At 37.6% G+C, this 72089-nt stretch overlaps 1 pseudogene; it reads left to right on the top strand.

The window, feature by feature from the left end:
* The first annotated feature begins 44435 nt into the window (after positions 1-44435).
* Positions 44436-63516, top strand: LOC107851602 (annotated as a pseudogene).
* Positions 63517-72089: the final 8573 nt, after the last annotated feature.

Raw genomic sequence — 72089 nt, 5'->3', positions numbered from 1 at the left:
TGTTTCATCGGATTTCAGAAAATTGATGCAGAAATTGGTCGCTGAAATCTGTTGTCACCATCTTTACCCTACTGCTGATATCACTCCCTTGTAATTTTTTGTTGAAAAGCGTACTATTACCAGAAAATGTATGGATCGTTGGAATTTTAATCTCGCCACCTGAATTTGGACTAGTAGTACCTGCAAATGGTTAGGAAGAAGAGAAAACAAGGCAAGAAAGAAATAATCAGTCTCTCTAAAAACTGACGCTTCTTTGCCAAAAAATGTTGGAATCACCGGAAAAACACTTGGGGTACGCTGAAAATAAAGGTTTGATGCTAAAAAATCTACAACTGATTCCACCGGTGTATGTCACTACACGCGCCAGCGTGTGATGTACAAGTGAGCAGTTCTGGTGGTGCGTCAAGGACACTCACTTCACACCCAGTCGCCGTTGATAGCTGGTCCAGCCAAAAAATGATGCTCCCCTCCTACTATGATGGAGGTGACTCAAAATGTCCATAAATATTCACTCTTGAAATCGATCAGTCAAGAGAGAATCTATGGTACCGTCGATTTCCTTGAGAGCAGAAGATTATCGAGAGAACGACACTATATTAGCTTTTACAAAAGTGAATAACAATCAAAAGGAAAAAGATCAGAGAGACATATAGCATAAGCTTTTTTACACTGTTCCAAAAGGAAAATCATGTTAGTAATAAAACAATTAATTTAACTATAATAAGCTTTTAATTATAAGTTCAATTGCAATCTCAATGAATTACATAATAATTAATGACCAACTAAGTGTATTCGCCCTAAATAGAGAAATCAATTTACTAATTTGATGTGATATATTTCATATTAAGTCATGATTAGTAATAAATAAATTGATTTAACTATAATTAGTTTTCAATTTATAAGTTCAATTACAATCTCAATGAATTACATAATAATTAATGATCAACTAAGTGTATTCACCCTAAATAGAGTGATCGATTGACTAATTTAATGTGAAATAGTTAATGTCACCCAAGATTACACCTTCAAGAAAGTATAATGCAGTCGTTGTCAAATATATAACCCAACAAAGATTGAGGTCGAACCCACAGGGAATAGGCCGAATCTTTATCACGAACTTGATAAAGTAGCCGAAAAACTACAGAAAAGTAAATGGGAGGATTTTGTGAGCACAGTGATAGTAGTAACATGTCTTGATCAATTTAAGTTGAAATTAATATGAGATGAATACTAGGATTGTGTTCCTTCCTGAATTCCTAACTTCATAGACTTATCGTGCTTCTTCGATCTATCTCAATGCTTTGCATCCAAAATCTGACAAGATATGTATCACCAACCATCTTGTGAACTCCTTTGGTAGATTTTATGCATCACCTTTTGAATTTTAGAGTGTCTCCTTACTGACCCTTGTCCTAGATAATAGATTAACTATCTCCTTTTGAGTGTCAAGTTAATTAGATGAAGGTTGATAACTTCAAATTACTGTTGTGATTTTTTTTTCTCATCTCTACCTCTTTTTTAGAGTAAGTATCAAATTTATCCATGTTATCAATGTCTATAGTAGTTAATAAAATAATCAAACCGAAGAAGATCGCAATACATGCAAATCAAGAATGACTTTGCACTTTCTCTGCTTCGTTATTCCATTAGGGTTCCCACAACCTTAGTTAGGTGGTTTAGCCGCTCATATTTGCAATAACATCTATTAAATTCATAAAATAAAGCATATGAATAATATTACTAAGTTGAAGAATGAAAACCAAAATCTCAAGTTAATATCCAACCGTAAAAACCTAGAATAATGGATTCCAAGAACAAAAGTCGAATCATAGAATCAATATACAGTTGTGAATATAAATAAAATCAATATAGTTCTTTATGTAAAGAGAGTGTAAACCAATATGAAAACATCAAAGGATATTTATTGTATACATCAAAATCCTAAAAATCCTAAAAATCCTAACTAAAATCGAAAAGTAAAACGGGGTCAGCAACTACTTACGGGTCGTAGGTACTACCTACAGACCCTAGGTGGGTCATAAGTCTCAGAAGAAATCTCTAGGCTGCAGCTCTTCCACTTATAAGGGGACTTACGAGGGGCTTAAGTGCCATTTACACCCTGTAAATAACTTTCGTAACTTGCAGACAAAATTTGGCATCTTAAGAACTTTGTTCTCTAATATTTATGATGGCACATACAGAGGACGTAAGTCCCACTTAAGCCCTATAAGTGGGTCCGTAAATGGATGTCTCTGCAACACTTCACTCTTTTTCTCCTCTCTTTCTCCAGAACCTAGTTTCCTACAACACAAACACAAAAATACGTTATATCTGACAAAAAAGACCTAAGTACAAAAACACATCATATTTGACAAAAAGGACCTAAGTACTTGCATATTTTAAACATCTAAAGTGCCATAAAACCATGGCACATCAACACCCTGAACATAGAATGTTTGCACGTCCTCAGGAAATAGACACATAACAAAACTACACGATGCTTAACTAAGAGAAACCTAAGACACCTATGGCAGTCAACTCAATAACTTTTAGCCCCTCCTATTTCCAACTTTTCAAAACCAACTGTGTGGATCTATATAGCACAATAATTTAGCACTAAGGAATCAAGCTATGGAATTACATTAGAAATAAATAACCAAGAAAATATGCAGTATACACTACACAAACATATAAGTAGTTAATAATACAACCTTGTACCCTCACAATAAAGAAGTCCTATTCTCACAGTATGATCATGCATGTCAATATATGGATGATATCAAGACACTCACACTCATAAAAGAAGTTTCAATCACTGTGAATAGAATACCATAGGTTTTCCCTTATTTTATTTACCTTAGTTTTTTAGACAGCTGGACTAGGATCACTCTAGGACTTTACTAGGCTTGTAACATAGGCTTGGGGGATGGTATGGTACATTTGGGAATCTTGTGATTGGCCCTCCTTGACACTACAATTATATTTATTTTCCACTTATCAACTAGTTTTTCTTTTATTTCTCGCTTTTTCTCTTTTATTGCTTATTTAGGTTGGTTGAGGTTTCTTTATTCTCTCTATTTTTTTTTTCTTTCTTTTTTCTTTTACCACACCCAACCCTACTTTTTTTTATCTTATTTATACCCTGTTATAACAGAGCACCCCTATGATATCCACCCTCAACTTAGTCGATTTGCCTGAGTTAAGGTGCATAATGTCTAGGAGGGACAAGGGCTAAAATAGGTTTATTTTAATCAAGTTAGGAAGGCAACAAGGTAAAAATAAGACAAATAGGTCAATTTAGCATCAAATAAAGGATCAAGGGATACTTATTAATATTTGGATAATTATTTAGGATTAGAGTGGACTAAATAAAAAATGATCAATGTTCATGTCCTAACTAACTAGCCTACAACCTATGCAAGACTAAACGAGCAAGTTCTGGATTAAATGCACAAAGGTAATTGGGTAAGTATCTCTCACACACAAGGTACAGGGTTATATTACCAGCTACTACCTATCCAGTTTATGTAAATACTAACCTATGATTATTTTATCCCTAATCCTAATGCTATAACAAGATTCATAATGGTCACACATATATTTACATCATATAGTTCATACAATTTTAAGAGGGGATCATACACAAAACATGTCAACTGCCCTTAGGTTCCTAATTTTTCTCCTTATTAAATGCAAAACAACACAAATACATAAAACAAAATGCAATATGACCTAAACATGCTAGTTCTACTAGGATATCACAAATCGACAGGAAAAGAAACATGGAAAGAAAAACCCTAGGTTGTGGTATACCCCCACCCTCAACTAAAGTTTATGCACTGTCCCCTATGTATAATTATAATATAAATACAAGAGGTGAACATCTACCTAGAATGCTTAAGGCATTTAAATCAAACTCGCCCCCATCTAGGGCATCTCATGGCTCAATTAGAGGAGGGGATGGTGGGGTGTGACTTAAAGGCATGCCCACTGATATCTCAGCTTGCCTCTACTCATCAATAGAGTAGGACACCCTAGAATCATAGGTGGCCCTTTATAGGACCTGCAGATAGTCTATGATGGGGTTATTTATCTCTTTATCATGACCTCTCTTGGTCCTAATAACCAGGACCACATCATCATCTGCAAATAAGTCAAATAACATAGGCGGGGGTGCAGATGGAGGTAATGGTTGTATGAAGGCTAGAATAACTAAAACATGGCTCTCTATTAGTAATCGTATCTTAGTAGAAAATGTAGCCATCTCCTTGTAGAGGATCGATGAATCAGGAGTCTGGATCTAAAAAAACCTTGCAATTATTCATCCTTCAAAGCTATCAATTCGGGTATGTTAATCCCTAGTATACTCTACCATATCCGCCCTTAGCCTTACCTCAAACCAAACATCTGCAGTCTCTAGTGTAGTCAGACCTATGACCAAATCTATGTAAATAATACATTTAATTGAGTCTCCATATTAGTGAGGCAGTCAATCACCCCATACTGCTACTTAATTATGTATTACAGAAACTCGTGTGGCACACTAATCAATTTAGTAACTGTGGGGTGATGGGGTACAGTAGATGTCCCAACTTGCTCTGAAGAAGCAGTTAGGGCTAGTGTATATGTACTAGTGGCCCCCTTACCAGCATTAGTCATGGGCTCAGCTCTTTGTTCCCCCATCTCTATATCTATACTAATATTTGACCTTTCTACCAGCTCGACTAGAATAGAAGGCATCTTAAAATAGGCTGGAATAGTAATGAGAGATGGCTGCACTCTTTGCACAAGAGTTGGGTTTTTTGTATCCTTAATCAATATAATGTCTTCTATGCAGGTCATCTTGATCCGCTGATCTACCCTAAGGATAGGTGGTACTACGGCCATATTGCATAATTACTGAATCAAACAAGCAAAGGGTATGGTGGTGGTCTCATTAAATACCCTAATGTGGATATCCAGCCAAATTAATCTCGCAAAGTCTATGTCATAACCAGAAATTATGTTGGCAATCAAATTGTCTCTGTCCCATATAATTACGTTATTTGTAGAAGTATAACTCACTCTATGAAGTACCATAGTCCGCTAAAACGTTGTTGTAAAAAGTAGTAATGCCTTTGCAATGGCCCTTCATGTCATTTCCTTGATTTGCATGCATTTCCAGTATTTTGAGCCTTTCCAAACTGATTACAGGTCATTTATGACTTATCAAAATTATTGTTTGATTATTGGAATATTCATTGGATTTTAGGCTCATTTCTTTATTTTAAAACTTTTGCTGGTTAGTATTTGGTCTCAAACCAAAACTCCTAATAGATGATCTCAAACACAAATTCTGACTGCGCCAGCTTTGAAATATCAATGTTAGGCTAGGTAGACTCTTGGTTTGTATCCTAAGGCACCTGGTCTATTTAGAGATGGTCAAAAAGTTAAGAAATTGAAATATGAATATGGGACCCATATTTGGTTGAAACGACCTCAGATAGAAAATTTGGGTGCACCATTGAGTCCAGAATGTCAAATTTAGTTGGTTACATAGTTCGTTTGCGCATATAGGATTTTAGATGAATATAGAGGCTTGGCGAAGACTTGGAAGATTTTCTAAGTTTCAACTATCAACTGGTGTTACTGCTATCGCAAGTTAAGGGTCGTGATCGCGGTACCCTTTGCAGGAAAATTATTGCGAACATGGGAAGAGGTGTTGTGATCGGAATACCTTATACAGTCATCAAGTAGTGCAATCACAGGGCATAAGTTACAATTGCAACTCACCTATGCAACCATTAAATGTTGCAATCTCAAATCTCAGGCCGCGATAGCTGGATATGAGTACTTGGTATGGGTATAAATACCTTATTTTTAACTTAGTTATGCCTGTTTCTCACCCATTTATTGAGAGAAAAAACCCTAAAGAGTGAGATTAAGTGCTAGTGAAGCTTGTGGATGACTTGGGGAGCTTGGGCAATAATTATTCCATGATTTTCCTTTGAATTCATGGTAAGATTCCTTTGATTTCTTGATAAATTCTTAGAAATTAGTACGGTCGATTTGATACTCGATTTGTACTCCATTTGTTCTCAACTTTTGAACACAACATCCTTATCATTTGAGGGACCTCGTGATGGGTTCAATTTTGAATTCCATTAGCAGGCCCATTCTTGACCCAAAATTTGACCTAATTTATTATTTGGAAATATGGGTCCTGATATACTCCTAATAATGCATAGATTATAATGTTGACAGTGTACTAGTATTTCAAGATTGTGGAGTAAAGACGGACATTTTATGGATAATTTAAGGATTTGTAATTCGGCTTCGAGGTAGGCTTTTTTATACTCTTTTTCAAAAGACAATGTGTGTTATATATAGCATGTGAATATGAATGTTAATGTTGATTATGGGTAGAACACTGAGACTTATTCTTGATTAATGAAAGCTTGGGTATTAGATGAGGGTTTTGACCCGTAAGGTGAAATGCTTATTATACCTTTAGGATCCTATTGTCTTCTTCATAGAATGAACTAATTTATACAATGGATATGATATGATGCTAGTTTTGGGATGTGGTTTAAGTATTGGAAGTGTGGTTAGTATGATTAACCTCATTTGGGTTATTTTAGTGATCTTGAAACCTCAATTTAGGTGGATTTGACTAAATTGCTCATGTTCTTGGTGGAATTCCTATCTTAGGGATCCTTATAGCTTATGTACCATTTAGAAATCAATTTAGACACCTTAGGGTAGAAATTTCTTTAACATGGAACTCAAGGATTAGAAGTGGGTTCCTTCGGTCCACCTTAGGCCAGGACTTGTGTTAGCCTATGTGGACTTATTTGTGCATGTTATACACAATTGAGACTATTAAGCCTTTAGTATAAGGTTACTTCATGACTTGGTAAATGGTGATAATTTTCCTGAATTATGATTTATGGCCTATAGCTATGAGATGCCTTATAAATGTGATATGCTCATAGTTATGATTTATGAACTAGTGATATATTACTCCTCCTAGATGTGAGATATCTTATGGATATATTATGCCTCATAGATGTCAGATGCCTGATAGAGATAATTTATGTCCTATAGATATGATGTGGCTTATAGATATGATATGTCTTGTGGATATGATTATTGATATGGGTTCCAGGTATGTATATGGTCCTAAGGCCATGATTATGACAATGATTGCCTATCTTAATGAATAACCTATCTGTAAAGAGATTGAAAATGTTGTTTTAAAGATTTGATCGAAATAGATTTTGAACTATGATTTGATACTACAAATTACTCTGGTCGTGAGAGATTTCGACCTTTTCTACACTTTTATAATAATTTAAAGTTTATCCCAGGAAATGGATTTATGGATTTATACTCTTTTTAGCCACGACTTAAGTTGATGCACCTATTATATATCTATATACACATCTTTTCAGTATAGGACAGAGGAGGAGGATGTGTTGATGATATGAATTTTGGGTAAAACGCAATGATAGATTATAGTATTGATTTCATACATTTGTATTGATGATATGATTATATACCTAGAAAGGTCGAAGCACGATTATGATGTTATAATTATATACCCGGCAAAGACGGAGGATGATTATAATGATATGCTTATATACCTGGATTGATTCCGAAAGATGATTATGATGATATTCTTATATACCCGATTAGATTCTAGAGGATGATTATGCTAATGATGGTTGTGATGATGATGATTATGATAGTGATTATACTTATCGGTTCGAGTCTGAATATACACTATAATACTTGAATCGGCTATGGTATTGTGGATTCTGGTGCGTTCATCCTTGCATGCGCATTGCCTATCACCAGTATGCGCCTATATCTATCAGCCTTATGGGGTTGCATAGGTATGGGCGAAGAGTATGACTTGTTGTACTTTCTATGTTGATTGAACCTTTTGAGCCTGGGTGGTGGAGGTTCATTAAAGGCTTGGTTAGGTATTGTTTGTCTATACTAGTTGATTATTCGCATTATTGTTTCTATTGATATTATTATTATTATGATCATTGTTTTGGATAGTTTATGAAAAATTGGTTAATGATTCGGTATCGAGATTTGAGGGATGAGTCTAGCTCTTCTATCTTATGATTATATTACTATACATGATTAGATGTATGGATTAGAAACCCTGATGTATACTAGCTCTAGTTTTTGCTATGAGGCCTTAAAAATGCTAGCTAATAATTTAGTTCGTACCTCGAGTTGACCTTGTTCATATATATATATATATATCCTTTTCCTTTCATTTATTCAGATTGTATATTCATTCCTTGGCCTTGTATACTCATATATATATATATATATATATATATATATATCTTCTTTTCGCCCTTATTTTGTATACTGTCCAGTGATATATGGTATAGTGTTGAGATTCCTGAGTATAGCTAGAATAGGATAGTTCATCCTTAATACTTCCTTAGACGTATGATGCTAGTTTCTTGGTTATGAATAGGATTGTTATCCTTATTATCTCATTGGCTTTCTTATGTAGTTTCTGGACTTTTGGGTGTAGTTTCCATTCTATTTATATATTTGCATTATCTTTGGAGCTCAGTCGGTAGTTGCCTACTGAGTACCATGTGTTTAGTACTCATACTATACTTCTGCAGCCTATAAATCATAGTACGAGTTATCATCGATGTGGTGTGCATCATGTAGAGAAGCCATGGTTCGAAGACATAGAGTGAGCTTCTGACGTTAGAGTATTACTTCCCTCCCTCTTATGTATTAGACTAGTCTCTATGTTGTATTCAGAGATGGTTGTATCTGTATATTTATTTAGTACCTCATTTGTATCCTTCTTATGTTAAAAGCTCTTATCCTGATTCCAGTAGGTTTTGGGATTATTTATGTATGTTAGTCTATTATTTCATCTATTCTGCATTCTTCTTTCCTATCACGACTCGAACCAAGCCTAGCTGTGATAGGTATCTCAAGTCCGTCGAGGACTGGAAACCACCCCTAATTGTCCAAACCACCAACTACCTTATATGCCGTGTCGGATGAATTCGGAACATATAACAAAATAGCGTATAATAAAGCTTATGATAATTCATGATATGTCTATAACAACCACCAGTAATCGAAAAATCGTCCATCACCAACCAATTGACCAAATGTAACAACCCAAAATCGTCTCCCGGGACATCACACGCTGCTTAAGGGATACAAGTAGCCCCAAGCTAACCCTTAGAGTTGGTTTCTACCAATAACACTCAATTCAAGATGAAATAGACTCAACACTCGCATAGTTATATCACATGAAAGGAAATACGAGAAAGATACTCGGTTCATATGACCACAATACAGAGAAACCTCAACAAAACCACAATACCAAACCCTCGACATATCACAAGTATGATACTAGTCTGACAAAACCTCTACGAATCAAAACCCAGAGAGCCATTGGGACAGGTCCCCAACTGACTCGAAATGAACTGAAGATAAAACATAGTCTCTCAAATACAAAAAATATCTGAAGATCGGTTCTCGAACCATGAGGACTCACCACTGTAGAAAATGTAGGCAAGGTACTTGAAGAATCACAGATGAGGCTAGGACTGAGCACCTGAACCTACATTATAAGACAATGTAGCACATAGACATATAGGTGAATTAGTACTTTGGAATGTACTGAGTATGCGGGGTGAATGCATATGTATAAAAATATTTCCGATCTTCTTCAATCAAATCATGTATGCAAAATGAGATGACTAACATGGCTTGAACAATTGCAAAATATAAAGCTCATAAATCATGTAGAATGAGGCATGCAACACAAATTTCGTAAGTCATCGCTTTTTAACCTTAAAAATCAGAAATCTTCTCTTATTCTCAAAACCCAAAGGCTGAGGGACTTTAAAAAATACTTTCAACTCATGCATGTCTCATGGAGAGTAAAACCTCTTCAATGCTCAACATTTCATAATTATTTAGAACTCATATACTTGGAATTCGGAATCATATGACTTGAAAACATATTTGAAGGCATTTCATTCACCTTAGGAAAATATCTCATTTCAAGCTTTAGGAAAATCATTCTATCTCAAATGGAAAAGTATTCTAGCTCAAGGAAATAACTTATCTCAAAGCTTTATGAAAAGTACTATATCAAGGGAAGATACTTTCATTAAGGGAAATAACCCACCTCAAGGAAGCACTTTAATTAGGGAACAACTTTCCAATTCCACCATTTAGAAAAATAACTCATAGGAAGGGAAAATAAGTATCAAATTTCGAAGTTTAAAAGGGCAAGGGAGATTCTTGTAACCGACAAAAACCATGCGAGCTACATGGAGTCCAACATTCTATCCTCCTAAGGAGGAGACCCCACATTGGAGAGGAGAGTCATACTCTTGCCAGGGAGGATAACCTAGGTCTAGTGATCACTAAACGAAACTCGGCCTCGAGCCCAATCATAATCATCATAAACTCGACCTCAGGCCCAACCTATAGTGGAACATATTTTTGGGGTAAGAAACCGTAGTGACTTACCCGCTCGGTGCTAAGTACTAATCCCTTTAGATTATCTGTGCTCATCTCATAAAAATTCACTTTTAGAATAATCTCATGGTTCACCATGAACCCAATAATCAAATCGATAATCTCATATGATGAAGTGGATTTCAAAGCTTTTGGACCATTAGGTCAATTCATTTCTCAATCATCTCAAAATACTCAAATCATGGGTGCTTATAGCACAAGAGTTCATAATTTCATAAGTCTCAAATAGGGTTTACTAACCCATAGTTCAATCTCAAGTTAAAGCTCATCAAAAGCATAATATATAGCATAAAGATTCATAAATCATGTGGAAATCTGGGAATTTCAGCAATTTATCTCAAAATCTCAATATAGTCATATGCTTCAATATCTCAACATTGCAAATATTAGTTTCTCAAGGAGTAAAATCATGGGTTTTATACCCAGTTGTAAATTCTAAATAAAATATGCAAAAATCATGCCATTTGACTCTTAATTCATAGGAAATATCAAGGTAATGCATTCAATAATGATGGGTGAAAACCCCCAATTCAAATTCATGTAAAACCTCATAAATTTCAGGAAATTCATGATGTAAATAAGCCTTTTGGGCACAAGGGTGAAAGGGTTACCTTTGATTAAAACCTCACATAACTTGAACTAGAAGATTTAGATGAACTCTCACTTTTGGAAATATATTGGTACTCTTGAATGAGGGTTCTTGAGGCCCTTGACTTGGTAAGCTTGAATCTTGACTCAATTTGGAGAATACATGGTTGATTCTTGAGATTCTTGGAAGAGGTTTTTGATACTTAGGGTTTTTGTTGAGAGAAAACTTGAGAAAAACTTCATAAGATGCTTGCAAATGACTTTGATTTAGTGTTTGCATAGTTTAAGAGGCTTGGAAAAAGTCCAAAATGCCCCTTTTAACATCTGTACTAAGCTGGAAAAATTGAACTGGGAACGCGTTTTAGGGGTCACCACGACGCACCACTTATCGTGGTGGCTCACTGGAAATTGACAATTGGAAATATGAGAGTCATCGCGACGCAGAGCCATCACATTTTCCCACTGGTTAGGACCTGGAAACTCAGCACAACGCGCCAATATCATAGAGTTCCACTAAAATTTGAGAATTGTCAAATCGACCCTCTCCGCGACGCGCCAAGCACTAAAATGACACAGTTTTACGACTAGGTCTTAAATTAGCCATAACTTCTATATGGTTAACATGATACTCACTTAGGAGTCACTCCTACATCTTTTAGGGCCGTAATTACGCTTCATTCGACACGCTCTAAGGCTTAAACTATGAGGAAACTTTGCGGGGTGTTACAATATCTCCCCCTTTGAAACATTCATCCTCAACTATCGCTAGTAAGATGAAGGACATAGGAAAAATAGAGCACACATAGCTGAAACAATTTCTAAACGGCTTAAGACCTTTCTAAACTCATGAATACTCCAAACAATGCAAGAACTCATACAAGGATAGATGCATAGCTGAACTTTAGACTAGAAGGGCGGAATTAAGAAAGAATAGTACCGTCGGCTTGGTCTGAACCCGCGGAAAAGAGGTGCGGATACTTGGCTCGCATGTCTACTTCTGCCTCCCAAGTAGCACCCTCAACAGATTGGTTCTGCCATAAAACCTTGACCAAGGGAACCTCTTTGCCCCTCAGCCTACGGACTTGAAAGTCTAGGATCTTAACAGGAATTTTATCGAAGGAAAGACTATCCTGAATCTCAGCACTCTCTGAAGGATCAACCAAAATAGAATCACCAATATGCTTCTTGAGCATGGAGACATGAAAGATAGGATGAACGACGGGTAATTCTGAGGGCAACTCAACCTCATAAGCCACTTTACCAACACAGCTCAAGGCTCTATACGGGCCAACATAACGAGGACTCAGCTTCCCCTTCTTACCAAACCTTTTTACCCCTTTCATGGGTGAAATCTTCAAGTATACCAAATCACCCACCTTAAATTAAAGATCTCTCCCTCTCACATCGGTATAAGACTTTTGATGACTTTGAGCCGTCTTCAACCTCTCTCTAATCAACTTAACTTTCTCCATAGCATCAAATACTGCATCGAGCCCAATTGCGGTAACTTCACCCACTTCAAACCAACCTATGGGTGATCTACACCTCGTACCATGCAAGGCCTCGAATGGTGCCATCTCAATACTAGCATGGAAACTATTATTATTGGAAAACTAAATCAATGGCAAATGCTCATCCAACTACCTTTGAAATCGAGGGCACACGCTCTTAACATATCCTCCAGGGTCTGAATGGTCCTCTTAGCCTGACCATCTATTTTCAGGTGAAACACAAAACTCAAAAGAACTTGGGTACCAAGACCCTGCTCAAACGCCCTCCAAAACTGGGAAGTAAATTGAGTACCCCTATACAAAATGCAAGACAAGGGAACTCCATGCAGCCTGACCAACTCCCGGATATATAAGCTGGCATAATCCTCAGTCTTATAAGATGTATGCATGGTCAAGAAGTGTACGGACTTAGTCAGTCTATCCACAACAACCCAAATAGAATCATAATGATGGCGCGAAAGAGGAAACCCGGTCACAAAGTCCATATTCACAATCTCCCACTTCCAAGTGGGTATACCAAACTCTTGAATCACACCACCCAGCCTTTGGTTCTCTACCATAACCTGTTGACACGTTATACACCTCGCTACAAACTTGGCTATATCCTTCTTCATACCATTCCACCAATAGAATTCCCACAAATTGCGGTACATCTTGGTAGTGCCGGGATGAATGGAATAACGTGGGCAATGCGCTTTATCCATAATCCTCTGCCTCAATTCATCAACATATGGGACATACAACCTACCATGCAGTCTCAACACACTATCTCCCCCTTAGGAGAAAACCTCTACCTTTTGGTTCTTAACTGACTCCTTTAATTTGACCAAACTAGGGTCTCTATCTTGCTTCTCCTTTACTTCCAAAACTAAAGAGGATTCAAAACTACTCTGCACCAACGTACTCCCCTCTGCTGAATCAAGCAATCTAACACCCAACCTAGCTAGAAAGTGCACATCATGAACTAACTCTCTTTTACCCTCATCTATATACGCAACACTACCCATAGATAATCTGCTAAGGGCGTCAGCCACTAAATTGGCCTGGCCCGGGTGATACAACACATTTATATCATAATCTTTCAACAACTCCAACTACCTCCTCTGCCTAAGATTCAACTCCTTCTGGGTGAACATATACAGCAGGCTCTTATGACCAGTGAACACATCAACATGGACACCATAAAGATAGTGTCTCCAAATTTTCAAAGCAAAGACCACAGCAGCTAACTTAAGATCATGGATTGGGTAGTTCTTTTCTTGCGGCTTCAACTGTCTAGAGGCATAGGCTATAACCTTACCTCTCTGCATTGACACACAACAAAAACCAACTCTAAAGGCATCACAATACACCACAAAACCATCAGTACCATCAGACAAAGTCAATACAGGGGCTGAAGTGAGTTGAGTCTTCAACTCCTAAAAACATTTCTCACAGGAATCAGACCACTAGAATTTAAATTTATTTTTGGTGAACCGGGTCATAGGAGACGCAATAGAAAAGAAACGCTCAACAAAATGATGGTAATAGCTCAATAGACCCAAGAAACTCCTAATGTCGGACGGAGAGATAAGTCTAGGCCAATTTCTCACAGCTTCTGTCTTTAGGGGATTGACTCTAATACCTTAGGCCGAAACAACATAACCCAGAAAGGCTACAGAACTTAGCAAGAATTCATACTTACTAAATTTGGTGAACAACTGGTGATCTTTAAGAGTTTGAAAGACAATTCTAAGATGATTTGCATGGTCATTCTCATCACGGGAGTACACAAGGATATCATCTATGAATATAATGACAAACATATCAAGGTATTTCTTGAACACTCAATTCATAAGGTCCATGAAACTTGTTGGGGCATTGGTTAGCCTGAAAGACATGACTAGAAAATCAAAGTGACCATAGCGAGTTTGAAAGGCCGTTTTTGGAATATCACATTTAAGTTGATGATAGCCGGATCTAAGGTCTATCTTAGAGAAATAACTTGCACCTTGAAACTGATCGAACAGGTCATCAATTCTTGGAAGAGGGTACTTATTTTTGACTGCGACCTTGTTCAGTTGAAGGTAATCAATGTACATACACAAAGATCTGTCCTTCTTCCACACAAACAACATAGGTGCTCTCCAAGGAGAATTACTGGGCCTAATAAAACCTTTATCTAAGAGATCTTTGAGTTGCTCCTTCAACTCCTTAAGCTCTGCGGGTGCCATATGGAATGGAAAAATAGAAATAGGTCAAGTGTCGGGAAAAAGGTCAATTCTAAACTCTATCTCTCTATTGGGAGGTACCCTTGGGAGATCTTTCGGAAAAACATCTAGAAACTCATTAACAATATCGACTGACTAAATAGTTGGAGCCTCGAACTGAGTGTCTTTGACTCTAACTAGGTGGTAAATGCAACCTTTGGATATTATTTTGTTGGCTTTGATATAGGAGATAAAATGACTCTTGGGAGATACCAAACTCTCGGACCACTCAATCACTAGTTCATTAGGAAAATGGAACTTGACCAAATGGGTATGACAATCTATAGATGCGTAGCAAGAATGAAGCCAATCCATACCCAAAATAAGGTCAAAATCTACCATGTCTAACTCTATTAAATCAGCAGGTACGACTCTATGAAGCACAGTAATAGGGAAACCTCTATACACTTATTTAGCAACAACTAACTCTCTGATTGGAGTAGAAACTACAAAAGGCTCGAGAATTTTTTTGGGACTCATTTTGAAATTCACAGCTACAAGTGGGGTCACATAAGTGAGATTTGACCCAGGGTCCAATAACACATAAACATCAAGACAAAAGACACGGAGCATACCATTAACAACATTAGGAGAGTCCTCATGCTCCTGACAGGGTGGAAATGCATAGAACCTATTTTGGTGCTGACCGTCAGCGGTGCTAGAAGAAGTGCCCTGAGCAGGGGCGGGATGGAGTACCGAAGTTGGTGCACTAGCAGCCTATGCCTGAGGTCGGGCATCCCTGTTCCTCTGTCTAGCATGGGGACAATCTCTAAGTCTGTGGCCCTACTTGCCACAACCAAAACAACCCTTCACTTCCCCGACACACTCCCCAAGATGATTCCTAGCACATTTAGCATAAGGAGGATAACAGAGCCGGTTACCAACACTGTTCTGCGACACAGACATGAAAGACCTGCTCCCTTGCTCCGACCTACCTCTAGGCTTGGGAGCACTAGCTGATGAAGGCACTAGAATAAATGGTCATCTCTGAAACTAGGGGCGGTTCTCTCCATGGAACCTAGGCTAGGTAAACTCATGTTGCTCAGATCTAGCCCTCTTGCTACCCTTCGTTTTATCTCTTTCGATAAGCTTATCTATCTCTATTTGTTGGGTATGCATCATCAACCTAGACAGATCCATATCCTTATGCAATATCGTAGCCCTACACTCCTACAGTACCATCCCAGAAACACCGGTCATAAATTTACTCATACTATCCCGAGTGTCGAAAATCAAATTAGGAGCGTACTTGGCCAACTAATTGAACTTCAAACAGCACTCCTTAATAGTCATAGAGCCCTGCCTCAAGTTCATGAACTCCTTAATATTTTCCTCCCTCATCTCAAGCGGAAAGAATTGGTCCAAGAATGCATCTTGAAACATTTGCTAAGTCATAGGAGCGACATTCACACCTCTACCCTTCCGCCATAAAATGACCCAATCATAAGGAATGTCCTTCAGTCTATAGGATGCCAACTCAACACTTTCTTCTTCTGAAACATACATCACATCAATGATATTTCTCACCTCCTCTAAGTATAACTGGGGGTCCTCATAAATCTTTGAACAATAGAACTTAGGCGAGTTTATCCGTATAAAGTCATGAATTCTAGCCGCGGCTGCATCACCTCCCTGTTGATTTGCAACTGAGGCTTGGTTATTGGCCCAAACATTTACGGTGACCACTTGGGATAATGCCCGAAAGGCCAACCTAAACTCAGCATGGGACACCATCTCATTTAAAGGATCAACAGGTGGGAGTTGCTCATCATTGTTCCCGCAGACATTCGCTCTTCCAAGAGGCATTTTTTGAAAATAGAAGAGCACGGACCATTAGATAAGAGGGACAACTATAGGCACCATAAAATCTGAAAGAAGAAACAACTTTTTCCTAAAACATCTCAGAGCCTCTTGCTCATAGATATGGCGTGCTATACACTGATGATTAAGACTCTACTCAACGCGGTTTGTCAGACTCCGTAGGACTCCTTAGAAACATAGGCTCTGATACCAAGTTTGTAACGACCAAAAATCATCTCCCGGGATGTCACATTATGCTTAAGGCAACAAGTAGCCCCAAGCTAACCCTTAGAGCTAGTTTCTACCAATAACACTCAATTCAAGATGAAATAGACTCAATACTCGCATAGTCTTATACTTGAAAGGAAATATGGGAAAGATACTCAGTCTATATGACCAAAGTACAGAGAAACCTCAACAAAACCACAATACCGAACCCTCGACACATCACAAGTATGATACTAGTCTGAGAAAACCTCTATGAATCGAGAACTAGAGAGCCGTTGGGATAGGTCCCTAACAGACTCAAAATGAACTGAAGATAAAACATAGACTGTCAAATACAAAAAATATCTGAAGATCGATCCTCGAACTATGAGGACTCACCACTGTAGAAAACATAGGCAAGGTACTCGAAGAATTACGGATGAGGCTAGGACTGAGCACCTGAACCTACATTATAAGATAATGTAGCACATAGATATATATGTGAATCAGTACTTTGGAATGTACTGAGTATGCGAGGGTGAATGCGTATGTATAAAAATCGTACCGATCTTCTTTAATCAAATAATGTATGAAAAATGAGACAACTCACATAGCTTGAACAAGTATAAAATATAAAGCTCATAAATCATGTAGAATGAGGCATGCAACACAAATCTCGTGACTCATCGCTCTTTAACCTTAAAAATCAGAAATCTTCTCTTATTCTCAATACCCAAAGGCTAAGGGACTTTGAACAATACTTTCAACTCATGCATATGTCTCATAGAGAGTAAAACCTCTTATATGCTCAACATTTCATAATTATTTAGAACTTCTATACTTGGAATTTAGAATCATATGACTTGGAAACATATTTGAAGGCATTTCATTCACCTTAGGAAAATATCTCATTTCAAGCTTTAGGAAAATCATTCTATCTCAAATGGAAAAGTATTCTAGCTCAAGGAAATAACTTATCTCAAAGCTTTATGAAAAGTACTATATCAAGGGAAGATACTTTCATTTAGGGAAATAACCCACCTCAAGGAAGCACTTTAATTAGGGAACAACTTTCCAATTCCACCATTTAGAAAAATAACTCATAGGAAGGGAAAATAAGTATCAAATTTCGAAGTTTAAAAGGGCAAGGGAGATTCTCGTAACCGACATAAACCATGCGAGCTACATGGAGTCCAACATTCTATCCTCCTAAGGAGGAGACCCCATGTTGGGGAGAAGCATCATACTCTTGCCAGAGAGTATAACCAGGTCTAGTATCACTAAACGAAACTTAGCCTCGGGCCCAATCATAATTATCATAAACTCTGTCTCAGGCCCAACCTATGGGGCACATAGTTTTGGGGTAAGAAACCATAGTGACTTACTTGCTCGGTGCTAAGTACTACTCATTTTAGATTATCTGTGCTCATATCATAAAAACCCACTTTTAGAATAATCTCATTGTTCACCACGAACCCAATAATCAAATCGATAATCTCATATGATGAAGTGGATTTCAAAGCCTTTGGACCATTAGGTCAATTCATTTCTCAATCATCTCAAAATACTCAAATCATGGGTGCTTATAGCACAAGAGTTCATAATATCATGTCTCAAATAGAGCTTAGTAACCGATAGTTCAATCTCAAGTTAAAGCTCATCAAAAGCTAAATATATAGCATATAGATTCATAAATCATGTGGAAATCTGGGAATTTCAGCAATTTATCTCAAAATCTCAATATAGTCATATGCTTCAATATCTCAACGTTGCTAATATTAGCTTCTCAAGGAGTAAAATCATGGGGTTTATACCCAGCTGTAAATTCTCAATAAAACATGCAAAAATCATGCCAGTTGACTCTTAATTCATGAGAAATATCAAGGTAATGCATTCATTAATAATGGGTGAAAACCCCCAATTCAAATTCATGTAAAAACCTCATAGATTTCAGGAAATTCATGATGTAAATAAGCCTTTTGGGCACAAGGGTGAAAGGGTTACACTTGTTCAAAACCCCACATACCTTTAATTGGAAGCTTTGGATGAACTCTTGTTTTTGGAAATCTATTCGTACTCTTGAATGAGGGTTTTTGAGGTCCTTGTCTTGGGAACCTTGAATCTTGACTCAATTTAGAAAATCCATGGTAGATTGTTGAGATTCTTGGAAGAGGTTTTTGATAATTAGGGTTTTTGTTGAGAGAAAACTTGAGAAAAACTTCATAGGATGCTTGAAAATGACTTTGATTTAGTATTTCCACGGTTTAAGAGGCTTGAATAAAGTCCAAAATGCCCCTTTTAACTTCTGTACTAAGCTGGAAAAATTAAATTGGGAACCCGATTTAAGGGGTCACCGCGACGTGCCACTTATCGCGGTGGCTCACTGGAAATTGACAATTGGCAATATGGAAGTCACCGCGACACGGAGCCATCACATTTTCCCACTGGTTGGGACCTGGAACCTCAGCACTACGTGCCAATATCATGGAGTTCCATTGGAATTTAACAATTGTCAAATCGACCCTCTCCGCGATGCGCCAAGCACTAAAATGACACATTTTTATGATAGGTCTTAAATTAGCCATAACTTCTTACCCAGGTATCGGATTTGCGCGAATCTTATATCAACGAAAAGCTTATCAAATTTTTCACGTAATAAAAAATCAAAATTAGGGAAACTCTATATGGTTAACACGATACTCACTTAGGAGTCACTCCTACATCTTTTAGGGTCAGAATTATGCTTCATTCGACACGCTCTAAGGCTCAAACTATGAGGGAACTTTACGGGGTCTTACACTAAACCACCCAAGTCCATAGTAATTCGAAAAAGGCTTTACAAACCAAAAGTCAATAAAATGTTAGGACTGTCCCCGACAATAGCAAAAACCAATATCTAAAGAAATCGTCAACTCATAAAAAGGAAATGACAACATGAAATGGGGCCTTCTGAGTGATGAAAGCTCACCACTTCAATTTGACTCACTAGCTGATCTAGAATCCAAGTTACTGAGCAGGAAATATGGAAGTATGGTTGGTTCTAGCATCACATGGGGATACAGCATCCAACGATGGTTAGCAATAAGAGCGCTAGTATGTAACTCAATGATGGAGGAACAAAATAATACAAGATAATAGTTTAAAATCAATACAACAGTCAATACACAATATCATAAAAAGTACAAATACATATATACATATAATATCAAATGCTGATGTAGGGACCAAGGCTTAGCATGAACTTCAAAGACCTTAACCTGTGTTATGTAGCATAACCTTCTTATAGCAAGGCATCCACAAACTATATGGGCCCAGCTCTTTCCTTGCTGGAAGGGACCCAGTGCGTGTAGCCGCATGAACCAGAGAATATCCATATCTGTATATGCCTTTATGAGGGACTCGAAACACCTAGCATAATCAAGGTAACTTAGGCACCAAGGTATAAAAGATGAGGGACTCAAATCTCCCATTCATATATTTAATATGGGAGACTCGAACCTCTCGATCATTTAGACACCCTCACTGGCTAGTGCTATTTTTAGTATTAGTCCTTCGGGACCTCCACTTTCACGGCCCAGCTACTCATTCCGCTTTTAAGTCCAATGTAAAACATTTGATATGCATCACCACTTATTAACCCATTATACATATAGGAACCCCATTGGTATCGTCATACCAACCCCATTGCAAACGTATAATATGCCATAACAATAATTTCATCAATTGGGAATCGAACCCATTGTCCAAACATAGACATAAAATTAATGCAACATTTAGGACTCGAAACCATTTAGCCAATCAAACCCCAAGGTTACAATTCAAATCAATTTGTGGCCATCATGGCCTTTATAAATCCATTCATCATTCATTAACCGTTTTATGCCCATGCATTAGTTCAACACAAAATTCAAACTTGTGACAAGGTCATTCTCATTAACAATTTCACAAACAGGTTTAGGGCATACCATTATTAAAGCCAAAGCCTAGGCAAAATCATCAAATTGGGAATTAACCACCCCTCTATTAAATCATCATTCCCCACGCACCTACATTTGCAAAACCACAATTAAAACAAAGATAATCATAATTAAATCATGGGATAACCTTGTTTAATAATAAGCATTAAAAACGCTCAACCCGTGTTTCAAAACCCATGTCAATGACTCATGAAAAATACTTTAAATCACATGTTTTTACAAAATTAACAGTGAGAGAAGAGTCACATGCCTGAATTATGAAAATCTTTGGAAAGAAATCAATCCTTGAGTCTTTAGATGATCAAATTGGTGAATCCCTAGCTTGACTTGCTTGAGAGGATTTAAAAAGAGTAAGGAGAGTGTTTAATCCATTAAAGTGTTGAATGAATACCCCTAAAGTATTTTATGGACGTGGGTTTTAAAGGGTTTTAAGTGGGAAATGATTAAAGTGACCCCAACTTAAAAGCTGGTAAAGTATCGTCCTTGGTTATGAATTATTCATCTACTTGTAACATCAGCTTACGACTCTTCACCATGAGTCATAACTAGGACAGTCTCTAGGACCATAACACTGTTATCCTTATGTATCAACCAACCAACTCGTAACCTGACCCTAAGGCTCGTAGGGTCCTATTTATAACTAGAGAATAACCAAATAGGGTAAGCACTAGGCATCCTACAGTTTGATTGTTATGACTCATAACAATTCCTTGTGTCTCATAGTGAGCCACTCATACTTAGAGCAAAATCAAGCCACCAACTTACATGATTTAGTTATGACTCGTCCTAACGACTCGTCAGGAGTCTTTATAGATTATGTCCCCTAAGTCATACCCAAGATAAAAACTCAACAACATTCACTAGAAACCTTTTGACTGGGTTACACGACCCCTCAAGACACCCTATGACTTATGAGGTAAAGTCATAACCAAGGAAATGAGATCAAAGCTCAGGAAATTTTCAAGGGCCAAAGTCTGAGGTATTTCAATCTCCCCCCTTAGGATCATTCGTCCTTGAATGATGGGTCAAGAATGTATTAGAACGATTTCTTTATAGATACACAACCACACTTCCCTTTAACAAAGTCAGAAAATAAAGAAATCAAGGAATTCACAAATTTTTCCTTTAACAAAGTTAGAAAACTAGGATATTAAGAATACACATACCCCAAGCATGAATATTTGGAATAGGGAATAGGAATAGATAGTTGGACTTCATGTCCTCCTCGATTTCCCAAGTAGCTTCCATAGACTTTTGCTCCCGCCATAGAACCTTTATCAAAGCCACATCCTTCATCTGCAACCGATGAACTTTCCAATCAAAGATCATCACTGGTACCTCTTCAGAGGTTAAATAATCTGAAATACCAATGTTCTCCAAGGGAACAACCAATGAAGGATTACCCATGCACTTTCGCAACATGGACACATAGAACACCGGGTGAATAGAACTCATGATAGAGGGCAAATCCAAATCATATGAAACATTACTAATCCTTCTCAAAATCAAGTACGGGCAAACATATCAGGGACTGAGCTTCCCCTTCTTCCTAAATCATATTACTTCCTTCATGGGTAACACCTTTAAGAACACCCAATCTCCAACCTTAAACTCCAACTCTCTCTGCCTTATGTCTGAATAGGACTTTTGGCAACTCTAGGCAGCCTTAATTCTATCCTGAACCACCTTTACCTTTTCCATAGCTTAGTGAAAAAAATCTGATCAAAACATCTCTGCCTCACCAACCTCAAAACACCCAATAGGAGATCTGTACCTCCTACCATACAATACCTCAAATAAAGCCATACCAATGCTAGAATGGTCACTATTGTTATAGAAATTAAATGAGAGGCAAGTGGTCGAACCAACTACCACTAAAGTCAATTACACAAGCTTGCAACATATCGTCCAAAGTCTAATTGGTTCTTTCCACTTGCCCATCCATCTAGCACCACTTTACTCGCTAAACCACATTGAAAAGAGCACCAAAAATACAATGAGAACTGAATACCACAATCTAAGATAATCAAGACATGTACACCATGCAACTTCACGACCTCCTGAAGGAAAACTTTGCATAGTTCTCGATAGAATAATTAGTCCTTAATGGCAAGAAGTGAGCAGACTTAGTCGGCCTATCCATGATGACCCAAATGAAGTAACACTAATTCTACAACTGCGGGAGGCTAATAACGAAGTCCATATTAATTATCTCCCATTTTCACACCAAAAGATCAATTTTTTAAATTATCCCACTGGGCCTCGTGTGCTTTTCCTTTACTTTCTAACACACCATACAGTTAGGCACAAAGTTTGCTATATCCTGCTTTATTTTATTCAATCAATATAAATCCTTAAGATCATAATACATCTTTGCTGAACTAGAATAAATCATATACCGCAATTTATGGGCCTCGGCTAAAATCTTATCTCTCAACCCATCAATGTCGAGAACACATAACCTCCCTTGGTATCTTAAGATATCATCACCACCAATCTCAAAGGCCATCACCTTCTGCCTACCTATATCATCCTTATTTCTCATCAAGAGAGGGTCTAACACCTGCTTCTCCTTTATTTGAAAAATAAGAGATAAATTATGCCACCTATTGTACAAACATATCACCATCCTCAGAGTCAAGGAGACGAACTCCAAGGTTAGCTAAATAGTGAATATGTTTCACTAATTCCCATTTATCTTCATCCACATGCAACAAGATACCCATTGACAACCTATTAAGAGAATCATAACCATATTATCTTTACTTGGATGGTATTAAAGAATTATATCATAGTCCTTCAGTAGCTCAAGCCACATCTTTTTCCAGTGATTAACCTTTTTTTGTGTGAACACGTATTGTAGGCTCTTAGGATCAGAAAAGATATCAACATGGACCCCATAAATATAATGATGCCAAATTTTTAATGCGAACACCATGGCTAACAAATCCAAGTCATGAATTGGATAGTTCTTCTCATAAACCTTTAACTTTCTAGAGGCATATGTAACCACCTTACCATTCTGCACAACACATAGCCCAAACCAACCCAAGATGCATCATAATAGAAAACAAAACCCTCAGTGCCTATAGGTAGAATAAAGACAGAAGTTGAAGTCAACTTATCTTTTAGATTCTCAAAACTACCCTCGCAAGCATCAAACTACAAGAACTTTACCTTTTTTTGAGTCAACTTGGTCAATGGGGCATCAATAGAAAAAAACTTTACACAAACCTTCTATAGTAATCAGCTAAACCCAAGAAACTTCGAATATCGATTGGATTCGTAAGTCTAGGCCACTTTTTAACTACTACAACCTTTTGAGGATCTACTATGATCCCCTCACTAGAAACTACATGCCCAAAAATGTAAGAACATTCAAGCATAATTCATATTTCAAGAATTTAGCATACAACTACAGATCTTTCGAGGTTTGCAACACAATTCAGAGGCGATCGGCATGATCCACCTCGCTCTTAGAGTACACTAAAATGTCATCAATGAAGACAATTATGAATAAATCTAGAAAGCTGATAGAAGACCCTATTCATCAAGTTTATGAATATCGTTGGGGCATTGGTTAATCCAAAATCCATGACCAAGAACTCAAAATGCCCATACCGGGTGTGGAAAGCAATCTTAAGGATATCCACCTCCCTAATCTTTAACTAATGATAATCCAACAGAAGATCAATATTGTAGAAAAACATAGCTCCCTAAAGCTGATCAAATAGATTATCTATCCTTGGAAGAGGGTACTTGTTCTTTATCGTCACCTTGTTCAACTATCGGTAATCAATGTATATACCTAGGGAACCATCTTTTTTAATCATGAACAAGATAGGTTCACCCCATAGGGACATGCTAGGAAGGATGAAATCCTTGTCTTTGAGATCCTTCAACTATCTCGTAAGTTCATTCAACTCTGTTGGAGCCATTCTATATGGAGAATAGAGATAGGACGAGTGTCCATAATGAGGTCAATACTAAAATCAATCTCCCTATTGGGAGGGACACCAGGAAGATCATTAGGGAAAACATCAGGAAACTTATTTACCATCGGGATAGAATATAAGGAACGACCCTCCAAGTTAGAATCTTTAACCCAGACCAATGATAGAGATAAGCCTTTAAAATCAGTTTTCAAGCTCTAAGATATGATATGAACCTCACCTTAGGCTCTAGAGAGCTTCTCTCTCATTCAACAATTGGCTTATTAGGGAATTTAAATATGACCTTACGGGTCTAGCAGTCTAGAAAAGCATAGCATGAGCGTAACCAATCCATCCCCAAAATAATATCAAAGTCAACTATGTCTAACTCTATCAAGTCTACCATAGTTTCTCTATTACTAACAGATACCACACAACCCCTATAGACTCTTTTAACAACCACAGAGTCACCTACTAGGATAAAAATAAAAAAGGGGTTCGATATACACTTAGGAGCGAAACCAAAATGCATAACCAAAAATAGGGTTACATATGAGGGAGTGGACCCCAAATCAAACAATAGTACACATCACATAAAAAGAGTTTCAACATACCATAATGACATCCAAAGATGCCTCAGAATCCTGACGAGTAACGAGAGCATACAGGTGATTTCGACTAGTATCAGAGCCAGAAGTGGCACTTTTTGGTACAGCAACTAATGAAGATGCAACAGGAACCTTGTTTGCCCAAGAAGTAAATCTTGAGTGACAATCCCGCTTCATATGCCCAATCTGACCATAATTAAAATATTAGTTCCTCCCTTTCTCACGTTAACCATGGTTATGCTGACCATAAAATCTTTAAGTAGGGAAAGATGGTGCTGACTAGGCCCCATTATCCTGAGATTGGGCACCCTGTGCCCTATAAGCATTATATCCATAAAAACATCGATCACCAGACGGCTTTGGGTAGGGAACACTAGACATAGAATAGGAATTAGGACTCCTCTAGCTCTTCTTTATAGACGACTTTCCACTCCGTTGCTAGCCTCCACCCTATTCTGAATACCAGAATTTCTTACTCTAACTTTCTCTACTCTCAGTTTGTTTTTTTTCTTCAACTTATTGCATATAAACTACAATCCAAGAAATATTCATATTCTTGATTAACAAGGCAGCTTTACTCTCTAGAATCAAGTCTTGGGACGACCCAGAAGCAAACTTTCTCATCCTCAGCCTCATGCTAGATACCAACTTAGGAGCATACTGGGAAAACTAATAAAATTTCAAGGCATACTCCTTCGCTATCATACTTCCTTATTTCAAGTTAACAAATTCTTCTGTCTTTGCCTCCCTTAACTTTTTAAGAAAGAAATGGTCCAGAGACGCATTAGAGAAATCATATCATAAGGTGGAACCAGCAAATACACCTCTTAACTATTCTCACTCTTCATACCACTGGTATGCCACATCCTTCAATTGGTAGATAGCAAACCCTACACTTTCAACCTCCAAAGCATACATAAGTTAGAAGATCTTTTCCATTTCATCAATAAAACTTTGAGGATCATCCTCAACCTTAGTACCAATAAACATCAATAAATACAGCCTCATAAATTGGCCAAATTTAGTGGCCTCAAACGAACCCATAGCAGTACCAGCAGAATCTGACTGTTGTGACTGAGACATCACCAACTGGGACAAGAGGTTAATAGAGCGATGGAACTCAACATTAGTAACCTCCCCTTGAGGTGACTGAGTATGAGTATTGCTCTAAGGAGTAGGATTAGTGGGGATATATGGGACTCCATGAGGACAGTCAGATGCAGCAACCCTTGATCGAGTCTTTACCCCAGAAGTTGGATGAGCTCCATCCACATTATCCTTAGATAGGATAGAAGAAGTGTTGGAACCCTTGGGGATCACACCACACAGTAAGGGACCATGTCTCTTAGAGTTAATCATGAGTGATGAAACAGAAAAGCAACTATAAGGTGTAAAATACAAAGGCAATGCAGGAAAGTAAAGACACAAGATTTGCATTTGGAAACCCAAGAAGGGAAAAACCACGACTTTCCCTTACAAGAACCAAAAAAAACCACTATAATAAACCTTCCAATTATAGTCTAGATTTTAGCCTACCTCTAGGCTTCTTTTACTAGTACCAACTTTACTATAAGCTCGTCTTGGTAACTCTACCAAGGACTCTCTCTACACTGATCACCTCTAATCAGCAATAAGCTTAGGTAACTCTACCTAAGCAGCTCTCTTAATAAGAACACACTACTCTTATAACATGAGTAGTTCTTTTATAAATATGAACTGAAGAACAATTTTAATTTAAGCTCACATAAATAACTAAGAACTTGAGCAGTTTTGGAACTAGGTTTTTGCTGCCTCACTTTACTCTTTAGAATTACAAAAAACCATTTATCAAGAGGCCTCTCTTTTCTTTTATAGCTGAGTAATGATTAGGGATAAAATATATTTTACCAGCTATCTAAGTCAATAAAAAATAGCACCTACAAGTTTGTTACACAAGAGGCTAAAACTGTGCAGATATCATGTGTCAGTTATACTGTACATTGCAATTCCAGGGACCTAGTCCCTTATAGCTTACCTGCTCATCATAAAAAATATATAGAACAAGAAGTTTCACGGACATCAGATGTATTTGGAGGCATGATTTGAAAGATGAACAAATGGAAATCAGAAGGATCCAAGACCTTGGACTCTATAGCCCGAAATTAAGACAACAAAAAAGGGAAAAATTCCTAAATGTCTCATAGCCTCTCCCTTATAAGTGTGGTGCACTACACATGAAAAAAAAGACTCTAATGAAACACCCTAAACTTTGTCCCTTGCAAAATTTCTTGAGATTTGGGCATTCTAGGCAACGTACGACTCATTCATATAGGTAGTATGCTAGGGTACGACTATGGCCCCTCTCTCACATATTAGGCAGTGTGTTTTAAGTTGTTTTATATCCAAGATATGACTAAGATTATACTATTCATATGGTAGGATAGGAGGTGCATGATGCCTAGGTGTATGATGCTTATTGATTAGCCTAGTAAAATTATCCACGGTACGGATTGGGGTTACTTCTCATACCTTAGGGTATGAGTTTGGCATGCGTTGTCATATAATGACCAGTTTGGAGGTCTGTGGTGAGGTCTAGGGTATAAGTTAGGGAACCACTCATACCCTAGGGTACGATTAAGGGGGTTGGTCGTACCCTCCTACGTGTGTTTTTCAGCTTTTAAGCTAAGGGCATTCCAGACATTATCTAACCCAAAAAACCTTATGTCCCCATATTATATAGCACTTAGTGTTCTCTTATAAAATAATTTGAAGAATAGAAACACTCTCAAATCCCCTCTAAACTCACTCTTGAATATTGGATCAACAAGTGGCTATCTAGAGGCTCAAGAGTCAAGTTTCTCTCTATGAATCTTCATAAATAAGATATGTACTCCTCCCTCATTGTTAGCTACAACTAAAGTAATGCTTTAATGTGTTTAAAACATTGATTATGAATTATAAATGGAGGTTTTGAGAACCAACATTATGGGTTTTGGATGCATATTATTGAGTATTGTTTACTCTTTGTTTAAATTATGTTTTCACATATTTTTGGTGATGGTTTGCATATGTGGGTGCTTGTTAGTTATGGTTTAACAAATGGGTCATGGGTAACCCTAACTTTGATGGTTTATGCTTTGGTTTTGGTCTTGGAAAAGGTATACCCTCAACATGTTTGATAAAATGCCTATGAAAACGTTTTACTCTATTGTTGAACTTTCATTGAAGCTAATGCATGCTATAGCTTGGTAATGGAACACTAAATTGGATTGGATGGTTTTTGAATGGTCTAAATGGTTTTGAATAGTTTGAAATGTTTAATTGATAAGGTCTTGGTTGTCATGGTTATGGTTTAATTGAAAACCTTGCAAGGTACATGAGAATTCCCCAAGAGAATAAAATAATGAAATTGGTTTAAATGATAAATGACTTGTGGGGTACATAAGAATCTCCCTAGCAAAGCCTAATAACGATGTACTTGCGGGGTACGTGGAAATCCCCCAAGTGAACTAAATAATGTAACCTATGGGGTACATGGGAATACTCTAAGGTTGGATAAAGACATTTCTTGCAAGATATAGTTGGTATGATGATACCACTTATAATATCCTTAATTAATAATAATAAAATTGGCAGTTTTATGGAAATAGTTTAAATTGGGCATTAATAGAGGGGTATAATAGCTAACCGTGAAGGTGGGAGTTCGGTAGACGAATACTAGAAACTTGTATTTTTCGAGATGAAGATTGGTAATGGAGACCATCTATGATACTTACAAGGTACACGAGAATCCCCTAAGCATACTTATATATATGTATCATAGAAAGCGAAAGGTACTCGAAAATCCCCTACTCCTATGATATCTTCGATTCATGTGGCTACATGTATCAGGGCCCGTTCAAGGGGTTACACTAGGCCTATATAGCCTGTGGGTAGATTATGACGGTAATGCTACACATACCCAGGTTAATGCTTTTAAAGGCATGCTAAACCCAATTCCCTTTTCGGGCATAGTTATTTATATATATATATATGTGTATATGTAAGTATGTATGGTTTATATGCATATGGTTAGATTACTTGGTTTTAAAGGTTAGCATTATTTTATCCTTATCTAGAGTGCATGCAAGCATTTATCCGCTAGCCCGACTTTAGGGCTATATCCCCACGCGATGTAGGAACTGACCATACTACTCCCTGCTCATTGATCAAATTTGGGGACAGATGGTGTTGGATTGCAGTGGTGAGATTCCATAGTTTGAATGATATCAAATTCATGTTATGTCTTACTTTACATACTTTTGTCTTTCCATAAACTTTGGTTTTTGGCTATGGTCAGGGGCATGTCCCGACTAAATACTTTTAAGTTTGGTTTAGAGGCTTTGTATGACAATTGTGGACTTGGGTATGGATTGATTATGTTATATATATATACTTTGAATTATCATTTTTGGTTTAGTTGGTGGGTTTCAGTCATTGAATGGATTGACTTGGTTGGGTTGGTCTAGGAAGTATACTTATTCATCGAATCTTCAAATACATTATTTTGTAATATGTTCGGAGTTTATCTGACTTAGGGTATATGTTGGTTGGTTGGGTTGGGTATCGAGGTGGTCTCTAATCCTAGTTGTACATGAGATTACCTATTACGACAAGGCCCCAATTCGGGTTGTGTCATCTACTTGACAAGGCTTTATGGACACCCAATTTACCATGAACCTAGTCTCAAATACCACCTTTGTCACAACCAGAACTAGGGTCTGGCTGTGACGGGTATCTCAAGTCTATCGAGGATTGAAGACACCTCCAATTGCCCAAACCACCAACTACCTTACACCCAATATTGGATGAATTTTGAATATATAACTAGATAGCATATAATAGAACTTATGATAATTCAAGATATGTCTATACCAACCACCAGTACCAAACAATCGTCTGTCACCAACCAATCGACCAAACCACCCAGTTCCATTATAATCCGACAGACCCTCTACAAAATAAAAATTTAATACAATATCGAGACATGCCCTCAACAATAGACAAAACAAATATCTAAATAAATAGTAAACTCATAAAAAGAAAACCACAACATAAAATGGGGCCTTTCGAAGGATGGAAGCTCACCACATTAATCTGACTCGCTAGCTGATCCCAAATCTAAGTCACTGAGCAAGAGATATAGAAGTATAGTTGGATCATCAATTGCGTAGGGATACAGCATCTATGAAATACCTAGGCTTTGGACCCATAGAAAATTTCCCTTATTTGAGGTTTCTAGGTACATTAAGACCAACCCTGGGATACAACCTAAGACCTCCCCTCTCATATGCTGGATAGTCTAGGTTGATAGAATACTGAAAAAGATACGACTTAGACTCTCCATGGTCGTATATTAGGGTACCATTCATACACTACCTAGTCGTATGGAGTATTGAGTTGACCTAGTTGAAACTGTTGTGGGCACGATTTGGGATACAATTTAGAGTACGATCCGTACCACTAGATATAGGTTAATGTGTATGTCATCATACCTTGGGTAGTGTAGGGGCCCTGGTGAAGCCTAGGGTATGAGTTAGGGTACCACTCATACCTTAGGGTACGGTTTGGTTAAGTTAGTCGTACCTACCTGGGAAGTCATATTTTACCTTTTAAGCTGAGGGCTTTATGCAAATTTTCCCACCCCAAAACCCTTAAAACCTTCAATATATTACATATTATTTCCCTTTATTATTGAGATATACAAGATCAAAACACTCAACAATTCTCAAAAAATTCTTTACTAAGATTAAAGGTAGGGTTTCAAGTGTGTTCTTCTAGAGGCTTGGAGACCAAGAATTTCTTCATGAATCAACTTGTATTAAGGCATGTGACTCTTTCCCTAATTATTAAATCAAATATCATGTATTTTAAACATGGATTATAACTTATAAATAGTGATTTTGAAATCAAATATTACGGGGTTTATGATGCCTAGTAATGAGTAATGTTTACTCTTGAGTAGACTTGTGTTTATACATAATTTTGGTGATGATTTGCACATGTGGGTACTTGTTGTTCATGGTTTAAGAAATGGGGATTTAGTAACCCTAAGAATGATGAATTCTACTTTGATTTTAGCCTTGGTAAAGGCATGCCCACAAGGTGTTTGTGAAAATATCTAACAGAAATGTCTAGTCACATGTTGATGATGTTTTGAACTAGGAAAATGGTCTAGTAAGTATAAGTGGTTGGTAAATGGTACAGTAAAGACCTTGTTATCCATGTGATAAGTTAATTTATGACTTTTATAGTTTTATGGCTAAAAGGGTTAAAGTCTCTAAACAAGAAATTGAATTTGAATTGTGTTTGAACTAAACTATAGCATAAGAATGTTAATAAAGAATTAATGGTTTTGTAAGGGTATTGCTAACTATAAATTGAATTAAATGATGAATTAAGTTAAGGCATTGGCTAATTAAAGTGTTTGATTGATAAATAGATCCATGAAGACCTCGTGCTCATTTTTGGTAATGAATTGGTTAAATATGATAGAGTCCCTAAGTATTGAATTGAATGGATGTCGATGTATGGACAAAGGGTTAGACTCCCAATGTTGACTAATAGTAGACGCGATGGATTATGGTTAAAATTCCCTTTCTTAATAAGGTGGTTTGTGGTTAGAGTCCCTTGCATAATGAAATTACTTTTGGTTAGAGTCCCTCGCCAAATGAGCTCACTTGTGGTTAAAGTCCCTTGCATAATAAAATGGCATAAGGTTAAAGTCCCATACCTAATGAATCGACATGAGGTTAAAGTCCCTTGCTTAGTGAAATTTCTTGAGGTTAGAGTCCCTTGCCTAACGAAATGACTTGAGGTAAAATTCCTCTTACTTGATATGATTGGGAAGTTCAATTATTCCAAAGTGTGAGGGTGGAAGGTTAGAGTCCTCCACTCCATGACTCATGATTGAGTGCATCAAGAATGTTTGCTAAGTCTTGTTTTCTTTTGTCACGTTATGAACTTGTTATGTACCTATATGTATGCCTATGCATATTATGTGTTTGAATATGATGTTTTGACTTGGTTTTAAATGATGACTCTATTTTCTCCTTATCCTTGAGTTACATGCTAGCGCTGCAACTGCAAACCATCTCTGGATGCTATGTCCCCATGCGATATAGGGCCAAAGCTTATTTTTCTCTTCCTATGCAGTGACTAGGTGAGCGAAGCGGTTCATGTGTTGACTTTGAAGTGGTGCTTCCCTACTTCGGAAGGCATACATTTTACAATTTCTTATCTTTGGTTAGACTTATTTAGACCTTGTTTGGCTATTGTTGGGGGTTTGTCCCAACATATAAATAGACTTTGGATTTGTGTGGAGACATTGTGGATGACTGTAGACTTAGGTATGTTTGTTAGTATATTGATGTAAATGAAATGTTTAGACACTGTCTAAGTTATGATATTAGTTTAGTTTCTGCTATTTTTATTTATGGTCAGAATTTATCTGATACTTATGGATTAGGTTGGGTTAATGGGGCAACCTTCGATCCACTTTGGGCTTGATATGCCCATATGACTGGCCCAATTTTAGGTTATGTCAAGTTAGTATTAAAGCCTAGGTTCATGGTCATTTGGGTATTAGAAAGTTGTGTTAAGAAGAGTCTCTTTTATAGGTGTGTAGTGCATCATACTTATCATAGAGAGGCTATAAGACATTTAGAAATGTTTCCCGTACTTGTGTTTTAATCTCGAGCTATAAGTCTAAGGTTTTGGATTCCTCTAATTACTACTTTCTTATTTTGCAGATCATGCCTCCAAAGAGATCTGAAGTTCAGGCAAAAAGCTTAGCCCCTACTAAGGTCCTTATGGATGGAGCTTATCCAACTTTTGGGGTTAGACTCGAGCAAGGGCTTTGGCATCTGACTATGCTCATGGGGTTCCACCTATCCCCGCTAACCCTAGTTATGAGAGTTATATTTTTACACAATCACCACACAAGGATGCTACTAACGCTGAGTTTCTAGCTCAATTAACCTTTTAACTCAATTGGTAGCTTCCCAATTAGAGCGGGATGCTCTGGCTACTATTTCTTCTTAGGCTATAAGAATTGTTCAATTCATGAGGTTGTACTCTCCTATGTTTATGGGTATGAAAGTGGAAGAGGATCCTCAAAGTTTCATTGATAAAATAGAGAAGATATTTTATATCATGCATGCTTTAGAGGCTAAGGTTGTTGAGTTTTCTTCCTACCAATTAAAAGATATAGCGTACCAATGGTACGAAGGGTGGGAATTATCTAGACGTATAGATGCTAGTTTTGCCGTATGGGAAGATTTTTCTAATGCCTTCTTGGACTATTTCTTTCCTCAAGAGTTGAGGGAAGTAAAAGTGGAAGAGTTTGTGAACTTAAAGCAATAGAGGATGTCTGTCAAGGAGTATGCCTTGAAATTCCATCAGTTGTCTAGGTATGCTCCTGATATGGTTTCTATCATGAGGGCTAGAATGCATAAGTTTGTTTCGAAATTATCCGAGGAGTTGGTGCTTGAGAACAAGGCATCTTTGTTGATCAAAGACATGGACATCTCTCAATTGGTCATGTATATGCAACAAGTGAAGGGAGAGAAAAAAAAGGTTGAGTTTAGTGAAAGGCAAGGAAAGAAACTTACACCTTCTGAGCAAAGGGGTAGAGACGGTGGCAAGTGGTCAAGTATCAAGTGGGGGAGTTTGGGATCTTTCTCCTCAGTTAGTACTCCTTACCCAAAACCATCGGGTGATCATCGATCTTATTTTGGTAGTAGGTTTTGGGCACTGGGTGCCAAATCTCAAAATAATAGGGCTTAGTCAGCTTTATCTCACCCATCTTGTAGATTCTATGGTCAGGATCATCATGTCAGTGCAAGAAAGGCAAAAATAGATGTTTTAGGTATGCTCAAATTGGGCACATACGGAGAAAGTGCCTCTATCTAGTGGCTTCTTGGGCCAACAAGGCCCCTATTGCTACTTTATCTACTCCAGTACCAAAGGGTGTTGTTTCTACTTTTGCTTCAATTTTTAGTACCGACATTGGCCAGAATCATTTGTATGAACTTGCTACTTGACAGAATTCTGAGGCATCTCTCGATGTTGTCACGGGTATGTTAAAGCTTTTCTCCCATGATGTTAATTATTTACTTGATCCAGGGTCCACTCTTTCCTATGTGGCCCCATTTACTGTTGTGTATTTTGGTATTGACCCCGAGTGTCTGTCGGTTCCTTTTTCTACCTCAGTAGGAAACTCTGCAATTGTTAAAAAAGTATATAGGGTGTGTGTGATAGTTGTTGATAGTAAAGAAACTCTTGTGGATTTGATAGAGTTAGATATGGTCGATTTTGATGTTATTCTGGGAATGGATTAGTTGCATTCGTGCTATGCTTCCTTAGATTTTTGGACCCATACAATCACATTTAAATTCCCTAATGAATCAGTTATTGTGTGGGAAGGGGTTCTTTAGCGCCTTAGGAAAGGTTTATCTCATATCTTAGAGATCAAAAGTTGATCTCTAAAGGGCGTTTGTATCATTTGGTCCAAGTTAAAGATTCTAACTCGGAAGGTTCTTTTCTAGAATCTATTCATGTGGTTAATAAGTTTCCCGAGGTCTTTCCTAATAAACCTCCCAATATTTCCCCCGATAGGGAAATCAATTTTGAGATTGATCTTATTCTGGAAACTCATCTAATTTCTATCTCTCCTTATAGAATGGCTCTGGTAGAGCTAAAAGAGCTTACAGAGAAATTGAAGAACCTCTTAGATAAAGGTTTTATCCATCCTAGTGTGTCTCTTTGGAGTGCTCCTGTGTGTTTGTGTGTAAGAAGGATGGTTCCCTTTGAATGTGCATTGATTATCTTCAGTTAAACAAGGTGGCCATAAAGAACAAATATCCTCTTCCTTGGATCTATGATTTGTTTTATTAGGTTCAAGGTGCAAATTGTTTCTCTAAGATTGAGCTTAGATCGGGTTATCATCAACTTAAGATTAGAAAGGCGGATATCCCTAAGACTACTTTTAGAACTCGATATGGTCACTATGAGTTCCTAGTTATGTTCTTTGGGTTGACCAATGCCCTAGCGGCATTCATAGATTTGATAAATAGGGTCTTTCATCCATTCTTGGACTTGTTTGTCATTGTCTTCATTGATGATATCTTAGTCTACTCTTAAAGCAAGGTGGATTATGTCGATCAACTCCATGCCATATTACAAACTTTAAAGGATCATTGTTTGTATGCCAAGTTCTCTAAGTGCGAGTTTTGGTTGAAGGATGTCACTTTTCTTGGTCATGTTATCTCTAGTGAAGGGATCATAGTGGATCCTCAAAAGGTTACGACGGTTAAGAGTGGCCTAGACCTGTGACTCCAATCGATATTCGGAGCTTCTTGGGTTTAGCCAGTTACTATAGGAGGTTTGTGGAGAGATTTTAGACGATAGCTACCCCATTAACTAAGTTTACCCAAAATAAGGTCAAGTTCTTATGGTCGGATGTGTGTGAGTGTGTTTTGAAAATTTTAAAGATAAATTGACTTTAGCTCTGATTTTGACCTTGCCCGAGGGTAATGATGGTTTTGTAGTGTATTATGATGCTTCTTATATTAGTCTTGGTTGTGTATTGATGTAATATAGTAGGGATGTGGCTTATACTTCTAGGTAATTAAAAGATCATAAGAAGAACTACCATACTCATGACTTGGAATTGTTAGTTGTGGTTTTTGTATTAAAGATTTGTCGACATTATCTCTATGGGGTTTATGTTGACATCTTTTCCGATCATAAGAGCCTTCAGTATGAGTTTACTGAGAAGGACATGAATCTTAGACAAAAGAGGTGGCTTGAGTTGTGAATCTTAAACAAAGAATATGGCTTGAGTTATTGAAGGACTACGATATGAGTCTCTATTACCATCCAGGTAAAGCTAATGTAGTCGTCGATGCTCTTAACAGATTATCCATGGAAAGTTTAGCTCATATGGATAAGGATAAATGGGAGTTGGTGAATAGCATTCACCATTTGACTAACCTTGGAGTTCGTCTCATGGACTCAGAGGATGGTGGTGTATTTGTTCATCAGGTGTCGCAGTCATCTCTTATTATTGAGATAAAGGAAAAGCAAATGTTGGATCTCAACTTTATAAATATTAAGAGTAGCGTGGGTTAACAAAAGATTATTGACTTCGTGATTGGTCGTGATGGTATCTTGAGGTACTAAGGTAGTCTATGTGTTTCTAATATCGATGGATTGATAGAGAGAATTATGGCCGAGGCTTGTGAATTTCAATATGCTGTACATCCCGATTCTATAAAGATGTATCATGACCTTAGGAAGTACTACTGGTGTAGTAATATAATGCGAGATGTGGCTAGTTATGTGGCTAAGTGTATGGTGTGTCAACAAGTAAAAGTTGAACACGTGAGTCCCGGAGGCTTATACCAAGAGATTGCATTGCCTGAATGAAAGTGGGAGGTGATCAATATGGATTTTATTACTGCTCTCCCCCGATCTAGGAATCAATGTGATTCTATTTGGGTCATTGTGGATAGGATAACCAAGTCCGCTCACTTTTTGTCCATGGGCACTAATTACTCAGTGGAGGATTATGCTAAGTTGTATCTTGCGGAGATTGTAAAATTGCATGGTGCTCTGGCTTCTATCATTTTGGATCATGGTACTCCATTCTCATCTCACTTTTGAAAGTCATTTTAGAAAGGTTTGGGAACTAAAGTGTGCCTTAGTACCGCTTTCCACCTGCAGACGGATGGATAACAGAGAGGACCATCCGATTATTAGAAGATATGTTGTGTGCTTGTCTGGTTGATTATGGTGGAGATATGTTGTCTGCTTGTCTGGTTGATTATGGTGGTAGTTGGTACAACCATTTTCCTTTGATTGAATTTTCCTTTAATAATAGTTACCACTCTAGCATTGGCATGGCCCCTTTTGAGGCGTTGTATGGTAGGAGATATCGTTCTCCTATTGGGTGGTATGGAGTTAATGAAGGTAAATTGCTTGGACCCAATTTGATTCACCAAGCCTTGGAGAAGGTGAAGGTGATTCGTGATAGGTTGAAAACCGCTTAAAGTCATCAAAAGTCCTATGCGGATGTGAGGCATAGAGATTTGGAGTTTAATGTTGGCGATTGGGCATTCTTGAAGGTGACACCCATGAAGGGAGTTATGTGATTTGGTAAGAAGGGGAAGCTTATCCCCTGGTATGTTGGTCCCTACTTTATTTTTGAATAGGCTTCACAATGTTTCCTATGAGTTGGATTTGCCTTCTAGTTTGAACTTCATCCACCTGATTTTCCTGCATAAATGTATGGGTGATCCTTCGTTGGTTGTTCCCATGGAGGATGTTTGCAGTTTAGACTCTTTGTCCTATGAGGAGGTCTAGGTGAGAATCTTGGATTGGTAAGTTCGTCGATTACGAACGAAAGAGGTGGTTTTGGTAAAGGTTCTATGGAGGAACCAAAAGTTCTAGGAAGCTACTTGGGAGGCAGAAGAGGACATGAAGTCCAAGTATTCACATTTGTTTTCCTTTTTGGAAACTATTGATTGAGGTATGTGTTAATCTTATTAACTTGATTTATGTCTTTGGTAGACAACGGGTTTAAGTCACTGAGCTTTGAATTGAGCCAGTGTCTTTGATAAATAATGGGTTTGAGTCCCATAGTCAATAAAATGAAGGGTTGGTTGACAATGATCTTGGCATATGCCTTATCCTTGTTATATGTCTTGATTTCTAACTTGATTAAAGGTTAGTTGATGTGTAATAATGTGCTAACTCATGCTTATTCTTTCCTTACCCATCATTCGAGGACGAATGATCCAAGTGGGGGGGGGGGGGGGGGGAAGTTAAAACACCTAGGCTTTAGACCCATAGAAAATTTCCCTTGTTTGAGGTTTCTGGGCAGGGTACGACCCATAGGTACTATTCGTACCCTGAGATACGACCTAATACCTCCCCTCTCGTATGTTGGACAGTCTAGATTAATAGCATACTAACAAAGATACGACTTAGCCTCCCTATGGTCGTACATTAGGGTACGATCCGTACATTATCTAGTGGTATAGAGTATTGAGTTGACCTAGTTGAAACTATTTTGGGTACGATTTTGGATACGATTTAGGGTACCATTCATACCATTGGATACGAGTCAATGTGTGTGTAGTCGTACCTTGGGTACTGCAGGGGTCCTTAGTGAATGCTATGGTACGAGTTAGGGTACCACTCGTACCCTAGGGTATGGTTTGGTTAAGTAAGTCGTACCCACCTGGGAAGGCACTTTTTAGCTTTTAAGTTGAGGGTTTTATGGATATTTCCCTACCCTAAAACCCTTAAAACCCTCGATATATAACATCTTTTGGCCCTTTATTCTTGAGATACACAATATCAAAACACACAAAATCCTCTTTAAAATTTCTCTACCAAGATTAAAGCTAGGGTTTTAAGGGGTTTTCTTCTAGAGACTTGGAGACCAAAAATCTCTCCGTGAATCAACTTTTACAAAGGCATGTGACTCTTTCCCTTATTATTAACTCAAATATCATTTATTTTAAACATGGATTATGACTTGTAAATGGTTATTTTGAAATCAAATACTAAGGGTTTTTGATGCCTAGGGATGAGTAATGTTTACTATTGCTTAGACTTGTGTTTATACATAATTTTGGTGATGATTTTCACATGTGGGTACTTGTTGTTTGTGGTTTAACAAATGAGTCTTGAGTAACTCTAAGAATGATGATTTCTACTTTGATTTTAGCCTTGGTAAAGGCATGCTCGCAAGGTGTTTGTGAAAATGTCTAAGAGAAATATCTAGTCACATGTTGATGATGTTTTGAACTAGGGAAATGGACCAATAAGTATAAGTGGTTGGAAAATGGTATGGTAAAAACCTTCTTAGCCATGTAATAAGTTAATTTATGATTTTGACAGTTTGATTGCTAAAAGGGTTAAAGTCCCTAATTATGAAATTGAACTTGAATTGTGTTTGAACTAAAGTGTGGCATAAGAATGTTAATAAAGAATGAATGGTTTTATAAGGGTATTGTTGACTATAAATTGAATTGAATTAAGGCATTGGCTTATTAAAGAGTTTGGTTGATAAATAGTTCCATGAAGACCTTGTTTATGAATTGGATAAATGTGCTAGAGTCCTTAAGTGTTGAATTGAATGGATATTGATGTATGGACAAAGGGTTAGAGTCCTAATGTCAACTAATGATAGTCGTGACGGCTTGCGATTAAAGTCCCTTGCCTAATAAGGTGGCTTGTGGTTAGATTCCCTTGCTTAGTCAAATTGCTTGTGGTTAGAGTCCCTTGCTTAGTCAAATTGCTTGTGGTTAGAGTCCCTCGCCAAATAAGCACACTTGCGGTTAAATTCCCTTCACTAATGAAACGACATGATGTTAAAGTCCCTTGTCTAATGAAATGGCATAAGGTTGAAGTCCCTTTCCTAGTGAAATTGCTTGAGCTTAGAGTCCCTTACCTAATGAAATGACTTGAGGTAAAATTCCGCTTACTTGATATGATTGGGAAGTTCAATTATTCCAAAGTGTGAGGGTGGAAGGTTAGAGTCCTCCACTCCATGACTCGTGATTGAGTGCATCAAGAATGTTTGCTAAGTCTTGTTTCCTTTTGGCACGTTATGAACTTGTTATGTACCTACATGTATGCCTATGCATATTATGTGTTTGAATATGATGTTTTGACTTGGTTTTAAATGATGACTCTATTTTCTCCTTATCTTTGAGTTATATTCTAGTGCTCCAACTGCTAACCGTCTTCGAATGCTATGTCCCCATGCGACATTGGGTCCAGAGATTCTTTTTCTCTTCCTGTGCAGTGACTATGTGATCACAGCGATTTGTGGGTTGACTTTGAAGTGATGAGTTTTCCTACTTCAGCTTATCTTTGGTCATAGACTTATTTAGACATGGTTTTCCTATTGTTGGGGGCTTGTCCGAACATATAAATAGACATCAATTTTGTGTAGAGGCATTGTGGATGACTGTGGACTTGGGTATGTTGGTTAGTATGTTGATGTAAATGAAATTTTTAGACATTGTCTAAGTTATGAAATTAGTTTTGTTTGTGCTATCTTGATTTATGGTCGGAGTTCATCCGACACTTGTGTATTAGGGTGATGGTTAGGTTAGGTTAACGGGGTGATCTCCGGGTCATGTTGGGCTTGAGATCCCCATATGATATGGCCCAATTTTGGGTCGTGTTAGTCCGAAGACGGTTAGCGGTTGGAGCTCTAGCATGTAACTCAGGGATAGAGGAACAAAATAATGTCATGATAACAGTTAAAACAAATACAACATTCAATGCATAATATCATGTGAAGTACATATACATATATATAATATTAAGAACAAGTACTTTGAAGACCTTAAACTTGGGTGTGTAGCCTAACTTTCATATAATAAGGCACCCACGGGCTATATGGGCCCAGCTCTTCCCTAGCTGGAAGGGTGTAAGTATGTGTAGCTATACGAACCAGAGAATATCCATATTCGTATATGCCTTTATGGGGGTATCGAACCTCCCGACATAATCAAGGTGACTTAGGAACCAAGGTATACAACATGGGGGACTAGAACCTCCTATTCATATATTCAATATGGGAGATTCAAATGTTCCGTTCATTTAGAAACCCGCACCAGCTAGTGCGATTTCAAGTGTTAGTCCTTCGGGACCTTCACTTTCATTGCCCGACTTCACATCTCGCTTTTAATCCCGATTTAAAACATTTGACATGAATCACCACTTATTAACCCATTATACATATAGGAACCCCATTTGTATCGTCACACCAACCCCACTTGCAAGCATATAATATGCCATAACAATAATTTTATCAAATGGGACTCGAACCCATTGTCCAAACAAAGACATCAAATTAATGCAATATTTGGGACTCAAATCCATTTAGCCAATCAAACCCTAAGGTAACAATTCAAATCAATTTATGGCCATCAAGGCCTTCATAAAGCCATTCATTATTCATTAACTATTTTATGCACATGCATTAGTTCATCACACAATTCAAACTTGTGACAAGGCCATTCTCATTAACAATTTCACGGACAAATTGAGGATGTACCTTTATCAAATCCAAAACCAAGGCAACATCATCAAATTGGGGTAACCATGACCCCTCCATTAAATTAACATTCCCCATGAACCCACATGTACAAAACCATAATTAAAGCATATATAATCATAATTAAATCATGGGAAAACCTCGTTCAACAATAAGCATTAAAAACCCTCAACCCTTGTTTTAAAACCCATGTCAATGACTCATGAACAATACTTTAAATCATATGTTTTCACAAAATTAACAATGAGGGAAGAGTGACATGCCTGAATTACGAAGATTTATGAAGAGAAATCAACCCTTGAGCCCGTAGATGACTGAAATTGTGAAACCCTAACTTGACTTTCTAGAGACGATTTAGAGAGAGTAAAGAGAGTGTTTAATCCATTAAAGTGTTAAATGAATGCCCCAAAAGTGTTTTATGAACGTGGGGTCTAAAGGGTTTTAAGTGGAAAATGTCTAAATTACCCCCAACTTAAAAGATGGAAAAGCAAAGTCCATAGTTACGATTCATCCATTTACTCATAACATCACCTTATGTTTCGTCACCACGAGTTGTGTAATACCCCAATCATTCCTTACACCTAAATTTATCTTTTGAGTGGATAGGGGTGGATTTCAAAGTGATTGATGTTTATATTGTGTTTTATTTCAGTAATTTCTACTTTTTGTCATGTAGATCATTGAATAAGCTTTCCATCGATACCAATTTCATCAAAATCCGACATCAGACGAAAAAGTTATGGCCGTTTTACTAAGCGATGTCAAAATCGCCCAGGCCTGATGGTAGACCTGAAGGACCGCCAAGTCCTTGATGGACCATCAATTATCCTGTCAAGCCAAGGTAGTAACCCCTTTTTCTGGCCATCGTGCAACAGACAATATGGTGGGCCGCCAAAAATTTGACGGACCGTCAAGAGGACCGTCAAGTCGAGGCAGAATATGTCATTTCTGGCTCCCGAGTGACGAACGATCTGGTGGACCATTAGTTTCCTGACGGATCGTCACTTCGACCTCCATGTCAAGGCAGAATGTCCAGTTTTGGCACTCGAGTGACAGGCGATCTGGTGGACCGTCAGTTCCTCTGATGGACCGTCAATTCCTCTGATGGACTGTCAGTTCGACCGTCACAGACCCCGATCGGTAATTTTCAACTCTTTTTTAAAAGGGTATTTTGGTCTTTTCTGCCCATTTTGGTTTTATATATATATCAAGTGGAGGAGAGAAGATCATTTTTTCTCTCATTTCTCCTTCAAAATTCTCTAGAAACTAGGGTTTCTCCTAAAATCCTAAATCAAATCATCTCTAAGAAATTCAAGAATCTTCCAAAGATTTCACCAAGCTGTTCAAGAATAAAGTTCTTCAATCCAAAGGCATCAAGAAACTTAGCTCAAAAATGTAAAGAAGAGTTTCCAATCAAGCTTGTTCATCTTAAAAATCATAATCCAAGGTATATGGGGTTTTGAACATGAACAATTCTTTCATTCTTGTGCTCAAAGCTTTGATTTTATTATGGATTTATATGATTTTGCAAGTGGGTTTATACCCAAATTACTTCATCATGAGATTATGCGAAGATAAATTGTTCAAGCTTTGTTATACATGATTATTTTACAATTTCCAAGTTATGACTTGATATTTAATATTGTGAATTTCAAGTTTCTACCGTGAGTTGGTATTTCAAGCTTTAAGCTTCCTTATGACAAATTGGATTATTGAGTATATTGATTCATGAGAATTGAGTTATTACAATGAGTCTTGATATTTTCTCAAAGTTATTGATGTTGCCATGACTTAACAAATTGATGCATTTTGATATTGAGAAAGATTGATTTGATTTGAGTCGAGTTAGAAATCCACAAATTGATTATGATTTGATAAATGAGAAAGAGATTTGATTTGGTCTTCATGATAGACCCTTGTGATGTTTGTGGTGGATTTCCTAACGCGTTCTGAGCTTGGTCTGGGAGTAGTATTTAGCATTGAGCGGGAAATGTGGTATTTCCCCTAAAACTACGTGCCACCGTAGGATTGATGTTGATAATTCTGGGCCAGAGGCCGAGTATGAGATTGTGATCACTAAATTTTGGTTGTACTCCCAGGCAAGAGTACGACGCTCCCGCCAATGTGGGGTTCTCTCCTTAGAAGGGCAAAACATTGGACTCCATGTAGCTCACATGGTTTATGTCGGTTATAAGAACCTCCCATGTCTATAAGAGTCGAGTTTCTTGAATTACAGAGTCACTCCAAGTCTTGAGTTGAAGAGTAGAATTGTTTATGATGATTTATGAAATTTTCATGTGCTCATAGCATTTAGTGTAATTCAATTAGACAATTAATGACCATAATAGGTAGCATAATTATACATTACATTACATGAATATAGAGGAAGTAAATTGTTCTTCACATATGTATTTATTATTCTTTAATTAGCTTTTCTAATTTCCTACCATTTCTTTCAAACATATTTTTAAATTTAGCCTTTATTATGACAATGTAATTTATATATTCTTTAACTGTCTTGGTCTTAATGTCAAAGATTTTTTTAAAAATAATTATTAATGTGTAAAAATTAGTATGCCTGAAATATAAATATTATATGAATGAGTAGCTAGCCAAGTACCACTATAGAAAGAGAAAAATTGTGTAGAAATTCTTAAAGCGTAAACTTACACTCAAAAGTACCACTATAGAAAGAAAAAAATTGTGTAGAAGTTCTTAAAGCGTAAAGATACACTCAAAATAAATTATAAGGTTATTAAGAAATTATTTCATAACTGTAAAAAAAAATAGTATGTTTCATAACCGCGCTAAACACGAATATTTTCACTAGTTATATTTTTAAAAAGATTAAAATTTTAAAAAAAATATTAATTGAACCCTCAGTTAACTTAACACTGATTTTAATTGTCATTAACGTTTAATCTTCTTGATCAAGAATCACCAAAAACTAAAACAGCACTCGGAGATACGTTTTGTTTAGTTTTCTCAAGAAACAGGATGCCGCCATTTTTCATGTTATTCTTGACTGTATATCTCTTTCTTCTTCGTTACAGAGATTCTCACGCTACCATCAATCAAAACTTCCATGGCATTCAGTGACCCGCATTCCTTCACTGATTCAACTCAGCCATTCACCACCCATATTTCCCTCACTTTCTACTTTGGTTTTCCATCTTCCACAATCTCCTCTGCCACTCTTCTCTCCCTTCCATGCCCTTACTCTGGACCCTTCACTCTCGACACTCGCTCACTCTCTGTTTCCTCTGTGCTCGACCCAACTTTCCCTTTCCCAGCTACCTTTCTCTCTCTCTCCTTCTCAACCAGACCCAATTTTTGGACAATCACTCACCATTTCCCTTTCTAACCAAACCCAAGTCTCGATTCTCTCCAAAACTAGCCCTTCAAGTTCCGCGCTTCAATGGCTTTCCCTTCCTCAAACTTTCAAAAAGACTCACCCTTTCCTGTACAGCCATTGCCTGCCCATTCACGCTCGTTCGATCTTTCCTTGTCAGGATACATCCGCTGCGCGCGTCAAGTACGCTGCGAAACTAAACATCCCGCGCCAGCTATCGGCTGTTATGGCTGCTAGACACGTGGAGGCGGGCCCCATTTCTGTCTGAGTCGCAAGGGGTTTGTGAGGATTCAGTTTGGTGTGGGGATGATAGTGTGGTGGAGGAATTCGTGATGGAACAACCTATACCTCCATGTTTATTTGCATTTGCGGTGGGGGGGTTGGGTTTCTGGGAGGTGGGACCCAGGACTAGGATATATTCTGATGCTGTTCCTGGAGTCTTGGATGCTGCTGCTACAGAGTTTGCAGGCACGGAAGAGATCATGCAGGTTAGAGAGAGGCTTTTTGGACCTTATGAGTGGGAAAGGTTTGATCTTTTGGTGTTGCCTCCGAGTTTTCCTGTCGGTGGAATGGAGGATCCGATGAGGTTTTCTTAACCCCCACTGTGATCAAGGGGGACGCCAGTGGATCACAGGTGGTGGCACATGAGCTTGCTCGTAGCTGGACAGGAAATTTTTTCACAAACAAAAACAACGAGCACATTTGGTTGAATGAGGTATTATACCTTATTGTATTAAGCACTTGAAAAATAAATAACACATGAAAAATATAACTTAATTCTATGTTTATAGGATAGTTAAGTTTTTAAGATGTAATCTTTAGCATCCTTTTATGATTACCTTCCGTAAGCTTATGATTTGATTGGCAAGGGAAAGTACAGATATTGATCAGGAAAGTTCCAATGGGAATCACCAAGGGGATAGCTTAGAAGTTGAAGTATTGGAGTGACAAGAATTAAGTGACAAGAAGTAAAGTTCGAATTTTAACAGGGACAACACTAGCTAATTTTTTCCCGTTTGCTTAAGCCTCGATGGACACATATATAGTTACCTGATGCTTGTGCTGGTGGAGATAGTGTGTACTGGTGGCTTAATTTGTGTGCGCACAAATTGACTCGAATTAAAGAAAAAACTTATACCAGTTGGATGGTTGGTTATTTACGCCTGTGTTAGTTGCTAAAATAGAATTTGGTGGATCCTAGAGTTTGTAGAGACATGTAGAAACTATAGTTTAGGGAGTTTAATGTGTGAGGGTAGGTGTCTAGGAGGGTTAGATGATAGTATGTATGTACTATATTGTTCTCTTTGTTCTCCTCAGTGGTCCAAGGCGAATGGAAACTTTTATGCCAAAAGAATTACTGCATAATTGTGCATCACATAGCATCTTCTGCTGTTCTTTTCATTTATTCTAAGGTTAGAGGTGATGCAGGATGGTCTAAGAAAAGAGTCAAGCAGAGTTATAGGTAAAAGAGCAAAATCCAGAAAGTTCCAAGGCCTCTTTTGTCTTTATGCGCAGAGCGCAGTAAAGCATGTGTTAGTGAATTAGGCACAAATGAGGAGAACCGAGAACCAAAATCCTATACCGAATTCAAGGAAAAATAACTGTAGACAGAATAAAAATAATACACACATTCAGTAATTTTCAAGAGTCTTAACAAAGAATACGAATCAACAATAATTAACTTGCTGAAGTAAATATCATGTCAATCAAATGCAGAAACCACATTCACGATCTAATTTAGATGCAAAGATGGACTTTTATGTTTTCAATTCAGATCTAGTTTTTTGAGAAGTAGTAATGTTTAAATTCAGATCTAGATAGTAGCTAAAATTTCTAACTGTCTACTTTCAACCACTAAACATTTACTTATAATGTTTCTTCAATCAGTATCTCACCTTTAGTTGGTCAATGATATTTAATTAGTACTGGTTTTAAAGGTAAGTCCAAAGATAATGAGGCAAGCGAAAGTAGGCAGTGCTGTGATCTGCGGTAAAGAGCTGCCTAAATGATGTGAAGTTGCCATGACCAAAAATACGTTAGGCCGTGAGGGAACCCACCATTCCCCGTAGGCGAACCCCATTCATTTTTCGAAAATCCTTTTAAGATGAGTAGAAAGCGGAAACTTCATTAAAAGCATTAATATAATAGAAATCCACATCTCAAATTTAAAGGAGATCTAGCAGCTAAAAAAACATATATCAGTCATCAGAACAGAAACAATATGTAAAGCCAGTTAATAATAGAGAACTTCATGGTGAATCACAACTATAGCATACCAGCTATCTCAAACATCTCAACCAAACAAGGAGGAAAAAGAATAAGTCACTTTCACAACACTTGAGCCATTTCACCGTTCAAAATCAATATGTAATGTATGATGATGAAATGAGATGCAAATGCATATGCAACAGCGAATAACCTGTATACACCCGCTCCCTCTGTCCAATAGTTAGGACTCATAGGGGACTTGCGAGGTTCATATACGCACATGCACTAAAAAAATGCCCTGGATGTAACACCGTGTACCGAATAAATCCTATATAGTTTGAATAGTCTAGGTGACGCTATACTAATGTTTATCCTTTTGCTTCGTCAATGTCAACGTACATCAACAACAACAACAAACCCAGAATATTCCCACCTAGTAGGGCCTGGGGAGGGTAGAATGTACGCAATCCATACCACTATCTCTAAAGAAGTAGAGAGGCTGTTTCCGATAGACCCTCGACTCAAGACACAGGACAATATACAAAAATATTCAAAGCATGAAACATGATAAAACTAACATAGATACAACATCCACAAAAGTAATGTACAATACCAAACAAAAGACACCAAAACCCTCCTAACTACGAACTACGATTCATCCACCCACCTTATCCCTCTATCCTAGTGTTTTTCCTCCAAACCTTCCTATCCAGGGTCATGTCCTCAGTGAGACGTAACTGCTCCATGTCACGTCTAATCACTTCTCTCCAGTACTTCTTCGGTCTACTCCTACCCCGCTTGAAACCATCTAACGCTAGTCTCTCATACCTACGAACTGGGGCATCCGTGCCCCTCCCATCACATGACCAAACCATCTCAACCTCACTTCCCGCATTTTTTCCTCCACCGATACCACTCCCACCTTCTCCCGAATAGTCTCATTCCTAACCCAGTCAGCCCTTGTAAGACCACACATTCAACGCAACATCCTCATTTCCGCCACCTTCAACTTTTGGATATGGGAAGTCTTAACTGGCCAACACTCCGCTCTGTACAACATACTGGAGATGTGCAATAACAACACAACAAATCCGGCACCAGAGTCAATCCTTCCCACAGACTACCAATCATTTAACAATGAACGTAATGAAGCGAATGAATAATCAAGTAGTAATTTCATATACGAGCCTTTAGCCAAAATTTTATCAACAACAACATAAGCATCCAGCCAAGTTTTTTTATTTTTTTCTTTTGGTGAAAGTAAGAAATCTTATAACCACCAACCATGAACACTACAGAACAGAAAACTCAAAGAAAGCAACTAATGACTAGCTAACTTAGGTTGGTTTAGCTAAATCATTCCAATATATCTTTACCCTTATCGTCTATACAAATAATTTATCCACTCTATATCTCGCCTATATTTTTGTGCTTAGCCGTGTCCTTGTACTCTGTACTTGCATTCTAATTTAACTTGTTGACAGATCATTCTAGGATTTGGAATGCTTGAATTCCACATCGCTTCATTCCGAGCTGTCCATATTGCATAGACCAACGCAGCCAGTACAACCATTCCAAAGTTCCTACATAATTTCTTTTTTCCTTTCTCCTGTACACTCTCCTCCATAGCCCTGTGTGTTCTGTATTCAAGTTTGGCAATCCTAGACACTTCATCAGTTCTTGTGGGCATGTTTGTGAAAGATAGATCAAAAGATAGATGTTAGAAGTCCTCAGGTGCATTTCCACATAGTAAACAATCAACTTCCTGACCAAACCCCATATGCTGCATTCTAGTTAGTGTAAGCAGTCTTTGATGAGAACTAAGCCAGCATATAAACCTAAGCTTATGCACATTAAGGTTGCTCCAAACCCATCTTCACTGTTTCCATTGTTCCACGTCTCCTTTGCATCAGTCATAGTCACTTGATATGGTATATTTACCTGTTGCTTTCAACCAACCATTCTATATGTACCCCCTTTTGACTTTGTCCCTTATTCCACATATTTTCCTCCAATACCAACTCCTATTTATCTTGAGTTCTTACTGATACCAAGTAGATGTGGTTTACCCGTTTCACCAATAGGTTATCTTCCTTTTGTGCAATATTCTACACATATATCGGAAGTGCAGCGGACTTTCATTGTGTTCACCTTTTGTCACGACCCGATGTATGAGTCATGATGGCACCTACTCTATCCTCCCAGTAGGTAAGCCGAACCATAGCCCGGAGCTAGATGCAATGGGCTAACTTGGTGGAAAATGGTCTAAAAGTCGGAAATTAACAATTAAAGACTTAAATAGCAATAATACAGTATTAGTAGTCTAATAGATAAATAGAAAACCAGCAACCATCTCAAGACTCAGTAATGTCGGTACAAGAGCTACTATAAATGAACTATGAATACTAAATAATCAAATACAATCTGTCTCGAGGATGAAAGACTTGACATAGATAAATAGAAGGAAAATGGGTAACTTCGACTCCAAGAGCTCACCCAATCTCCAAAATCAATCCTGCATGAGAGTCGAATCAGTGACGACAACTATTACTCAGATCTGGACCAAAAAGGTACAAAAGTGTAGTATAAGTACCAAAATCACGGGTACTCACTAGGTATCATCGGCTGATTGAGCTAAATCATGATATTGATACAAGATAAAATAAGCTAAGTCAAGGCAAAGGGGGCGAACATAGAAATAAGCTCCGACACCGCTGTACATAAATAAATGAATACATACGAGATAGTAACATAAAGATCATACATTGTACCTGCAAGATTGGACCCCATAAGCCAATAAGTGCGGAAGAGTAAATAACCCAATGCAAGCCCCCATAAGCCTGGAGGGTACAATCAAGGAAACCAAGCAACTGAATAGCTGTAAATTACCAAATTATCATGCCGTGACTAAGAATTCATCTGAACCGTATCATCTCATACATACTTCCCAATGTCGGACTTGAACTGGAACTCAATAGTATCATCATTATGATTATTTGCTGGACTTGAACCAGAATCATACTATCAAGATCATTATCAACTGTTGTACTCGAAGCGGAACTTATATTTATAAACCGTACCACGAACCATATCAACTAGCCATACTGATAAACTAACCCAATAGACTATACCAAGGAACTATAACTATAGATCATCCCTTTTTCTCATATTCTATACACCGGACCAAGAATCACAACCATAAGCCATATCGTTACCCACACCCGTAACCATACCAATACCGCATCTATTAAGTCATTCCGATAACCATGCCCAAAGGCCATGTCAATAGTCATATTCATAAGTTATTTCAATTAATCATATTTATGAGCCATTAATCATATCTATAAGCCGTTAATCAAATCTATAAGTCATAATCATTAATCATGAATATAAGCAATATCATTAGCAATACTCGGAATTAGCATCAATCTTTCAATATGCAACTAACTTACTCATTAAATATATTCAATCTCCTCAAGTGTCAAACCGAACATTAATAAAGGTGTATCATGCGTAAATAAGTCTACAAGGCTAACACAAGTCTTGACCTAAGATGGGCTGGAGGGGCCCACTTCTAATTTCCGAAATCCATTTTAGTCAACTTCTACCCCGGACTAGGCTACGGTATCAAAGTTCATTTCTAGATATTGAGCAAGCCATAAATAGCCCTAAGATAGTAATTCTTCCCAAAAAAGAACAACTAAGTCAATCCCACCTAAAATAATGACAACTAAGGCATTTCCCTTAACTTAAGCAACTACGGCCAATTTCACCTAAGACATGAGTAACTAAACTAATTACTCCTAATTTACGGTTTTAAGATAGCCTAAATGGTTCAACTAATCCAAATATTTTCATTCATACTTTCAACACCTAAATCCTACCCCATATCTAGCATAATATCATAATCATAGCACAGGATAGCTCAATCTATGAAGAAGGTAAACCTAGCCTACTTGGATGCCGAAGAAAAACCCAAAGAATTCACTAAATCACCGATTTTCCTTTCTGAGAAGCTTCTGCAATGTGTCACGCTATCAAAGTCACCATCTACTCATAAATACGAGAACAATGATATCCATATTGCACTATTGTGCTTTGAGAACAATGATATCTAGAAGCTTTGGACAACCCCCCCTCCCCCCAAATTCCCAATCCGAAACACCAATTATATCACTAGTTAAACGCTGAAATAGCGGAGGATCATACATGGAAGGTTAGAATACTCTTACCGCGGCAATGAACCCTTGAAATCCCTCCAAAATCTCACAAAGCCTAGGTCTAGAGTTCTAAAAACAAGTTAGAAAGTGATTAAGTCGTTTTGGGAAAAGTCTAATAAAGTTGAGAGGGATCTTCACAATTGTGAGGAACCCGAGCCCGACTCAACATCATAATTGTGAACCCACCATCGCAATTGTGAGCCTCTCAAACCCCTCTCTGATCTCACAATTGTAAACAAGACCTCCCAATTGCGAGATCCCCTCTAAACACAGACCAAAACCTCTAACCTTGCAATTGGGAGATTCTCCCAAACATTGAAGCCTAGCAATTGCGAACTAAGCTTCGCAATTGCAAGTGGTACCAGACACAACAACCGGCAACAACTACAAATTTCAATCGAACTCCGAATGGACTCTGGGAATATGTTTGAAATCCCTCAAAAACAAACCAAATCAAATATCCAACTAATGATCCAAATCACCCTCAAATGCCCCGGAATCCGCAAAAACCACCCAACTAAGTCAAAAATCACCTCCCCGACCTAATAGAATTGTTAGAATTTGAGGTAGTGGTATGGACTTGTACACTTACCCTCCGCAGACCCCACTTGGTGGGAGTATACTGGGTATGTTGTTGTTGTTGTTGAATCCGAGCTTGTTAATCTAGAATGTTGGCTTTGGTCAAACTTCTCAAATTCCAACCCTTCAAAACTGAAAATGTCACCCAATATTCATCAAACACCCGGAGATCATGCCGCCCATCCCCGCAAGTCACAAATGACATATTGAAGCTACCGAAGGGGTCAAAATAGGGAAAACATGCCGAAAATCCAAAACGACCATGAGGGTCGTTATAGAAGTTCTCAGCTGGGTTGCACCTAGCTCAAATGAACCTTTAGCGGGAGTACAGTAAAAATAATTGCATAGATCTCACTGCCATCTCTCAATTATTGGAGGTAGGTCATGCAAGAACCAAGAGTTTGCATAACATAGTAGACATTGCAAAAAGCATGGAAGGAAGGGGAGGGACTAAATGGTGTATTTGAAAAGTCAATCTGGAAAGATCTGCATGCTTAAAGGCCTGTACTAACTAATGTTTTTTTTCTCAGCAGGCTCTAATTTTCTGGCAGTCTTTAGTTTTTATTGAACGTTATAATCGTTTTCGTTTAGGTTCTATTACATTTTAATTTCTTTGACCTTCTTGTTTCTTCACTTAAAGGCTTCACCTTAAAACAATTGCCTTCTGAGACACTATTTGGGAAATCTGCCAAGATTTTCAATATTGCAATTTTGCGACTACTATATGATACCATTCCTTTTGGTGACTTATTTTGCATGAAGGTATATTAACTTGATTTTGAAATAGCACAAAAGGTGGATCTTGGCTTCTACTTGTGTTAGTTTGTTGAGATAAGACATAGAACTTTTGCTCTTCTGTATGAATTGTGGATTAGCGTGTGAAATATGATTCTATTATGAGGACCCTGGAAGAAATGAAGTGCAATGCCTGCATTAACTTTTGGCTGCAACTTGAATATAGGCATGTACTATGATGATTTATTGTTCCTTCCACAATTTTTTGAAGGGTATTACAACATATGCAGAGCGAAGAATTATTGAGGCCGTGCAAGGCGAAGACATTGCTTCATTAAATATTGGAATTGGTTGGAAGGGACTTGTTAAAGAAATTGAGAGATTCAAGGATAACATGGAGTTCACAAAGCTAAAGACAAGACAGGCATGTGTGGATCCTGATGATGTGTACTCTGTAGTTCCATATGAAAAGGGCTTCCAGTTTTTATGGCGCATTGAGAGACAGGTTGGTAAATCATTTCGTCCTGGAAATATTTTTGTTTCATCTTGCATAAGCTAACTTAGCTTTTCATCCACTTCATTTCTCAGATTGGAAGATCTGCTTTTGATGACTTTCTGAATAAGTATAGTGGTACCTTCAAATTTCAGTCTATTGATACTGATATGTTTCTCAATTTCCTTAAAGCTAATGTCCCTGGAATAGAGAACAAGATTGATTTGAAACTTTGGACTGAGGGCACTGGGATCCCTCCGGATGCCATGGAACCAGTTTCTAATCTTTACTCAAAGATTGTTTCGCTTGCTAATGAGTTCAAGCTAGGTAGGACACCAAGGGAGGATGAAGTTGCTGACTGGAAGGGACAGGAATGGGAGCTTTACCTCAAGAACCTGCCCAGATCTGTTGAAGCATCTCAGGTAGTAATTAGCTATTATCTGAGAAGTTTATTCTTAAATTGGCAAATTATCTATTATCTACCTCCCTCCTTTTCCTTTTTGGATTTTATCTTGTCCAGTAATGAAGTGATTGTATTTTCTTTATTTTCTAGTGTTAAATCTTATTGAACCTTGTGAATTTTTTTTTTTGTTACTTTCTACCAAATGAGTAATACAATGCTAAATCCTCCGTACCAGTTATTGGTTGATGGTTTTTATTATGTGGTTGTCTGCCCCAGGGACTAACACACACACACACACACGTGTATATATATATAAAAAATTTTTTGGATAAACCATAGATATATACGTACATATGCTTTTGTCTTATATATGCTCCTCCTTTGGTAAGTGTTTACCTTTTACCCATGGATCTCCAATACAATGAATCATCATCAACTTCTTCTCTGGTGCTGGTCTTGGTGCTTGACTGCAGCCTATCTCATTTTACAACTAAAAATTGTTACTTCAAACTTGAGTTGCATGTTGCGCTCAAGCGCACACGCAAGTGTACGTGGTTCACCAAGTAGTAAAATGGCGTTTAAAAGCCAAGTATTGATCCTACAGAGACTTGTGTTAAACAACTATCCAATTCTAGTTCACTATTAAAATGAATCAAGTGCTAAAGTAACCAAGAGTAATTGAGTTTTAACAATTAAAAGTAAACTTAACAATGCAGTAATGTAAATGTCTTGAACAATAATGTGGAGAAACATAGGGTTAAGGCACTGCGAACAATCCTACTTTGCCATATAATCTCATTGATTTAGTTAGTTATCTTGGTTGTTGGTTCAGGGGTTTATAACATGATCATTGTCATCCGAACCTTTAATCAGTTATCTAACTTAGCCTCACAACTACATTGTTGAGCAGGGATGCAAGAACTAAGTTAAACACATTTGTATTTCTTCCCGTATATGAACCAAATAGGGCAAATTAGGTATATTCCTATCCTAAATGCAAATCACAACTTTAATTCATTGAATGATTATGATCCTTTTCCATATATCCAACATTTTATTCTATCATTCCTCCTTCCGAGCTCATGATAGAATTATGCATTTATCCTAAGGGTCGCAAATCTGTAGAATAGTTAAAACAAAGATACATGAACAACCAGTAATGATAATAACATAAACCAACTCAATTAACAAGCTTAAGTACTCATGTTCGTGACCTTAATCCTAGATGAGGGTGTTTAGCCACTCATGGAATTACAAGAAATTTTAATGATAGAATCCATGTAATAATCCAAAAGTAAACTAAAGTAAAAGAATAAAAACCCTAATTAAAGCCTCCTCAAGTGTGTTTCAAGCCCCACAAGTCGTCCCAGGTGTTTACAAAAGAGTTGAAGTGTCCTATTTATAGAAGGAGCCAAGTGCCCGATTTTGACACACTAGCGTGCCACGTTATGACATTGGCGCGTTAAAGGCGTGGAACACCCTTATCGCAGATGCTTCCTGGAAATTGCACATTTTGCTTTGTGACTAAGGGCGTGGCATGCCCTCAAATTTTCCAGTTTTTGTCCAAGCAAGCTCCATGCCTTTGGCCTTTGATCCCTTGCTTCATGGTAGATTTTCCTCTTCAATTCCATCTTATAACTCATCCATTTATCAACTTTAATGACTCACCAATCTTCCTATAACATAAAGCAACATGAATTAGAGCTCATAACACAGTAGAATCAAACAAGACAACCTAGGATAACACATGGCTCAATCTAAGACGACTAGTTTTCTCGTTTAACTCTAAGTGAACGTTTTTCTTCCCAAATTTGATTTGAATACACCTTAAACATCATAAACACATAACTTAACACTTAGATGCTCATTTATTCCAAGATGAACTCATTACGTCCACAAGAAGTCCTCAAAACTAAGCTAATTAAGGCTAGATAATAACACTTAGGTGCATAAATCCACCTAAGATCGTCACCCCACACTTAAAGCCTTGTTCATCCTCAAATAACTCTTTAATTTAAGCATCATTTAAGGAAGACTTCACATTACTCCTACAACAAGCAAGGCACTCGAGCTAGCACTACAATGACTACACAGATTGCAAGTTCTACACTAAGCATGTTGTATACACTTGAAAGCTCAAGAATACTACTTCAAAAACAACCTAGCCTCAAAAATTGACTCACTAAGTTGGCAAACTCATGCATACTCAATCAAAGAGATCATATAAGTCACCTAATTGTCATCAAACATGTGCCCTCACTGCAAGAGAGTTACCCATATTCACTCGGAGAGATGCAATTTATCACAAGAATGGGCTTAAGAATCAAATTGCGCTCACTCTCACAAAGAATTCACATGTCACACATGACGAACCATAGGCTTGCCCTTAGTGTAGTATTCTAATAATATCAGAATGCTAGGACTTAAGATCAAATTAGGACTTTAAGAGTTGTAATGTAGGCCAAGGGACAGGTAGGAACTATTATGGCCAGTAATAGTGACTTTCTTCCCTAATCGCTTTAATACATTACACATAACATTGAACACTCTTCTACAAATAATCAAACTCTCACCACATCTACCTTCACACATCTCCTTTGTTTTGCCCCACCTTATTAAGCTAGTTCATATTGAGTAGGGAGTATTCTCTATCAGCACATGACTCAATATAGATCAATTTCTATCTTGTTCATTACATTACTCCCAACCTTACACATCAACTTTTTCAACACCAATAGCTATTATTTTGGGGCTTCACTTTCACCTCTCTCCTTATTTTTCTTACTTCTTACCCTCAACAAGTTTTCAACTAAAGCGCTTAGGAGCTTTGGATCAAATTATGCTCAATCAAAGAATGAAAATAGGCTACATATGAAGCTACCTAAGAAATAGGCAAAGGTTCAATAGGGCGAACTAAGATTATGCGTACTGGCAGATAAGAGGGGTAAGATTATGCGCACTGGTAGATAAGAGGGGTATGAAACATGGTTATCAAAGAAATGTCTATATCATCCCCTAAACCCACATTCTTTATTTCACTTTGCACACACACCATGCAAGTTCTAGACATCAATATGCAACAAAGAGTACACAAAACCTCACATCACACATGGTACGTGCTCAAATCAAGTAGGATCATTATAGACTTTAAAGTCAAGCAATAACATGAATTCACAATTAAGCCAACATCGCACAAGAGTCATAAGCATGAGCCTAAGTGTCTCAAAAGTAGTCATTCAACACAATCATGCTTTTACATTCAAAACCACTTGCATCATGTAGTCACACATAGCAACTAGCAAGAACATCCCACTTATTCCTAACACAAAATTCTAAAATCTATTCCTAAAAACAAAATAAAAAGATATTGGGTTCAAAGGGCGCTCCCATGGAAAAGAACAACCACGGGGTGGGTGAAGTATGCTCCTACTAGACTGACATTAACAAAAACCAAACTAACAAAGAAAATCTTTTTATATTTTTTTTAAATCTACTAAAAAACTAGAAAGCAACTAAGAATTAAGATTCTATAGCATCACTTCACCTGAGACCATGAGAATTTTTCCCACCCCACACTTAAAAACACACTTTGTCTCCAAAAATATACTTAAAAGTAAGGATAGAAATACTCTCTGAGGCCTCTAGGCCTAGCCGCTTTGGGTTGTGGGGCTTACTTCCTAGCCCCAGTAGGAGTAGTGACTAGCGTTATAGGTAGTTGGGCGGCCATGTTTAAACATCAATGAGGTCGGATAGACGCCATACCCAATCTTTGCCATGCTTCATAGCTTGGGTCTCTAGTACTCAGACTTCCCTTCAACCCGTGTCTCAACAAAAACAAAAACTACGTGAAATAAAAACTAAAAGTGAGAAATAAATACCTAACTTAACTTGGGTTGTCTCCCAAGCAACACCTGATTTAGTGTTGCAGCACGACCCACATCACTACTTCTCATCCATATTCTTTCATCCTCTTCCTCCCACTCGGAGGCCATCTTCTCACTCTTTTCTGACCTTTTGTGTATGTACTCTCAAGGTCAGAATTTATCTTAATATTCGTCTTTTCAGGCTCTTCTCTCAGCCTCACCCTTTCAGGTATAACTGGTGGCTTGGGCAACTCTACGAGACTGTCCGAAGAGGTCTTTGGTGGCTTAGACTCCACCACCCCACACTCATCCACTTCCATGGTTGTTATCATACATAAGCTTTTATAATGGGAAGGGGAATGAGTGGTTTGTACACTTTGAAAATCACCTCTTCATCATCCAATCTCATTTTAAGAGTGCCCTTTCTAACATCAACCAGTGCTCCTCCCGTTGCCAAGAATGGACGTCCAATATGATCGGCACCCTGTCATCTACATCACAGTCAAGAACAATAAAGTCAGTAGAAATAATAAATTTACCAACCTTAATGAGCACGTCTTCAATGATTCCTTCGGGATGAACTCTGATTCTGTCCGTCATTTGAAGCACCACAGAACATGGCTGTGGTTTCCCCAAACTAGGAGTATTGAACACTGACAGAGGCATCGAGTTTATACTTGCCCCTAAATCACTCCAGGCATGGACCACATCATTATCACCAATTTGTACGGGGTGGGTGAAACTCCTTGGGTTCTTCAATTTCTTAGGCATTTTTCTTATCACCACCGAACTGCACTCCTCAGTAAGTGCCACCATCTCAATTTCCTACAGCTTCGTCTTATTAGTCACCACATCCTTCAAGTACTTAGCGTACTTAGGCATGCCTGCAAAACATCTAACAAAGGAAGATTAATGTGAAATTCTGTAAACGTGTCAAAGAACTTCTTGAAACATGCATCCTCTTTGGCCTTTTTGAGCCTTTGAGGGATTGGTGGTGGTGGTATTTCAATTACATGCTCAGCAGCCTTTGTTTTCGGGTACTAAGACTTTTCTGACTTTTCAGTATCCTCAACTTCAACTTGCTTTTTCTCTACATGTTGTGGGATTCGCTTTGCTTGTACCTCCTTATTTTTCTTAGGATGTCTGTCAACGAGATCTCTATCACTCTTCAAGGTGATTGCTATTACTTGCTTTGGATTCTCTGTGTCACTTGGTAATGCGCCTTAGGGCCTGGTGTTTTGCGCCTGATCTAGTTGCCCCAATTGTGCCTCTAAATTCTTTTGAGCAAGCTATTGATTCTTTATCACAGTAGCCATTTGCTATTGGTTATCCAGGATCTTCTTTAAAGTTTCCTCAATATTACTGGCCTGTGTGTTGTTTTGCTGCTGGAACTGTTGAGTCTGATTAATGCCTCATGAATAGTTGGGATGACTCTGCCACTTATGGTTGTAGGCATTGCCATAAGTATCCTTCTACGCATTGCCTACAAAATTCAGCAACCCCGGATTTGCTCGGCACAAGTTTGCAGAATGACCATTGTTGCCACAAATCTCACACCAAGACGGGGATCGCATTCACCTGAGCCTGAGACTGATTCAGACCCAATTTGCTAAACTGTGTCATCATTTGATTCTAAAGAGCTGACAATTGGGTGGCTACGGCTGTGACACTATCAACTTTAATCATGTTTGCCGGATTTTTCACTGTGCTTTTAGAGATGTCACCATGCCAGTCAAGATTACCTTGTGCAATATGGTTCAACAAGGTATAGTGCTCATCATAGATTTTCTCCAATGCTTGACCACCTACAACTGAATCTAACAAAATTTTCGTATTATGGTCAATAGCTTCTATAAAGGTGTAAGCCAGTACCTCATTGGACTGTTGGTGATGTGGACAGTCCTTGAGAAGTGATTTAAACCTCTCCCATGCATGATATAAGTTTTCATCCGGCTTCTGCTTGAAATTCAAGATTTCACTGCGTAGCCTTGCAGTCTTGCCGGATGGGAAGAAACGGATGAGGAACTTCCTTGCCAAGTCGTCCCATGTAGTGATAGAAACTGCCGGCTCGACGTTCAACCACTTCTTTGCTTCCCCCAAAAGTGAGAAGGGAAAGAGTATTAGTCTTACATAATCCGTAGAGACTCCAGGGGGAATGAACATGTCACTTATCTCCAAAAAGTTTTGTAAGTGGACCTGTAGATCCTCATGTGACAAACCAGTAAACTACTCACTACTGTGCAAAAGTTGCTGAATTTGCGGACTTCGGTAGAGAAGTACTGCTTCTCTCCTTATTTGGTATAAGCATTGCTCAGGTTCGGGATATAGTTCAGCCAACTCTCCGTCCCTTGATAGCTTACTTGCTTTACAAACTTGTGCCTGCAAATTCAGAAGCTAAGATCAAGTACTTATCACTCACGAAATCAAATGACAAAACTAAACTAAGACAGTTGTCAATTTTCAAGTCCTCGTCAACAATGCCAAAAACTTGTTGTGCCCAAGCGCACACGCAAGTGTACGTGGTCCACCAAGTAGTAAAATGGCCTTAAAAATCCAAGTATCGATCCCTCATGGACTTGTGTTAAACAACTATCTAATTCTAGTTCACTATGAAGATGAATCAAGTGCTAAAGTAACCAAGAGTAATTGAGTGTTAACAATTAAAAGTAAACTTAACAATAAGGTAATGTAAAGGTCTTGAACAATAATGCAGGTGCAAGGTGATATGCTAAGTAGGTTGAAGCAGGTGCAGAAAGGAGATAAATTTAGCATTAAAAAACTCTACTTATTGTAGATACCTCAGCACCCTAAAGTAACCTGGAAAAAGCTGACCTTGCAGCCTCATATGCAGCTTACTCATAAATTTAATTTATGGCTAGCTTTGCAACAAAAATTGGCAACAGTTGATAGACTGATGAAAATTGTTATTCAAGCTCCTAAAACCTGTGTGTTTTGTGGGCTACCTGATGAACTGTTTGACTATTTATTTTTTGACTGTTTTACTGTGGCATTACAAAGGGCATTTGGAGCAGGTTGCTTTGATGGCTTGGTCAAAATAGAAGAATTGGAAGCTGGAGTGCTGAGGTTGACTGGTTGGTGACAGGTATGAAGCAGACTTTAGGTTTCTGGGAAATTGCTGCAGTTTTGTTCAACATGACGATCTACTCAATATGGAGAGCCAGAAACACCCTCAGATTTCAGAAAGGCACCTATTCTAGTGATAAAATTTGTAGAGACATTGCATTACATACAAAGGGAAACCTTGTAGCTAGATGGCACAAGTACCTGCAGACTTTAAATTCCTATCCTTGATGTATAAATAGAGTGTAGTTGTTCTTTACTTTCAGATGTGTGTATATGCTTAGGTACTTATAGGATGTGAGAGGTGATTGGTCAGCAATCCCCAAGGTTTGTAATGACTATATTTTGGTGAAATCGAAACACTGTTTACCCAAAAAAATAATGGGGAGAAACTCAGGGTTAAGGCACTACGAACAATCCTACTTTGCTATATAATCCCATTGATTTAGTTAATTATCTTGGCTGTTGATTCATGGGGTTTATAACGTGATCGTGGTCTTCCGAACCTCTAATCAACTATCTAACTTAGCCTCACAACGGCATCGTTGAGCGGGGATGCAAGAACTAAGTTAAATGCATTTGTATTTCTTTTCATATATGAACCAAATAGGCGAATTAGGTATACTCTTACCTTAAATGCAAATCATAACTTCAATTCATTGAATGATTACGTTCCTATTACATATATCCCACATTCTATTCTATCATTCCTCCTTTCGGGCTCATGATAGAATTATGCATTTATCCTAAGGGTCGCGAATCCGTAGAATAGTTAAAACAAGGATACAAGAACAACCAATAATGACAATAACATAAAACAACTCAATTAAAAAGCTTAAGTAATCATGTTCTTGGCCTTAATCCTGGATGAGGGTGTTTAGCCACTCATGGAATTACAAGAAATCATAATGATGGAATCCATGTAATAATCCAAAAGTAAACTAAAGTAAAAGAATAAAATCCCTAATTGAAGCCTCCTCAAGTGTGTTTCCAGCCCCACAAGTCGTCCCAGGTGTTTACAAAAGAGTTGAAGTGTCTTATTTATAGTAGGAGTCGAGTGCTCGATTTTGACACACTAGCATGCCACGCTATGATATTGGCGCGATAAGGGCGTGGCACGTCCTTATCGCTGATGCTTACTGGAAATCGCACATTGTGCTTTGTGACTAAGGGTGTAGCACGCCCTTAACACGGAGATCCAAGGGTGTGGCACGCCCTTAACACAGGGCGTGCTCAAATTTTTTCAGATTTTGTCCAAGCAAGCTCCATCCGTTTAGCTTTAGAGGAGGAGGAGGAGGATCCCTTGCTTCGTGGTAGCTTTTCCTCTTCAATTCCGGCTTGTACCACATCCATTTATCAACCTTAACATCTCACCAAGCCTCCTATAACATAAACCACCATGAATTAGAGCTCATAACACAGTAGAATCAAACAAGACAAACTAGGATAGCACATAGCTCAATCTAAGTCGACTAGTTTTCTCGTTTAACTCTAAGTGAACATTTTGCTTCCCAACTTTGATTTGAACACACCTTAAACATCATAACAAATAACTTAACACTTAGATGCTCGTTTATACGAAGATTAACTCATTACGTCCACAAGAAGTTCTCAAAACTAAACTAATTAAGGCTAGATAGCAACACTTAGGTGCATAAATCCACCTAAGATCACTGCAGGCGAATTGATTCAATTGTTAATGCATGTTAGCAAATCGAATCGAATGCATGCGTCACAGGATTGTGCTGCTTCTCTCGTGTGCTTGTACGTGCCCCCATGATTTAGTGGACAAAATGTTTGCGTCATCTTAATAAGTCTAACATTGCTTAGAGACTAAATCAGCATTGTTTCTCTCAAAAAGAGTTGTATTTTCCTCTCCAACCTGTGTCTCAGAGTGCATTAGCTGATAAATCTATTGGTTGTGATTCTCATATGCATTTTTTGGAATTGATTTTTGTTCTACTTTTGCCCTTGAAAGTTTTGATGAAGGAGAGAGGTTTTATTTTTATAAGCCCATTTGATTTGTGTTGCTTAATTATATCTAACGAAAGCACTCAGCCATTTGATGTGTGATTTAGGCGCACATCACGAGTTACGAAAGCACTCAGCCATTTGATGTGTGATTTAGGCACACATCACGAGTTACCTTTCCGCAGATAAAAGGCAAGTATTTTAAGTGAAGCAGGGTAGAGGGGCATCCCATTATCTTTGAAGTTTCAAACTGTGCACCAGCTGGCCCTCGTGGATTTACTGGTTATACATAAAATTATATCTAAAGAAAATAGCACACTGATTGATGAAGTCCTACTTTGAAACGCCTATATCTGTCTTTCCTCTCTTTTGACTGCATCTACTCCATCGAAGAAGCCGATAGATAGTCTGCAGATATTGATCTATTAAAGTCGACAATGTTGTCTGTTCATTCTCTATTATGTTAATTTTTTCCTTCCCACCGTCTAAGCCTCCCACCCCCACTTAGTTCTTATAATTTATGTTTCATCACTCTTAACTATTATTTCCATTGCTTTAACTCGTGATTATATTTCTAATATAGTAATAAAATCTAGTCCTGGAAGACATCTACCTCACTGCTAGGAAATGTCTTTGCCTTGAACTTTTACCTTTTAAGGCATTGCTCTAAACTCACCCTTTGTTCTTGAACTGGGAAATTGTTATTGAAGTCATTTTGTGCTATTTTCAGGTCACAGCTTTAGATGCTCTCTATATTCTTTCAGAGTCGAAAAATTATGAGGTCGAGGTAGCTTTTCTACAGCTGGCCATTTCAGCAAGGTGCAGGGACTACTATGGTGTGGTAGAAAGAACTCTGAAAGAAATTGGCAGGATATTATACCTTCGTCCGCTCTACACTGCACTCGTACAAAGGTGCTGGGAAGAAAGAAGACAGAGCTTTTGCTAGAAGGGTATTCTTGGAGGCGTGTGATTCTTATCACCCTATAGCTCAGGCTGTTGTTAAAGCTACTCTAGCCAAAGATTTCTGAAGTTTGTGTAAAGCCAAAACTTGTTAATGTAATCCTAAAGTTAGGCACAAAAGTGATTCTTGCCTAAATATGACACATATACTAGTATAAGTGCATTATGGTGGGTGCTTCTTAAATAATAGCTATTTTAATGCTAAACCATTTCATCTCTGTGCAAAAGAAAAGCTTGCATATCTCGGTTTATGCTTTATTCATTGTATTACAGAGGAACCAGGTGAGTTCTGTTGGAGATATAAGGTGGACCCTTGATAATAGCACACGACACAAAGAGGATGGAAGAAGGAGAGAGACATTAAGTGATGTTCCGGTTAAAATGCATATATTTAGTCATCATTGCCTCACATTTTAGTTTTTCTGTCACTGTTTTGAGTACAAATCCCAACAACGGATATATAAGAGCCAAAAATATAATGCAAGCACAAAGCAATATAGAGGAAAAAAGATTGATTTCCCAAAATTGAAAAACATAACCTTTGAACTTTATGCTTGTATTCTTCTTGTGGACAACTGAAGAATTAACCTTTCAAGGTTGGTGGTAGAGAAATGGTAAATTGATTCAGAGAGCGTGGTGGTGGAGGATGATTTTGGCTAAACAGCGGAGGAGATTGTCCATATGTGAAGTGGAAATTTGCTTACTTTGAGACCACAGTAATAGTAATGCAAGAAAATGGTAATTGTCGATTACAAACACTTCCAATCCAATGGCATGGACAACATGTAAAAATAGATGAGGAAAGAGAAACAACCAATGGCAGAGACAGTTATCTCCAAATCAGTGGAATGTACCAAAGCAGCATATATTCCTGTTACAAATTCTTGGACAAGTGCTGCCAGAGCCAAATGTTGTAAGCCAGTTGCAATCACATAAAGTCGCTGAACAGCCCTCAACTCTGGGAAAAAAGCAGCATTTGCTGCCATAGCAAAGTAACTGAATACAGCACCAGCAGAGCATACAAAGGCAATGACATCTGTAATGATGAATGCTTTAAAAACTGCTTGCCTTGTTAGAATTGCCATCCCCTGATTTGGATCAGGATTGCTGTCAAAGCCTCCTTGTAATGTGAAACCAACTGCAATAATCTCTGTAACTACAAGAGTTGCCACAATAAGATGTGTTTGAGTTGATTCTCTTTCTTCCTTTCTTAATTTTCCGTTCCTGTTGTTGCGTCTGATGCGTTGTTTCTACTTTGTCCTTTGGTTTCTCCTTGTCCTGCAGTCCTATCTTGAAATCGTGTCTTCCTATTCTATCAACCCGAAGCAAGTGACATTCTATTCTGTCCTATAATTGATTTTCAATTTCATTGTTTACCTGAATAAAATTGGTCACCAAGGATGATAGTTTCGTGTAACTGAACATAATGCAAGTTCAATTAGTGCTTTGTCACCCTTGTAACGTTTGAAAACTACCAATAAGACGAATGGAGTAAGATACCAGGAAATATGATTTATGCTTACCCTTTAAATTCAGGAAGGGGGGGGGGGGGGGTGATTGCAATCTTTTTAAGAGTCGACTCAATCATGACAGTCAACTCATTAGTATGTACAATAAAATAGAATAAAGCAAAAGGCGTAAATAAATAATTATGAAAGAAACACTGAGGATTTATACTTGTTCGGATCACCAATATGGTGCCCTACTCCAGTCCCTTGGGTTGCAATGGTCTCCTTTAGTGATTTTTGAAAATAGTTACAGTATTATGACAAGTTCTGATTCTTAATCTTTTATTTAGATCTTGTGTGACACAACCTCAATTGGTATAACTAAGTTGACTCGATCTTTTTCATTTTGTAACTATTGTAAACTGAGAATTACAAAGTTTTGTGACGACAAAAAATTGAGACAAGAATGATAGTTTCCGGTGAAGTTGCTTGAGTGTCTTCTATCTTCAGCATCTTTATATAGTCTTCAATACACATTGGGTCCTTTCTCTAAAAGGCAAACCCAAAGGATTTCTTTCAATCAAGGATATGATTAGATTTCTTAATTAATGCTTATATCATTAACGCATCCATATCAGATATCATTAGCGCATCCATATCAGATATGTCTGTACATTACGATATGCCCTTTTCTTTTTTTAACGTGAGGAGTCATGTACTTACATGTCCATATCAGATATGCCCATGTATTTCATATAATTCTTTTCCTCATTTGGTCACCCTACCATATACTGATTATTATCCGTGATTTGGTTTTGTATATCTTTAGATTCAATTTATTAAGGTCCCTCAATCTTGTCCTTGCTTTGACTTGATTCTTTCCATGATTTCCGCGGACTTCCCTTGTATCTTGAGATCTTTCGGAATCATCTTCTATATTGGGAACATCCTCCTTGGTCCTGTATGCTTATTTTGTTAGTGTGTCGTCATTAAAACATTTGGTAATTGTATAGTAGGAGGCTAACAATCTCCCCTTTTTGATAATGACAAAAAAAATAAACATCACTCGACTTCCCTAAATATAATGCTCCCCCTGACTTGTAGCTGATTGTCCTCATGAAGCTCCCCTTGACTTGTAGTAGACTTCACTTGTTGTCGCCATAATATCTAACAGACTTAGGGAAAAATGTTCTCTCCACCCTTTGGCATAATCAAATTGATAGACAAGAAAACAAACACGAATGCACATAATAAAATAAAGTCCATCATAATACGAGCAGATAATGCACAAAACAAAGAAGTGTGAAGTGAATATCCATTATACAAACCAAAAAAAGAAAGGACAGACCTCCTTTGAATAGCAAAGTCTTGGAGAACCAAATCAACGTTTCGCAAGAAAATAGGTCAGGGGTGTTATGCATGTTGTGGAAAAAGAGATCATAGGATCGTTCCACGTTTTTGGTGAAGGTAGAATAGGAGTTCTGCACAGAAATAACGAGTTCATTGTTGGAGGAGTTAGCTTCAGTCTTAATAGAGTCGACTTGCTTGAACACTTAGTTGAAAATTTTGACTCCCTCCTATTTAAGACTATCAAGGATGATATAAACTTTCCCAACATCTGAACTGGTCGCTTTTTCAAGCTGCACCAACTTAGCCACGAATTCTTGAAGATTTACAGTCCCTTTCTCTAGGCCTCGCAGGAGTTCCTTGTCTTCCTCTATGTCCTTAAAAACTGCAGAAGAAGAGTTAGAAATAATCTTACCTACTCGTAGAAGATCAAATTTAGCTTTCACAGATTCCTTTTTGCACCACTCACCTTCATCCAAAACACAGCCCATGCTAGAAAAGGTCTTCGAATCGTAGGTGGCAGAAACTTCAACAATATGAATTCATGAAAGATTAATTGAATATTAAAGTAAAATATGAGAAATTATCAAACCGTGTGGCAGAATGGCAGAGGTATGAGTATCTGGTGTACTTTCCAATATGTATTCACAAAACCATTGTGCCCAATTGATCTTGTACCTTTTAATCAGACAATACAAAACAAAAGTATCCTGGGTGGTAACATTACTAAGAGATACCTTTCGGGAAATCAAGGTGGTAGCGATAATGTGAGCCAAAATTCTGTGTTCGAAACAGAGACATAGGGGTTCAAAACTTGCCAAATTTGCATTTGGTTCAGCGACAATAGTTTTAGCTTTCTCAAAGTTAACTTCAAAGTTTTGTGGCCATGTTCTATTCATGAAGGGAACCATGCCAGAGAAATTGATATCAAATACTTCCTCAAACAAAAAGTCATTGAGAATAATTCTTGTGCCCAAAACCAGTGTTTCAAGTTCTCCACTATTTTTAGATATTTTGAGGTATGTATAGAACATGCGAATGAGATCTATCTTCAACAACTTCTATCCCACAAAGCCAAAATAGTAGAGATAAGTCTTGTGCTTTGATCTAGGGGCTTACATTGCACTATGATTCTTTAAGTTGCTGCTGATTGATAACTCTACCAGACATAATAGAACAACTCTTAAGATATATGAACTTCTCTCGGAATGAGGCAGTCCAGAATTTGTGCATGTCTTTCGGGGGAAGATGTTCCATAGTGTTTAAGCAAGATCTTTTACAAGGATCAGTCGGATTTGAAAAGATATATTTTTTAGGTTTGAAGGAAAGAATAGACTAAAATGAGGCTTCCTATGAGAATCTGGTAACTAGAACCAATTCGGTATTTTTAATGAGACAGTCAGCTAGGCTATGATGAGCCATGAATCTGGTTTTCGACATGGGAAGAGATAAGAGAGAATGACAGAGAGAGAAGGGTTTTATAAGGAATGTAAGAAAGGGGAAATGATGGAGATAAAAAGGCAAAAAGAGGAGCATACGGTATTAGACGTGAAGAGGTGAAGCGGAAGAGTTGTAGACCTTGAGAAGTGAAAAGGAAAAAGAAGGGACTGCACAAGAGGTAACTTAAAGTGATGTATAAGCAAATAGAGTTAAAGGGGTAATGATGAAAAAAATAAAGAAGAAAAAGGGATATTGCTCCAAAAAAAAAAGTTTTTGTACATGAAAAAATATTTTACTTCCAATAATAACTTAAAAAAGGTAATTAATCTTTCTTAAAATATGTAATATCGAGTTTTTCTCAGAGAAAACAAAAACCATCCTCAAGCAAGAGTTTTGTAAAAATATCAGCAAGTTGATTTTCTGAGTCAACAAAGTTTAACATAAAGTCATCATTTTCAACATGACCACAAATGAAATGATGCTTAATATCTATATATTTTGCCCGCGAATGATGCATGGTATATTTAGACAAGCAACTACTACTAGAATTATCACACATAATAGGTACTGATTCAAATAACATATCAAAATTGAGTAATTGATGCATTATACATAATATTTTTGCACCATAGTTACCAATGGAAATATATTGAACTTCGGCGGTTGATAAGGCACGATGTTTGTTTTTTGTTGTGCTATGAAATTAAAGCATCCCTAAGAATTTGGCAGGTTCTGCTAGTGATTTTACGATCAGTTTTGTCTCCTACAAAGTCAGCATTTGAATAACCAATTAGATTAAAATTTGAGGAGTGGGGGTACCATAATCCTATATTCTAGGTTCCAATGAAATTGCCAATGATTCATTTGATGACAGCCAGATGAGACTCTTCGGGAGCCGGGTAAACCCTTGCACACTTGCATACACTGAACATAATGTCTGGTCGACTCATTGTTAAGTAGATCTCTATACATCTTTTCATCAATGTCTTTTTCAGAGGTGTCTGAGTCAAGATTTGGTAAGGGGCTCATAGGATTCCCAAAGGCTTTTCCTTTATCCATCCCAAACTTTTTAATGAGCTCTTTTGTGTACTTGGATTGACTAATGAAGGTCCCTTTAGGAGTTTGCTTGATTTGCAATCCCAGAATGAATGTGAGTTCCCCCATGAGACTCATTTTGAATTCTTTTTCATAAGATTTGCAAAATTCTCACACAAAGAGATGTTAGAACTTCCAAAAATAATATTATCCATATAAATTTGTACAATAAGCAAGCTAGAATTTGATATTTGAGTGAAAAGAGTAGTATTTATTTTACCTCTTTGAAAATTATTGTTTTACAAGAAAGTACTCTATAACACCCCAGGTTTTTGGTCCTTGAAAATTTTTGAAATTTTATTCTCACTGTCTTTACTATGACTCCCCTGAAGTCTAAGGGAGTCTTGTGAGTCATTGGACCAAATTATAACCAAATCAGTAAGTGTATGGCTGATTTCTGCTCTGAGTATGACTATCTCACTATGAGTAGTAAGGACTTGTTATGAGTTGTTGGGTGCAAATCTTAGGGTGTCCAGTGTATACATAAAATGGTTATTGGGTTGACTACGACTGGACCCTACGAGTCGTAGGGTCCCATTACTAGTCATAAAGGTTAAGTCATATGGTCAAAAGATTATGAGTGCCTTAGAGACTGTCTTAGCTATGACTTGTGGTGACCAGTTATAATGAGTCTATACGAGTCGTCTAGTGACCTGTAGTCACTGACGGCTAAATTTCAGTTTTAAATTGAGGGCACTTTGGATAATTTCTTTCTCACGTAATTAAAACCCCACATTTATAAAACACTTAAGAAGGGTTATTTCTCATTCATAACGTACTCAAATACTTTCAAAAATCGCTTAAATTCTCTTAAGCAGTCATTCTTAGGGTTTCCAAGAAGTACGCCATCCAAGGGCTTAAGGGTTGAATTCTTTTCATAAAACTTGGTATTTCAGGCATGTTACTCTTCCCTAATTATTAATTTGCTGAATGCATAACTTTTAAAGAGTTGTTCATATGGTATTGAGGTAGGTTTTAAAAACATGAGTTGAGGTTTTTGAATAACTATTATTTATGTGATGTCTCATGTTTGTCCCTGATTGGGATATGGTTATATAGTGGTTTTAAAAATTAAATTAATGCATAGGAATGGTGAATGAACTAGGGATTGTGATTTCCCAAACTTATGACTTTTGAAGTATTTATGACCCCAACCCCATATTGTGAAAATGATTTTGAATATGAAAAGTATGCATATTGAAATACTCTTGAACTATTGCATAATGTAAAAAGTCAGTGAAGTACAATGATTTTAAATTGAACCTTATGAGGTTGTGTAATTTCCCAAGCTAATGTGAAATTGAACCTAAATGGGGTTGTGAATTCCCCCAAGTGATGTAATTGGGTTAACATATTGATGTTATCTTGCAAGTGTAGTTGGTATGATGATACCAACAATGTATGCCTAAATGTATATCATGGTTTAATAAATAATAAAGTATGTGCTAATCATTTTAATCGGTCTTTGATTAGGGTTGTGTAGCTGAGTCATAAAAGTCGAGGTCTTGAAGGATAATTACTAGAAGCCGTAATTGCCGATGCGGGGGTCCATATGACAGCGTGGTTCGAGTTTTCCTTATTATTATCATTTGATTGGGAGTTTCGAGTCCCCCACAGTATACTACATGATTTAGTGCTTGTGCCACCTTGATATGTTGAGAGGTTCGAGTCCTCCATAGTGCATATGTATACTCTCTAGTTTGTGCGGCTACACACACTAGGGCCCTACTAGCTAGGGGAGAGCTGGCCCTATATAGACCGTGGGTGCCTTTTTATGTTATTGACGGTTGATCTACATAATTTAGGCTAAAGTGTTAAAGTGCATGTTAAGTCTTGTTCCCTATCCCGGTATTTGATATATATATATGTGTGTGTATATATATATGAATTTAATTATGTGCATTGGTTTTGAATGATTTTGAATTGTTGATCACGACATTATGTTATCCTTATTACTAGTTACATGCTAGTGTTTACCCCAACAACCATCTTCAAACGTTGTATCCCCATGTGAAGCAGGCACTGGAGATGCCTCTACTTTTCCTACATAGAGTTAGGTGGATCGGCTCGGTTCGTCGGTTCGTTTTGATAAAGTAGTGAGTTTCCATGCTTCAGAATACTTAGAACTTTCATCTGTTATCATCATAGACTAGAATTAAGAGTTTTCATTATCATTAACACTATTATTTTCATTGTCATCTATCAGAGTCGGAGACATGTCCCAACTAAGACTGGTTTTTGGTTCTTGTCTTAGAAGGCTTTGTTGGATTACCCTGGACTTGGGTGAAATTGGTCGGTTGTTTTGGTGTGTTGATGGTTATCGATTATTGACATACCATTTATTCTTTAAACTTATCATATTATATGTTCAAAATTTATCCGACATTGAGTATGTTGTGTGGTTTGGTTAGGTGCACAGGAGGGGTCTCCGATCCCCGATGGACTTGAGATACCCGTCACGGTCAAGCCTTGGTTTAGGTCGTGACAAAGATGGTATAGAGCACCTAGGTTTGGTTTCATTGGGTGTCCATAAAGCTATGTCTAGTAGATTCTCTTTTATGGGTGTGTAGCACGCCACACTTTATAAGAGAGAGACTACGAGTGAAATGCCCCATATTGAACAACACTACCAACTTTACTCGGATCCAGTGGTTTGATTTTGTCACCAATTTGATATTCCCTTGCAAATATAGTAAAGCACACATTCTTGAACTCCATCTCAGATAAAGGATGTTAAGGCCCTCTAATAAGAAACAACAACATACCTAGTGAAGTCCCACAAGTGGGGTCTAGGTAGGGTAAGATGTACGTAAACTTTACCCCCTACCTTTGTAGGGTAGAGAGGTTTTCGATAGAACCTCGGCTCAAAAGAAAGGGTATTTGAACTAGGGTAAGGCCTCTAATCAGTGATCCAAAATACATCTCTCACACAATATAAAATTGCACAAACCAATTTAAAAAATCAATATCCAGTAATATGCTCATAAAACTACAAACCAAAAGTTAGCCACGACTAAAAAGCATATAATCAAGTAGCAATCATGAATCAACTATTTTTTACATTATTCGAAAAAAGAATAAGCTATTATACAGATAAAAATAAAAAATCAAGTACCAAATATATAGAAATAGGATTCTAGAAAATTAAAATCAAGAAAAATTAAAATTAAAACTTACCAAAGAAGCCATAACAGAGACAGAGAGTGAAATTGGGGATTGGGGAAGACCAGCCAGCAGCAAGAAATAGAGGTTGAAACTCGAAAGGCCATCGCAATGTCCGACTACTATGGTACAATCAGAATTCAGAAGTCAGAATTGGAGTTTAATTAAAAATGTATCCTGCCTCTTGCTCAATAGAAAAAGACGTCTTTAGGTTATTGGAAA

The sequence above is a fragment of the Capsicum annuum genome, chromosome 12 (genome assembly GCF_002878395.1).
Source record: "Capsicum annuum cultivar UCD-10X-F1 chromosome 12, UCD10Xv1.1, whole genome shotgun sequence".
Classification (NCBI taxonomy): domain Eukaryota; kingdom Viridiplantae; phylum Streptophyta; class Magnoliopsida; order Solanales; family Solanaceae; genus Capsicum; species Capsicum annuum.
Note: the sequence above shows the minus strand (reverse complement) of the source record. Positions and strands in the feature narration are given on the sequence as shown.